This window comes from Acomys russatus, chromosome 30 (assembly GCF_903995435.1).
Source record: "Acomys russatus chromosome 30, mAcoRus1.1, whole genome shotgun sequence".
In the NCBI taxonomy this organism is placed as follows: domain Eukaryota; kingdom Metazoa; phylum Chordata; class Mammalia; order Rodentia; family Muridae; genus Acomys; species Acomys russatus.
This window is the reverse complement of record NC_067166.1, coordinates 12,799,452-12,871,540: the sequence shown is the minus strand read 5'-3', so window position 1 is coordinate 12,871,540 and position 72,089 is coordinate 12,799,452. Positions and strand designations below refer to the sequence as shown.

At 38.5% G+C, this 72,089-nt stretch overlaps 1 pseudogene; it reads left to right on the top strand.

Moving 5' to 3' along the window:
* Positions 1-60,585: 60,585 nt before the first annotated feature.
* LOC127212215 (calpastatin-like) lies at positions 60,586-65,832 on the top strand (annotated as a pseudogene).
* Positions 65,833-72,089: the final 6,257 nt, after the last annotated feature.

Sequence of the window (72,089 nt, the reverse complement as noted above, 5' to 3'; positions counted from 1 at the left end):
TAAGCAATGTTTTGGAAATTTCCTTACAAGCATCTTGGCCTTGGAAAAGGACATCTTGGGTTTGCACCTTGAGATTTTGTTTAATAATTCTGTAGCCTTGAGCAAAGTTCATTGCTCCCTTAGCCACATTTTCCTACCCTACAAATTAAATGTAAAACAGTGATGTCCTTAGTTTGTTATGAGTTTTCATTGGTATTGTGCATATAAAACACCTACTGCCAAAGAGAAGTTAAAGAAAAAACTACAGTCCGGGTAGAACATAAGTTAATAATATGCAAGATGACCTGTGGTGACCATTACAAGAATTGTGGCTGTATGAGACACAAAGCCTCTGTATGACGGTTCTAAATGACCCCAAACTATAATCTACTTCTGTTTTGCTTTGTAGAAGATAAATTGCCCTTGAGCTCATATGACCCCTCTGAATATTGTAAGTGAATTGAAAAAAAAAAGGTTTAATGAGAAGGCAAAACTATGTAGCAATTAAGTGGATAATTTATTAGGTCCTAGTGTAGAATAATAAGCAGATACAAAATAATACAGACTTACGGAGACAATTCTAGTATACATGCACTGTCTCAAAACACTCTTGAGCAACCACCAACACTGGAAAATTAATGTTAGTATATTACTGTCACCTTACCTTCAGATGTGACCCAATTGTTTCCTGAGCGTCCTAACAACTATTAGTATTTATTTCAATATGATAGACATGTAACACACTCTTATGTATGAACTGTATGATCTGGTATAGTTTGAAGTATTTATACAAGTCTATGAAGGAACCATCAAACTCAAGATTGGGAGCAACCATGCTTGAAAGTTTTTCCCCCTTCATCATAAGCCCAGCCATGGTCTAGCTCCCCCCTGTAAATAAGCATGCTCCCCTCCCAAAGCAACTGCTGAACTATACAAGTGATTGTTCATTTTGGCATTATATCTTAGGCATGCACTTAGACAATTATGTTTCTTTTTGGTTTTCTAACATTAGGATGAGCAGTGTTCAAATAGTAAACTAGATTTACATTCCTGCAGTTGACCCTTAAATGGCAAAGATGTGTTATATGTTATGGGATCTAACATGTAAAAATCTAATTATGATGTTTGCTTATATATTCATAGGAGACGTGGGTTTTGGAGATTTTATATCTTGTAATTGCTATGTATTTTTATATCAGTATATTTTTGGTCTCCTGGTATGCCTGAGAAGTAAGCAATTCTCCTCAATTTTATGAAATATTTGGTGTAGTATTTCCATATTTATCTAATTAAAAGGCTGTTATAATCCACCACTGAAACTTTCTGCATCTGCAGTTTACTTTGTGGGGATGTATTACCTACAATTTCAATTTCACTCATAGTTGAAATTTCTTTTACAGGGCATGGCTATTCCTTTTAACTATTTCTCTTTTTATAACATTGTAATTTTTCAAAATAACAGGTTTCAGCATCTCTGACTATTTCTACTTTAGTGAAATGTGTTACTGTTTGTCAAGGAATGTATTTAATCTAATATTGAATCTATCATAATTTTAGCTTTACCGTTTTATTATCCTTTAGTAAAGTCTCTTTTCCTTGTTAATCTTGCTAGAAATACATCTATTTGATTGATACTTTCAAATACCATATTTAGTTTTGCTGATTTCCATCTTCAGATTTCATGTTTGTTTTGTGGACTTTTTTCAACCAGAAAACTATAATTGGTTTTCCCTGCACCTTCTACACTTGGCTCATCAGAAATTGACACCCATTCTGAGGTAGAATGTCTCCTCACAGTTGATCTTTCCAGGATGTACCATCACAAGTCTGCCCATTGGTGTGAGGATGTCTCTTACTTAATTTCACATCTGCTCAAAGTAACATCCAAAATAAACCATCACAGAGCGCTTTTTAGGCACTCTGCCTAAAAACAGGCAATCTTGGATGCAGGCAGAGTTGACGGCCAAACTGCCAAGACAGGGTAAGCAGGTTCTCAATAGTTTCTGCCTCACAAATATGTCTGTCAGATATATTGGGCCAGAAGGCTGAAGATGATGCTACAACATTATAGAGAGTTTTGAGCGACTGTTCAGGTAGAAAACTGTCTCTGTCATCTTCTCATTTGCGAAACTGCTAACCTGCACTTCCTGTTTACTCAGGTAATTACCTTTGTTCCTTCTCAAGTCTCTGATGAGGTTGAAGACTAGATAGTTTAGTCTTACGATTAAGCTTAGTTGTTTAGGGGTTGATGTTTTTAGGTCTAGAGCGATGTTCTAAGTTGATAATGATGAGATATGATAGATATTGATTTACATTCAGAAATATAGATGCACCAAATAGGAAAGATGCTTTCTTCAAGGCTGCCAAATACAAAATAGCCAAAAACCCTATGAATGTTATGCTTATGTAATTCCTGATTGTTTTGTGGTTCCTCTTGTTGTAGGTAGTTTATCGTATATATGTGTAATCATATAAATGCATATGTAATAATCAAAATAAATAAAAAAAATTTTTTTTGATTTTGGCTATGGTGTTTTATTATAGAAATAGAAAAGTAATATACAATTTTTGTATCCTTATCAAAGCAATAGTACCATCACAAATTATTTAATAGTATCCAACTCATATTCTTAATTTTGCAAGAAAACCTAGATTCCAGCACACAATTAAATCCAGGGAATCTTCAAGTACAGGTAGATGGCTGCTTTTTAAAAAATTATAATATAGACATTTAGTACTATAAATCTTCAGCTAGCCACAAGGAATCATTTAGTATTGTTGCATTATCTTTTTCAACTAAAAATATTTTTTATTTTATTTCTATCTTCCCTATGTATATCTGGATATCATTGAAATGCTCCTCTTTATCCACAGTACACAGTCACTGTGCTCAGAGTACTGTGCTTGGATCATGTGAGACACATATCTCCTGTGAGACATTCCTCTGAATGGACATTGTCTAGGGAAAGAGCCCACCTCTCATCACTTTCCGAATTTCACACTGTGCCTAAGCAGCTTCCACCATACCCTCACTTTTCCGCTAACATCTTTCTATTAACACTTCTGAATCTTTCAAAGTTCCCGTGCTGAGCCCACTTTTCTTTCTTTTATTTTTTATTTTTTATTAATTTATTCTTGTTACATCCCAATGGTTATCCCATCCCTTGTATCCTCCCATTCTTCTCTCCCTCCCACTTTCCCCTTATTCCCCTCCCCTATGACTGTTCCTGAGGGGGATTTCCCTGGAGGGGGAGACCTGGTGGCACTCAGAGGAAGGATAGCAGGTTACCAAGAAGAGACTTGATACCCTATGAGCCCACTTTTCTTATACCTCACTATTTTTTACACTTGTTGCTATATAGAACACTTATGCCACCTTACCCTGACCCACTCTGGATAGGCAGTTGCTTCACCACACTTGAGCTCCAGGTCCCTTCACCAGGCTGACTCACCTTCATGTCACTTAGGCTGTCATCCTATGTAACAACATTTCACTAGCTACTCCTCTAGAGAGAGAAACAGACACAGACCCTACTACCTCAGCGCAGCTATACTAACTGCTTTTCCTTGACAATTACAGTGCCTCCATCTCCAACTGAATTGTTGATTGATTGCTTTACTGAGTCTTAATAAATGACTTTGTGTTCAGCCACTTACAAAGAGAGGAGCAAAGGAAGAGGAAGCCAAGGCACATGTCTTTGTGCTTGACAAATTTTGTTACAAGATTTTATTCTAGACAAGAGATAATAGTCCTTTTAAGCTATTTTTTTTTCAAGGCAAACTGTTTGTGTAAAGGTATATCATATGCTATAAGATTTTAAATGCATGGTAAACATATAGAGTACAGTAAACAAACTTCCCTATGTGCTGCTATTCTGAAATTATGAACAATAGTGGAACAATGAGGAACTCCAGGGGAAAGCAAAACTAAGTGATGAACTTAAGCATTAGGTGAGGAAAGTAAAGACTAAATATGAAAATGCTCACTGTTATCAGATGTCTCCTGTAAAATAATTTGCCCCGGGGTCAAATTATTTGGTATCTTTGTTGAATTTTTAAACTAACTTTACATCCTAATTGTAACCCCTTCCCTCTTCTCCTTCCAGTCCCATCCTCCATCCCTCTTCCCACTATCCCCACTCCTCTACTCCTCAGAAAAGGGGACCTCAACACCACCTTCCCAACCCAGCACATAAAATCACATCAGGACTATGTACATCCTCTTCCACTTTGGCCTGGTGAGGCAGCCCTGCCAAGGGGAAGTTAATGAAAAGCAATCAACAACGTCCATGCCAGAGACAGCCTTACTAAGTGACCCACATGAAGATGGAGCTGCCCATTGGCTGCATCTGTGTAGGGTGCCTAGGTTCAGTTTATGCATGGTCCTTGGTTGGTACTTCAGTCTAGCCAAGGCCCCTTGGGCCCTAGTTAGTTGACTCTGTTGGTCTTCTTATGGAGCTCCTGTCTCCTCCTGGTCCTTGTATCCCCTGCCCCTCATTCTTCCACAAGACTCCTGGAGTTTGCCTAATGTTTGGCTCTGAGTCTCGGCATCTGTTTCTAACTACTGCTGAGTAAAGTCTCTCAAAGACAGCTATGCTAAGCTGCAGTCTGCAAGCATAGCAGAGTATTCTTAAGAGTGTCAGAGGCTGCCTCTGTCCTATGGGGTGTATCTTATGCTGTGCCAGGTATTCTTTGGACGTTCCCTCTATCTCTGTTCTATCTTTAACACTGCATATCTTGTAGGCAAGGTAAATTTTGGATCTAAGTATTTGTGTGTAGGTTGGTGCTCCCCTCCCTCAACTAGAAGTACTGTGTAGTTGGAGGATTGCCTCTTCAGTTTCAATGACCCCTGCTATTAGGAGTCTCAGAGTCACCCCATAACCTCCCAAGAGCCTACCCTGTCTTAGGTCTCCAGCTAGTCACAGAGATGTCCCACCAAGGATTTCTCTTCTCTCTGCAAGCCCTCTGTGCTTCTGCTCCTGCTCTCCCCAGGTCTGATCTCCACCCTCATTTCTCTAACCACTTCCTCTTCTACCCTGTTCCCTCTCTCTTCAACCACTTCCACTTTCTAATCTATTTTCCCTTCTGAGTGGGATTGAAGCATCCTTCTGTGGATTCTCCTTGTTACTTATCTTCTTTGTGTCTGTAAATTGTAGTATGGTTATCCTGTACTATATTGCTAAAAATCTACTTATAAGTAATTATGTATCATGTGTGTCTTTCTATGTCTGCATTACCTCACTCAGGATGCTATTTTTAATTCCATCCATTTGTGTGCGGAATAAAGCAAGGTTGAAATCAGTGTTCAAACTTTCCTTTAGATCACTCTAATAGGATATATAAACTCTCTCATGTATCAAACATGCCATTAATTGTGGGAATGATGAAACTTATTTGCAGGGCTCATAAGAGTTGGATAATAGCATGTAAAGTGCCTAGAAAATTCTAGGCGTGTAAAGAACACCTTCTTTTTATATTTTACACTTTAATAAAGATTAAATGAGCAAAATTTTTCAAAACACTTCATGTTAGTAAATAATGGTTTTATTTATTTCATTTTTATTGAAAACAGATTCAGTTTGCTGTCTCTTTCTCTGTTGCACTAGTGATCCAAATGAGCAGTGAAGCAATAGAAGCACCAAGAGACCATCCAGATTGGTCTTCAGTCATGAGCAGAGAAGCAATAATTAGGAAGAAAGTTTTTCATTAAAAATTTGGTGACTAGCTGGTACATGTTCATGGCAAAGATTTTGTTAAGGAATAAAAGGTAGCCGAGAGCAACTTTTCCACTTACCATGTTGCTTCAAACATACTAATAACTTTCCCAGAAGAAAAAGTATTCCTTACATAGCTAATTTTATATTTCTTAATATTTTACTTTAAAACATGTCTTCTATTATATAACTCGATTTTTCCACTTATCATTTTTTAAATAATTGTGTTTTTTTCTAGCACTGTAACTATTCCATTGTACGAATATAGCAAAAATCTGTTCATGATTCACATTATAATGGAAATTTTAGAAATTTCCATACTTACTCCATTATAAAATATTCTGGTAGAAAATTTTGGCAGTCACAGATGTTCATACCAAAAAAATGTAAGTGGCCAGGAATATAGACAAACATTAATGTTATTTTATAAAAAGATCTATCTATCTATCTATCTATCTATCTATCTATCTATCTACCTATCTATCTATCTATCTATTTGTGTTGTGTGTCTTGAAGTGTGTACATGCACTACATACATGAAAGTTCCTGCAGAGACCATAAGAAAGTGTTGGGTCCCCTGGAACTGGAGTTACAGGTTCCTACGAGCTACATTACGTGGGTGCTGGGAACTAAAATAGACTCCTTGGCAAAAGATGATTTCTCCAGGGCCAAAGTGTTAACTGCTAGCCCATAGAAGATTCAAACCCATAACTCTAAGCACCACGCTATAAACAACTGATCCAATCGTCCAAATGTAACATTTTAATAAAATTATTAGTTATACAAGTACCAGTCTATTTTATACTAGATATTTTGACACAACCTCCATAGCCTTGCTAAAGCCCATGAAAGCTTCTCTAGCTTTGTAACCATTTAAAAATGTGTTCCACAGACAAGGTAGCTTCTGTTTTTCTCATAAGTTTCAGGCATCAGTGTTTCTATTTGTGTGTGTGTGCATGCATGTGTGTGTGTGTTCTCTTTTTGTGTAGATGTAGACGTACAGGTGGTGAGCAATTTTTCATTGCTACATTGAGGTTGTTGAATATAAGAATAATTTGTGTTCTGATCCAAAAATTATTTTCTATGATTTTTGTCCCTTTGATATTTTTCCTTTATAACAATGTTTCCTCCTGTGAATTTTATGTCACATATGTTATACCTGCATTTATACTTGCATATACTTGCACCTATAAATACAAAATTCCAACGTGACTTCTTACAGCCACACAAGTATAACTAGGCAAGAACTTGAAAAGTCCAGTTTTTATTTGAATGTGTTTTGTGTCAATTCTGATTTAGCAATTAGTTAAAAATATGGCAATGGCCATCCAAAACCAACATATGTGTATAGAGTTTCTGTAAACATGCAGCTTAGAAATACATTATTACATACACATGTACATACATACAGATTTCTATATGAGTTTTAACTTCAAAACTAATATATGACATTATTAGTAATTTCTCTATATTAACAAAAAAGCTTTAGGTAAAATTACTAAGGGTACCAGAAACTTATTTATGAATTAGTGGTCAGACAAGTTTCTGTTGTTTTACTTGAATATGAAAGATACAAGAGGTAATGTACATGTATTAAGAGATTTGGAATTTACCTCTACAGCAAGTTAATGGATTCCTTGGAAACATCAGTGCACATGGAAAAGGCCAATGAATGGGCTCATATGTTTCCCCACCTTTAACTCACAGGGAGTGGTTTTGATAGAAGCAGCTGTGCATGATGCAGAGCACAATATAAAAGTTAATGAGCCGAGGAGTGTGTACTTGGCACCTGTGTCCTAGGCAAAGACTAAGGGTGGAAACCAAAGCAATAATTCAAGTCTTGTAATCTGAGAAACAGCACGTTGACTTTTGCTGCTTCTGATGGAATGCTTAAATCAGAGCTCCCAAACTAGCTTCTCTTTTATACTCTGTTTCTGTCACATGGAAATGAACACTCTCCTCTTTCTACATTTACAATAGTCATCTGTGCAAGGAGTGTATTTCTTATATGAGTGCTGATGAAATACAAAGAGGCTTTAAGACTTACTTGATTTTAATGAGCTTATGGGGATGGGGGCAGGGAGTGGAGCAAACAAGAAAGAAAACAGAAAATAAGATACCATGAGAGTAGCGCCCTTTAGGTTCCATCAAAATTGTCTCTCTGACATGCTCCTGATGCTAATAGACTCAGACTATCCCCGAAAATGGAGGAGAAACATATCAACATAATAAACTGAGGGTCTCTGAGATCATTGTTTTACAATTACGTCAACAACAGATGGGCCTGAAAAAAAAAAACATGTTTTATAAGACAGATTCAGACATACTTAGAGATATCCTCTGTGCATGTGAGTTTCATGTGAAAAAACATTCCATGAGGCAGGCAGTGACATGCTCTGACCATGCTGCTGCAGGACACAGACTGAGCCTGTATCCATTCTTTGTGCTGCTGAGTGATTCCCAGTCTGCCAGTTCTTCTCCCTCACGGTTTTGTCCATTTGGATTTTAGTTCATCTCCACACTGATTATCAGGGACATGTTCTCTTCACTCTTGTTTCCACCCCCTCTCTGCACTGATTTCTAATGCTTATATAATGAAACACTACATTTGGGAAAGTGGTTGCATAAAATGATCAGGGTAGAATGCTTGGCTCCTGGTAACGGCTGAGCTCTTTTAGGTTGTATTTAATGGAGTGGTATGGGGGTGGGAAGAAGATAAACACAGACTCCTTTTTAAATGATAGCAGTCTGCACACTTCTAAGGCCGGGATGCACATTTGCAAATCCTAGTGGTAGCAGGTTATGTACTGAATAGAAAAACAAGAGGTCAAGTGGAACCAGTTAATCCAGGATCTTCTCCAGAACCTGCTGGCAAGGTCTATTGTGTTCAACAGTATGTGAAATAAGTACTCCTTCAGCCTCCCCAGGAACACAGCCATCCACATTAATTTCCTTACGATCTATTCCCACTCACACCCTGCAATTGAGCATTCACTCCTACTGGTCTACTGAAAATTCTTTGAAATCTGCAATACAACCAATGATGTCTTTCTGTCGTATTCCTCTTCTCTCTGGATATCTATGCAGCCATTGACCCCAGAGCTTATTGTGTTGTCTCTTTTTTTTCATTTTAAAAGAACATCTTGCTACTACAGCATTATGTATAATATTAAATGGGAAATTGCAACTGACTATTGTGAACTTGCATGGACACAATAAGATACTTATCATCATCATCATCATCATCAAGAGAATACAAATGATAGATTAACCTTAAAATCCATTAGTCACATTTGTTGTTTGTTTAACTCAAGTGGCTGAACACTTGAACAGCATTTAAGAAGTACGGTATCAGACAAAGATGTTATATAATTTTTACTGCAATTGTCCAGACTATGTGAACAGAGCTCACTAAAAATAATTAAAGAATTGCCTGATTGCCAGAGGCTAAGAACAAGTATGAGCAATGAAAATTCTCCAAAGGGCACAAACATTCATAAAATAGACTCAGCTTAGCATCTTCCAAGAAAAGAGAGACCCAACGTTGTTCACTGAGAGTTACCATTCAAGTATGACCATTCTCTCTTTTCTTTTTTCCCTCATCTCCATGCCAGAGGTAGTACATAGAGTTCCTCTAGTTTATACTAATGTTTAGCCAAGAGACGATAAACTTAACATTTTCTATAATCTCCAATTTTTAAAATTCAAACCTCTAAATTTAAACGTTAATTATGTCTGAGTAAACAGAAAGAATATAGGTGCCGTTTGATAAGAAGAATATTTACTGTTGATCAGATTTAAATAAACAATGAGAGAAAAAAGAGAGATCTTAAGAGGTGAGAATAATAGAGCACAGAAATTATGAAGGGGAAATGGGAAAATCGGGGAAGACTCAAATGAGGAGGATTAGAGGGTAGAACAGAAGAGAGGGGAAGGGAAGATAACTAAAATACTAAAAGTGCTGGAAAAAGTTTATAGTTTAACTGAACAATGCTCCTTCCAGAAGTCATAAGTTGTCATAAAACAAACAAACAAACAAAAACCCAACAACAACACCAAGCCCACTGCCACATATGGAATCGCTCACTTTGAGTAGTTGGCCAAGGGAGTCAAGTAGTTTATAGGGGCATATCCAACTCCTATAAAAAAAAAAATAGAGGCTATTGCCATTTTCTCTTGTTTGCCCACCAGAAATTGACAGTAAGACCCTATATGGAAGATGCTATATACTTTTGCCATAGGCATATACTATGCCACAGGCATATAAGATGCCACAGGACATAGAGAAATGTGTCTCCTAGAAATTTACCTCACTTTCTAATATTGGAAAATGCCCATGCACGCTGTTGACAAAGAATATTCATTAATAGTTTCATCCAAGTATGAGTTCTGGAATCTACACTAATGATCAGCCTAATGAGAAATGCCCATCAGTGCAATGGTGGTATAAATATTATGGTGCTAATCAGCTGCTTTGTAATTGAATGTAACGCCTGTCCATAAGAGGAAACTCATGCCTGCTATTGTAGATTCAGGGAAGAACTCATGTCTACTGAACTCATAAGACCTAGGGAATAAGTTATTATTATTATTATCATTTTTCCAATCTGACATAATAGTTCAAACTCCTTTGTAATATACTTGTCTCTGTACCCATAGAGTAAAGTAGCTCTCAATTCCCATGAGAGAAGCTATTTATTTCCTTCAGTAAACAGCAGGCAACAGAGTTCAAACTTGCCAAAGTGGCAAGAATAAATGTCTGGGCCAAATGGTACATCTGATCCACAACCTCTGACTCCAAGAAGGAGCAACGTAGAAGAGAGGCATGGTAGGGGCCAGAGATCATAAAGGACTCCAAGAAAACAGTGTTTTCCTGGACAGAAAATGACTTTTGCCTTCAAGAAAGGTCTAGTGGTTGCCTGTTCAAGACCTGTACTACATTAAGCTAGTCAGCATTCCATCCATCGTGGGTGAGGGAGGTAATCATAAGCCACCTACACAAGAACTTAGGAGCTCTTGTAAATTGGTGACTTCAGGGAAAAGGAACGTCAGATTTCCACAGGAATGTGGCACCAGGGAGCTTGACCATATACTCCAGTGGATGGCTTGAAACCCTCAAGCTTTGGGTAGCACTCATTCTTTATTCTATGGGCTATTGAAAAAAAATAAAGGAAGGACAAAAAAGGAGGAACGAAGGACTGAATGAATGAATGAAGGATGGAAGGAAGGAAGAAAATAAATGAAATGAACTTTTCTTATCTTACTGTTCTATCTAGAACTTCAAGTACTATACTGAAGATACATGGCGAGAGTGGGCAGCCTTGTGTTGTCCCTGATCTTAGTGTCATCTCTTTGAGTTTCTCTCTGTTTAATTTGATGTTGCCTGCCAGCTTGATTATATATAAAATTTCCATAAGTGATCTGGGTTTTCAGAATTCAGATGCACATTGTGAGTTTGGGGAGAATTTATGAAAAACTTCACCAAAATTTTTGAATTTCTAGAGGAAATTTCTGTGACCGGTTTTCTATTGTGGACAGGAGACACGAAGAAATTAGGGCAAGTCTGAACACTGATCAAGCCCCGTTTATTGAAAATTCTTACAGGGTATATATAGGCAATATCTAGGGCAAGGGCAGGGTTGCTGTGGGAACCTAACGGCAGATATCCAGCCATCTGTCTTTGGCAAGAAGAGCTCCAGGATTAGGGATTGAGCTCTGAGGGAATGCAGCTACAGAAGCAAGATAAGCAAGCAGCCTCCCAGGATCCAGAGGAGCCCGCTGTGTCAGGCAGCAGTTCCCAGTGTCCAGGTGGAGTGGCCTGGGCTGACCTCAGCCTGCTACGTGCCAGGCAGAGGTATAGAAAACAAAATCTACAGACAAGGTGGAACTGCCCAATGTTTTAAGCCAAGAGCCTCTAAGGGCAGCTCCCCGCAGAATTCAATTAACGTAATTGAAATTAGAAATACTTCAAAAATCCATGTGGCGTGATGCTCTTATCACCTATGATCATAAGATAGATAGATAGATAGATAGATAGATAGATAGATAGATAGATAGATATTCTTGACAGATATCCATTGGCATGCTCAGAACTTTAGAAGTCCCTTCTACATCATATATTCTCAAGTTATTCTTAAGCTCTTCATTGCAAAGCTTCCATTACATTTTTTGAGTTTAATGATCTTGATTGTAGATTCAACCAATAAGAATAGGATGGATTCCAATTAAGAAAAAGTAAAATACAAAGGAGGCTTTTACATTTGGCTATATTTGTAATAGATTCCTCAGAGACTAGATGTATCAGTTGTTGTGGTAAAGTACCGTGACCTAAAGCAACTTATAGAAGAAGGCTTCATTTGGGCTTACAGTTCCAGAAGCAATGTCCACAGTGGCAAGGAAGGCATGACCTCTCAGGTTGCCAGATTAGAAACTTGGTTTATCACACAGGAAGCCAAGAGAGCAAGCTGGAGGTAGAGCAAAGCTATAAACTCTCAAACGCAGAACCAGTAATGGATTCACCATGGCTCCATATTCTAAAAGTTTCATAACCATACAAGCAGTGCTACCAACTGAGGACCAAGCATTCAGATTCAAATACATGAGGCTTATCTATGTCTTTCCTATGGGAGACATTTCTCATTCCTTCCACCACATTAGTACAATTAAATTATTGTATAATTATGTCAAAGATAAATAAGGACATTCTGAAACAGGTTTGCATTGGGAACATTCTGTTCCGAGTACTCAGATTTACTCAAAATGAAAGAAAGGATGGAATGACTTTGGAAAGTATGCTTGTGTCTTTTAATCACTTTAAAAGATAGGTTCAAGTCTTTGTTCTGCAGTGATTGCCTCCAAATTAAAACCCTGCCTCCTGGGGACAGAGGATAGAGGCTCTTAAGACTAAATTAAACTAAACTAGACAAACAAGTTTACAAAGACCCATCTTAAGTTTACACAGGCTGTAACAATTGCTAAGCTGAGGAGATGCTGTGAATGGCAAGCTGCCAAGTTGTCATGCATAAGTCATCACCTATGTAGGCTGAGGTGACCAACTGTCCTTAAGTTGTCTGTATTAATACACCTACCCTAATAAACTCATTTGTTCACTGAGCTAGACATAGGTGGAACTATTTCGTTTGTTGTTATCAATGAATTATCTGGGCTGAAAAGGTGTTTGCTCATGTCTCCTTAGGAAAAACTACTCAATTAGAGCAGTGGTAATACAAGGAGAAGTGTCAAAAGAAAGCCAGGTATGTATAGGCTCAATTACCTTAACAATTATGTTTCAATATGAACTTGGTAAATGAGCGTACCTCCCTTGCAATCTGATTAGCCTAAATAAGAGGGAAAAGATATTAAGGAAAACAAGAATGAAACCTGGATATCAGTTCCTAGGAATGATTCTCCTGGCACAGTCAGCAGGATTTAAGCAGACCATCAAGTCCATCAAGTTGCTGCTGGAACCTGGAGCAACTTGGAACCTGAATCCTCAGTCGGTGTCCAAAGCCTTGAAACTGTCCCTGAATCAGTTCTCTTTAGGAGTGTCTCGAAGTGGAGTGATGAGTAGCCAAAAACCAAGTCCCAACAAAAAGCCCCCAAAGCCTCCTGTTTTGGGTATATGTGTGTGTGTGTGTCTTACACACACACACACACACACACACACACACACACACACACACACACACACACACATCCTCTCAGTCTGTTCAATGATGTTTTTTAACAAGCTCCCTGATGAAGTAGTTGGACTTCTAAGTGGAAAAACATCCTGCTCTCTCACATTTAAGTGGTAAATATCCTGCTCTCTTCCCCATCCCACACTTGAGATCAAAAAACAAAAACCCGTATCTCCCCTACATGTATGGTGGCACTTGCTTATATATCCCAACATTTTGGAGCCTGAGATAGAAAGACAATTAGCTTGAAAGCAACCTGTGTGTGGTTGTGGGGTGGTAGGTCTATATTGAGATCTCATCAAAGGACAGGAAACCAGATAGAAATGAGTTTAAAAAACAAAAACAAACAAACAAAAAAAGGAAAGTGAAGAGAGGGAGGAACAGCAACAGGTTGAGGAGGAGAAAGCTGTAGAGAGAAACTATCAGAGATAAAACAACCTATGATTAGGTGTCTCTGGATCCCACAGTCAGGAATAAATGAGGAGAGTCATTATACAAGAAAAGAGGGCACTATCTGATCCCTGCCTTGCTCAAGAATTGTGACTAGAGAAGAGCAGAAGCCAGGCGTGGTGACCTGAAGCTATAGGCTCAGCATTTGGGAGAATGAAATATGAGGCTTGGGAGTCTCATGCCAGTCTAGGCTACGTGGTATACTGTCCCCGAGTGAAAAGAAAAAAAAAAAAAAAAAGGAAGTAAAAGAAGAGGAAAGAGGGGAAGAACAGGGAGGAGGAGGAGGAAAAAAATCTCAAAGAGACAAATCACAAACATTACTTAGCAAAGCAACTGCTAAGTAATGTTTTTTATTTGACTTTTGAGATACAGACTATAGCAGAATCTTTTTACTGGTTTTAAAACTATAAATGCCTGGGTCCAAAAGACAAATAAACTCAATAAAAAACAGTAGCATTCAGTAACAGTAGTACAATATATTATATAGAAAGGCCCAGGCCTACCTTGGATCCTGTTAGGTTTGTGCACGTCACTTCAGCTTTCTGAATTACAAGGAAGTCATGGCAGACAATAACTACATGTCCTGTAGTGTTACTATCATGTGAATAAAATTGTCATATTTGCCACCAGTGCAGCTAAAGTCACAGGTCTCAAAAGTTCAAATTTGTAAGAAAATACATTTTAGGAGAACTATTTGATAGAAAACATAGTAAAACTTTCCTCAGGGCATCTGAATTTTGAGGTGCAGAAAATTCAATAGCACCTTTTGTTTTTTTCCATCTCAGAGGGAAACGTTTTAAGATTTGGATGTAAATGAGAAAGTGAAACAACAGAATACTTGAAGGGAACTTGAAATATCCCATCTTTCAGGGAAACTCACTATGATTAGGAGATAAACAACTCAAGAACTTTAGGACAGCAATAAAAACAAACAAACAAACAAAACCACAAGGTCATGACTTTGAGGAAAACAAGAAGGGCATATGGGAGGAGTTGAAGGGAGAAAAAAAAAAGGAGGGGGGATTATATTAAATTATATTATAATTTCAAAAAAATATCTTAAGAAAGCTTTAGGAAGTCTCTGAAACTGAGCAGATTCCTCAGGCTTCTAAACACATATAAGCTTTAAGGGCTGCCTAGGGACATGCTCACACAAGCCGACCTGCCTGGAAGAAGCAGAGATAGGATAGCTGACTGACTGAAGGAAATCAGGATCCACCATGCTGCCCAGAAGAGGCTAGATGCACCGAGCTAGCAGGAAAGGACCCTCCCTCTCCAGCCTTCTGAGCGCTCAGCATTGATAAACGATTACACATGTTGGGGGTGGGCATTGATAATGCCGATGTCTTTGAGTCATTTCTGCTCCTGGGAGAACCCCCCACCCATATTCTAGTAAGTCACAGCAACAAACTCATTGGTTTGCCATTTGGGCTTTGGTGATATTCTCGGTTCCCTCTCTGGGGTGAGTCGACCTTTGTTTGCATTTTCCTGGGAGCTGTGCCACAACACTTTCAGGTAAAGATCTGTGCAGAGTGATGCTTTAGAAAGAAAGTTGCTCTACACATTAATTAGGAGCTTAAATGTATTTTTAAAGGTTTGTTTATTATTTTTATTATGGGAATATGTGTGACACTAAGAGAGTTCATTTATACCATGCACATGCAGGTGCCTGCAGAGGCTCCTGGAACGACAGGTGGTTGTGAGTTGCCTAATGTAGATGCTGGGGCTGAACATGGATCCTCTGCAAAAGCAGTAAGGACTCTTAATTATTAAGCCACCTCACCCACAAATAGTTTTTGAAGTGCTTCAATGAAAATAGTAAGTCTGTGATCATGCCTGGAGGATTTAAATTTTAGATTTATATGGGTAATGGGTAATAAAAGAGGCAGTTTTTAACTTTTTTTCTAACCTTTTATATTTTACATAATCCGTACTAAGGCATAAAATAGTTTTTTAATATATTTTATTAATTTATTCATATTACATCTCACTTGTTATCCCATCCCTTGTATTCTCCCATTCCTCCCTCCTTCCCATTTTCCCCTTACTTCCCTCCCCTATGACTGTTCCTGAGGGGGACTTCCTCCCCCTGTATATGCTCATAGGATATCAAGTCTCTTCTTGGTAGCCAGCTATCCTTCCTCTGAATGCCGCCAGGCCTCCCCATCCAGGGGACGTGGTCAAATATGGGGCACCAGAGTTCGTGTGAAAGTCAGTCCCTACTCTCCACTCAACTGTGGAGAATGTCCTGTTCATTGGCTAGATCTGGGTAGGGGTTCAAAGTTTACTGCACGTACATTTACACTATGAAATACTATTCAGCTATTAAAACAAGGTATTCCCGAAATTTGTGGACAAATGGATTGAACTAGAAATGATCATGATGAGTGAGTTAACCCAGAAGCAGAAAGAGTCAAATGGTATATACTCACTTATATCTGGACACTAGCTCAATGGGCATGTCCCATGAAAGTCTTTACTTACCAGGAAAGTGGGACAGAGGGGAAAACTTCCTATTGGGACTCTAAGTGAGAGAAGCAAGGGAGAACGGGAAATAGAAGGATCCAGAGTGTCCTACAAACCTACAAGGAGAACATTATGATGGGCAGATCTGGGCCCAGAGGTCCTGCTCAAGCTATGGCACCAGCCAAAGACAATAAAATAGTTTACAGTTAATGGTGACATGTACACACTTAAAAAAGCACAGGAACAACATACTGTCATGCACATGAACTTTCTCTTCCTTTTTCTGAGGCAGCCTTATCCTGTAGTGGATCCCTACATCACAAAAATCCATTCTGGCCCAATCCCCGGCACAGGTACCCTCTTAGCGGCAGTTAACTTTATAGCATGTGTTTGTCTCAAATGGTAGAGAAGGTTGACTATATCTGCCTGCAAAGGTTACCTCCACCCTTTAAGACAAAGTGCTGATCAGTCTTATGAACACAGCTTAGAGCCTGAGGTGGTCTCTGACGTCCCACCAAGAAGCCACAGTACACTAGAATGCATTAGTGGACTGTAAAACACTTCACTGTACCTCTGGCTCCAGAAATAATTTTGTTTCACATAGTAACTCAAATTCATGTCGTGAATATGCCCTTGGCTTTCTAAACTTTAACACATCTGTGTGATTAAGGAACACTTTAGCAAATAAATTATTTTTATTTTATTTAGTATAACTTTTACTAAGCAAAAATTATCCATATGTTCTGACACCAGCCTTACAACCCTAAGCATCCAACCATTCTCACTAAAATTTTTGATACTTTCAATCAAATTGATTCCTCATTTATTTCAGTAAATTTTCAGTGCCTAAACATTTTCTATATTTCTTTATTCTTTCTTTCTTTCTTTTTACTTGTTCACTTTACATCCCAATTGTAGCCCCATCCCTCCTCACCTCCTGGTCTCCACCCTTCCTCCCTTATACCCCCTCCTCCCTCCCCTAGTCCTCAGAAACAGGGAGCCCTCCTCCCCTAACATCTGACTTCAGCCTATCCAGTTTCATCTACACTGCCTGTATCTTCTTCCTCTGTGGCAAGGCATGGCTATCCCAACAGGGGAAAGTGATCTATGTGTGGGACCAGAATCCATGTCAGAAGCAATTCATTCTCCTCATATTTTGGGACCCACAAGGAGACTGTGCTTCCTATCTACTACATCTGAGCAGTGGGTCTAGGAACTCATTATGGTCCTTGGTTGGTGCATCTCTCTCTGCTCAGATTTGTTGACTCCCTTGGTCTCCTTGTGGAGCTCCTGACCCCTTTAGGTCCTTCTATTCCCCAGCTCTTCCATAAGACTCCCTGGGCTCTACCTGGGTGTTTGGGTGTGAGTTGCAGAATCTGCTGAGATCCCCTGCTGGGTGGAGTCTTTCAGAGGACCTCTATGATAGGCTCCCTTAATGTTCCCTCTCTTCAACTGATTAAGGTGTCTATTCTATTTGTCCTTCTGGTGGAGAATTAAGTATTCTCCCCTAGGATCCTCCTTGGGGTTTAATTTCTTAGGCCTGTGTAAAGTAGTGTGGCTATTCTGTACTATGTCCCTAATATCTACCTCTAAGCACGTATGTGCATGTCATTCTGGGCAGGGTTACCACACTCAGGATGACTGTTTCTAATTCCATCCATTGGCCTACAAATGTCGTTATTTTCTTGATTTTAATAGCTGAGAAGTATTCCATTGTGTAAAATGGACAACAGTTTCTTTATCTATTCTTAGGTGGAGGGACATCTAGGTTGTTTCCAGATTCTGGCTGTTATGAATAAAGCTACAATGAACACAGTGGAGCAAATGTTCTTGTATAGGAGAGCATCTTTCAGGTATATGTCTAGGAGTGGTATGGCTGCGTCTTGAGGTAGCACTATTCTCAATTTTCTGAAAAAGTGTCAGATTCATTTCCAAAGTGGTTCTACAAGTTTACACTCCCACCAGCAATGGAGGAGTGTTTCCCTTTCCAAATCCTCGCCTGCATTTGTTGTCACATGATTTTTTAATTTTAGCCATTCTGGTAGATTTAAGATTGAATCTCAGAGATATTTTGATTTGCATTTTCCTGATAACTTAAGGTCACTGAGCATTTCTTTAGGTGTTTCTTGGCCATTTGATATTCTTCTGTTGAGAACTCTCTGTTTAGTTCTGGACCCCATTTTTTATTTATTTTTTGAGACAGGGTTTCTCTGTGTAGCTTTGGCTGTCCTGGACTCGCTAAATTGGTTTGGTGCTGTTTAATTTCTTGAGTCCTTTATATAGTTTGGATATTAGCTCTCAGTCAGATGTAGGGTTGGTGAAGATCTTTTCCCAGTCTGTAGGCTGTTGTTTTGTTCTATTGACAATGCCCTTTGCCTTACAGAAGCCTTTCAGTTTCATGAGGTTCCTTTTATTAATTGCTGTTCTTAGAGTCTGAGCTGTTGATGCTCTGTTCAGGAAGTTGTCTCCTGTGCCAATGAGCTCAAGGCTCTTCCCTACTTTTTTTTCTAACAGATTTGGTGTGTCTGGTTTTATGTTGCGATCTTTAATCTACTTGGACTTAAGTTTTGTGCAGTGTGATGAATAGACCAGCACCATTTGCTTACCATGCTATCTTTTTCCATAGTATGGATTTGGCTTCTTTGTCAAAAATCAAGTGTCAAAAAAAAAAAAAAAAAAAAAAATCAAGTGTCCAGAGGTGTGTGGGTTTATTTCAATGTCTTTGATTTGATTCCATTGATCAACCTGTTTCTATGCCAGTACCATGCCATTTTTATTTCCGTTGCTCTACAGTACAGCTTAATATCAAGGATGGAGATACCACCAGAAGATCTTTAATTGTATTAGCTACTCAAGGATTTTTTTCCATATGAAGTTGAGAATTGTTCTTTCAAGGTCAGTAATGAATTGTGTTGGCATTTTGATGGGAATTTCATTGAATCTGTAGATTGCTTTTGGTAACCGGTCCATTTTTACTATGTTAATCCTACCAACCCATGTACATGAGATAGCGTTCCATATTCTGATATATTTTTCAATTTCTTTCTTGAGAGACTTGAAGTTTTTTTCATACAGGTCTTTCATTTTGCTTGGTTAGAATTACACAAAGATACTTTATTTTTTCATTGCTATTGCGAAAAGTGTTGCTTCTCTAAGTTTGCTGTTGTTGTTTTTATAAGGTAGGGCTACTGACTTTTTAAAATTGATTTTGTATCCAGCCACTTTTGATGAAAGTGTTTACCAGCGGTAGAAGTTCCTAGGTAGAAGTCTTGGGTTCCCTTATGTATACTATCAGATCATCTGCAAATGGTGATACTATAACTTCTTCCTTTCCAATCTGCATCCCCTTGATCTTCTTTAGTTGCCTTATTGGCCTAGCTAGGACTTCAAATACTATATTGAAGAGATACCAAGAGTGGACAGTCTTTTGGTGTCCCTGATTTCAGTGGAATTGATTTAAGTTTCTCTCCATTTAGTTTCATGTTGCCAATAGGCTTCCTGTTTATAGCCTTTACTATGTTTAGGTATGTGCCTTGTATCTACAGTCTCTCCAAGACTTTTAACATGAATGGGTGTCAGATTTTGTCAAATGTTTTTTCAGCATCTAAGGAGATGATCATGTGTTTTTTCTTTCAGTTTGTTTATATGATGGATTACACTGATGGTTTTCATCATAACACTGGAAATTATTTAGTACTAAAGAGACAGAATTGTACACTGAGGAAATGCACTACATTCATAAATAGCCATATTTTTATATCCTACTCTAAATTAAAATATATTTTACCATTAAGTGAACTAAGCAAGAATTTTCATTTAATACCCACTGTTTTTCTTATTTCACAATAAATACAATATCTTAACTGTTACACTTGGACGACCTTCATGAGACCCAGGGATCCAGAGCAGGTGCTAGTCCTGGAGGCTAGCAATTTCCCTTATCAATATCAACTAAGAAGTGTAATTACATAGTGTGTGGAGTGAGTGTTCAAGAAAAAGGCCAGTTACTGCAAACAAAGGGTTATTCTCTGTGGAGTTAACACTATCCACCTATGTAGTCAGTTACTTTCACAAAACATAATATAAGAACTTTTCATGAACTCCATCTGTGAGTGAAAGACAGCAATCAGAGAAATGCAGAAGCAATTGAAAGCTCCTTTTCATGTTAATGCAACATGCCTCAGTGCCAGGCTTTATTAACAATGAAGCTTAGTCCAAACTCACTGAGCATAATTACTTCCTTTGCTCAGCTCTATAGCTGCAGGTACCATATGGCCACACAGCAAGCAGTAAGACAGCAACTGCAAAACAGGAGGTTTCATTGCATTTACAATGGATAAGTAGTTTTAAAGTAGTGAGGTATGAGCAAACCTTCAAATAGCTCTCACTGGATTAATCATGGGTATTCTTATATGGAACATTCCCACCAGATATGAGTAGGAAATATATAAGATAATAGAATTTAAAATCAAATTCTATATTATATTAATTCTATATTAGATTATCACAAATATAGTGGTTTAACACAAGATAAATTCATCTTAGAATATTGGTTTATAATCTAGGTGTCAGCAAGAATACATTCTTTTTAGATGCTATGGGAGAACTTTCTTGTGTTATTAATAGGTTAAAGAGGACATGAACAATCCTTGCTTTGTGAACACATATTGCTAGGATCTCATATCTCTTTACTTTCCAACTTTCTTTGGTTTTCTCATATAAGGCATCATTTGGTTTGAGTTGTCTAACTCAGATAAAGTTGTAATATTCTCCTTATCTCTAACTTAGTGTTCTAATTTCATCATAGCTTGAGCATATCCTTATCCACATAAGGTGACATGCTCAATATTTTCATGGGTGACAATATGAATGTCTTCAGAAAGCCATTATTCTTTCTACTCTCATCCACACTATGAACACCAAGTGTTCAAGCCTGTCACACACACAAAAATGTTCACTCCATTCCAAACTCCCCAAATCTCAACCTCTTTCAATGCTGAATGTTCCCAGCTTCACTAACTCAAAACTTTAAATCTAATGATCTAGGTATCTAAAGTCATAGATGAATTTGTCTCTGGGTATAATCAGTCCTGGGGCAAAATTCTCTCCATTTGTGGGCCCATAAAACAGGAAAAAAATTATCTATTCCTAAAATGCAAGGATAATATAGGTTTAAGATAACAGATGTAGAATATTCTATTCAAAGGGCATGGAAATTTAAAAGAAGATGCCATAGCTGGAAGGCAAATTGGTCCAGTAACTTCTGGAGAAAACCAGGCAGTTTCTTACCAAACTGAACCTGCTCTTCCCCGTATGATCTAGCAATCATTCTCCTTGACATTTACCCAGGAGCTGAAAACATCCACAACTATTCTCATCTCTGCCTGTCTGTAGAAGCTTTAGTTAATAGTCATCAAGACGTGGAAGTAAACAAAATACCCTGCAATAGGTTAGTGGATAAGTGAACTGTGTGACATCCAGGCGAGGGGATAAGGCTTAGACGGAGAGGTGATGAACTATCATGAGATTAATATTGGTAAATGTCGCATGTTTTTAATAAAAGCAGTAACCAGTGTGAAATGGCCACATACTGTGTGACTGTAACTATGTGACACTGTGGCAAAGCTAATACCATGGAAACAGTAAAAATGGTGGGCTTTATCTGGGTTTGTGGGAGAGTAGAAGGAATGTATGGGTCACAGAGGACCTTCAGAGTAGTGAAGCTACTGTGTAAAACTATGGCAATACGTCCTACTACACATTTGTTTGAGTTTGCAAAATGTTAGTGTGAGAGTAAAGACTAATGTAAACTATTGATTCTGAGTGTAATACAGATGTTGATAATGGGAGAGGCCATGCATGACTCAGGACAAAAGATACACAGGAAAACTTTGTCTTCGACTCAATATTGTTGCCAGACTAAATCTTCTATAGAAAATAGCTTATTTAAAATTAACTCACCAGTCTCAAGCAATTTTAGTACTTACTTGGAAACTGCTACAAAGTCTTGCAGCAATCCACATAGCACAAGTTATGCCTTGTGGGTCTAGTCTCCACCTTCTGAGCTCAGAGCACTAGTCCTTGGACTTGGGCCTCACCTTTGTAATTGTCCTTTGTGTTATAAATCTTGGCATGGTTTTGATGTTGAGTAGTTTAATCCACCTGCTTCTTCTGTGTAGAATACTGGAAGTATTGCAGATATGTTTTGCTGTCCCCTGTCCCCTGTTCCCTTTAGTCCAAATTAGCAGTGTATTTGTTTACTTAAATTTTTTATCAACAGACCCAGGGAAGCTAAATAACAAGGAGGGCTCAAGAAGGGAATGCATGAATCTCAATGTGAAGGGGAAATAGAATAGGCATGCAGGTGGACATGGGAGGGGTCTGGATGGGGTTGGGGATGGAAATAGGAGGGATCAGGTGGAAGGAGTATGGAAGGAGAAAGTCCTGGGAAAGACAACTGGAATCAGGGTTAGAGGGTATCTCTGGAATGAGCTAGAAACCTATTGCAATGGAAACTCCCTAGAGTCTGTGAGGGTGACCCTAGCTAAAACTCCTAGCAATGGTGGATATGGACCCTGAACCAGACATCTCCTGTAACCAGGCAAGACCTCTAGTGGAAGGATTGGGACAGCAACCCAACCACAAAATCTTTGACTTACAATTTGTCTTGCCTACAAGATGTTCTGGTACAAAGGTGGAGCAGCAATTGTGGGAGTAGCCAAGCAATCATTGGTCCAGCTTGAGACCCATACCACAAGATGGATCTCACTCATGACACTGACTGGAGGTCCAGAAGCCAGAGGCTGGACATCCTATGGACCTGGGATAGAGCCAAAGATGATTGAGGGGCAAATAGTGAAATGAATCCTAATGATATTCTGCTATACTTATTGACTGGTGCCTAGTCCAGTTGTCATTAGAAAGGTTTTACCCAACAATATATAGAAACAGATGCAGAGATCCATAGCCAAAATAATCACAAAGACTAAACCCAACTGGGAAGCCTGCATGAGACTGATCAAGGACCTCTGCATATATGTTACAGTTGTGTAGCTTGATCTTCTTGTGGGACTCCTAACAATGGGAGCATGAACTGTCTCTGACCCTGTTGCCTGTCTTTGGGACTCTTTCCCCCTACTGGATTGCCTCATCTAGCTTTAAAAGGAGAGGAGGTGCCTAGCCGTACTGCAACTTGATATGCCATGACTGGCTGATATCCAGGTGGAGGCCTGCCTTTTTCTGAAAATAAAGAATGGATTGAGGGGGAAGGAGGAGGAGTGATTAGTAGGAGAGGAGAGAGGGGATAGGATGGAATAAATAAATAAATAATAGAAAATTTAAAACTGTGTAGCTTCCCTTGTGTTTAGTGTGGTTCATGATATTAAGAAAGGGAGCAAAATATTCCCACGAAAGGTTTTCTGGGAAGTTTTGTCTATTCCTAGCTCTGTTTAGATTGCTGGTAAGAGGAACCATCATGACATACTTAATCCCATCAAAGAGGCCTGTCTTGGGGTTTTATTGCTGTGAATAGACACCAAGGCCAAGGCACCTCTTATAAAGGAAAACATTTAACTGGTACTGGCTTACAGTTTCAGAGGTTTAGTCTATTATTATCATGGTGGGAAGCATGGCAGCATCCAGGCAAATGTGCTGGAGAAGGAGTGGGTGGTGCTTGATTGTAGTAGACCCTAAAGCCCTCCTTCACAACGATGCACTTCTTCCAACAAAGGCCATACCTCCTAGTAGTACAATTTTCTATAGGCCAAGCATTCAAATACAAGATTCTATTGGGGCCATTCCAATTCAAACCACCACAAGACATTTTTATAAACAATTGCCTCACTTGTTGTGCCATCAGAGGCACTACCAAAGGTGCTTTATCACATCCACATTTCCAAGATGTGCTTAGGATGGTTGAAGCATTCCATATGATAATGTGGCCTTCCTTTCCATGCCTTTCCTGCCACTGACTCCTCAGCCAAGCTGCTAGCATCTGGATGCTTCCTGTCAGCTCAAGGCAATATAGGCTTTGCTATCATTCTTTTTAAAATTCCTCCAGCCTATTTCTATTAACTACATTGAGTCATATTCCACAGTGAGTATTGATTGCATCATCTCTAGTTCCATGACTGTACTAATACAGTACACAGAGCTTTGTCTCAAAATGTTTAAACAAATATCGAATGGCTGAGAAACACTTAAAGAAATGCTCAATGTCTTCAGTCACCAGAGAAATGCAAATCAAAACGACTCTGAAATTCCTTCTTACACCCATCAGAATGGCTAAGACCAAAAAGTCAAGTGACACCACATGCTGGCGAGGATGTGAAGAGAGAGGAACACTCCTTCATTGCTGGTGGGAGTGCAAACTTGAAAAATCACTTTGGAAGTCTATCTGGTGCTTTCTCAGAAAACTGGGAATAGGGCTTCCTCAAGACCCAACTATTCCACTCCTTGGAATATACCCAGAAAATGCTTCACCACTCAACAAGGACATATGCTCAACCATGTCCATAGCAGTCTTATTCATAATAGCCAGAACCTGGACATAGCCTACATGTCCTTCAGTTGAAGAATGGATAAAGAAACTGTGGTACATTTACACTATGGAATACTACTCAGCTATTAAAAACAAGGAATTCCCAAAATTTGTGGACAAATGGCTGGAACTAGAAATAATCATACTGAGTGAGTTAATCCAGAAGCAGAAAGACTTATAATTGGACACTAGCCCAACAGGGATGTCCCATGAAAATCTTCACTTACCAGGTGATTGGATTAGATGTGAGAACATTCTACTGGGACTCTAGGTAAGAGAAATATGGGAGATGGGGAAATAGGAGGATCAAGAGGATCCTAGAAACCTACAAGAAGAACATCATAGTGGATGGATCGGGGCCCAGGTGTGTCTGTTCAAATTATTGCACCAAGAACAATACAAGTAGTAAACATCTAAGACCTACTCTGATCCAGCCAATGGACAGGACATTCTCCACAGTTATGTGGAGAGCTGGGACTGACTCTGATATGAACTCTAGTGCACCATATTTGAACACTTCCCCTTGGTGGGGAGGCCTGGTGGCACTCAAAGAAAGAATAATCAAGCTACCTAGATGAGACTTGATATCCTATGACCATATAGTGGGGGAGGAGGTCCCCCGTGGTCATAGACCTAAGGGAGGGGAATAGGGTGAAAGTGGGAGGGAGGGAGGAACGGGAGGATACAAGTTATGGGATAACAAATGAGTTGTAATCCAAATAAATTAATTAAATAAAAAGATGTAAAATTTTTAAACAATGTATTAATGAACTATAAGTAAGGTATAGCCAGGTCAGTGCTCCCACTGGAGTTCATGTAAGTCTCCCTGCTTTTCCTCACTCCTAGGTAATGCCCACAATCCCTGTATCTCTTCCTATCTGGGCTTGGAATTATACTTCATACTCTGATTATCATCTTTCTTCCCTACCCCTCGTATAAGGACCTTCTTGGTTGACTACATAGGACCTTCCCATCTAGAAAACTCTCCATATCAGGATTTTGAACCTAATCACATCTGTAAAATCTCTTAGCAGGTAAATTTGCAAATGCACAAGTCCCGGGGACTAAGCCAGTGATTTCTTTAATGGGAGATTAATATCTCTAGCAGAGTATAAAACAAACAAACAAACAAAAACCAAATTGTCTGCTCGATTTATTTGTATTCTTCAAATATGTCAATGTTCTGCCCAATCATCAAAGATTTCTCAAATATATCAAGCAAAGTTTACTTCTAACCATTCTTTGAGTATTTACTTGTTAAAACCAGTCTAGCTGAAAATTTCAAAACTTCAACTACGTCAAGGCATCTGCATTTCTTGGATAAAGTTCTGCCTTTATGCTTGAAAGCCATGGTAGGAATGAAGAAATATTCTCTGCTATTCACTGAGCTTGCTTCTCCTCATTCATGTGACCTTTGGTCCTTACAGAATCAGAGTAGGAACAGGATAGTTTATAGGGAGGAAAGTGAACATGTCTATTTGGTCATTGTTATGTCTTATGCTTGGCTCAAAATGAGCAATCCAGCCGACTTTCCAAACTGTCAGCGCATAATTATGAAGAGTTTTTGCACGTTCCTTCAGGATCCTAAGGGCTCCTGCTCACATTGTTTACTTCCTAAGATGATGCCACTGTTTGCTTGACATCTAGTCCCATCTCTCAGCGTTTCTGATAGGAAGAGCCTTTCAAAAATAGGTTGTACTCAACTCAACAGACTGCTCCCTTGAATCAAACCCAGCTTAAAATCTTTACCAAGTTACCTTCATGTTATTTACTTGGTCCAGGGGGGCCCTGCACCCTGCCTTTCAAAGTGTTATGTGTGCTTCTTGTCCAATTTCCTTTAGCTCTCTTCTCAACCTACAATTTATGCCTGTTCCAACAAATCTCCTTGCCCTTTTCTGAACAAAAAACAAGCATAAGATTTTTAAGAGGTTGAACACACTCCAACTCAAATAACAACCTTTAGACATGTTATTTCTTCCAAATATTCTCTGGTAACAACATAATGTTGGCCTGCAAGGTTCTGCCACTCACAGCTGGGTCTGAATGCATTCATCTCTGTCTCTACTGGCATTTAGCTCCTTAGAACTGGTGATCTCCAAGACAATTCAAAACAACAGTGACTTGACAGATTTCTCTAAAGCAATGCTGTGTGCCCTGATATTCAGAATTTTTACCTGTCCTTTTTGTGTGTCATGTTTTCCTCTCTTCTGAAGTAATGTTAATTTTCCTTGCTCTATAAACCTCATTATTTTTTTTTAAAAGAAAATGCATTAGTTGTTATTTTTAACAACGTTTTTTGGTAGAATTATTGTTGAACATTTATAACTCTACAAATAGTTTAGATATCTTGCATTTTCAAAATGTAAAGTTTTAGAATGGAGTAATTTATACTTCGCCTTCTTGGGAACACCTGCAGATATACTGCTGGTCATCTTGTAAATTACTGAAGACACCGATGTTCAGATAGATGCTCAGTATCAGTTCTCCTCACTTTATAAAATTCTCTAGCTTATTCTTTGCCGGAAGCTTGGAGTAGTAAAACATTTCTATGTTCTGTGTGTTCTCTCTTGTTGCTCGTATGTCAATAACATTGTGACTAGTCATCATGACATAGTTATATAAATAAAAATAAGATTAGTAATTTTGTTTCTTCTTAAAAACAGAGTTTGATACAATGATTGGTTTTAAGTTAGAAACACATCATTTATATTTATCAGATTCTATTTTAAGTTTTATTTATGTTCAACTCTCCCCTGGTTTTAAAATATGTGGCTTCCAATGTCACTGTCCTAAGTGATAAGGAGATAGATCTGCATCCGCAAAGACTGACATGGCACATGAGAATAGTATCAGATTGAAATTCTGTCTCCAATTTTATCCTGGCCTTAGATTTTGGGGAACCATTTTAACTGTCCATTTACAAATAGCTTAATGTGACTTGGATAGCTTATAACTAACTTCCTAAACACCTCCTGTGTTTGTGTCAAACAGTCAAGCGTCACAGCAGCCCTCACTATGTTAAGAAGGATTGCTGCTGTTTCCACCTTTGAAATCTCCTGCCACACACTGATAATAATAAGTAGGTCAAATTCAACCCTTGAACATTATGGGTTTAGCCAACACAATGTTTTCTTTTTAACTGTGAAATTTAATATCTGTAGGTGGTATTTCCATCCTATACTTCACCAATACCTTCACATCAGAGATCCACTTTCAGGCGGGGGTCCGTAACTTCATGTTATTTATGGGTTTAACTTTCTTGCTATCCATGCTTTTTCTCCTCTATAATTCATGATGTTCTCTGTGTTAACTTTTCTAGTGACATGAAATTGACAGACTTCAAGAATGAGGAATAAGGCTAAGGAATAAGATGAAAGGTAAAAAGTCAAGAAGAAAAAAACAATGCCAATGAAGCTGACTGAGCATAATCATCTTACACACACACACACACACACACACACACACACACACACGTATCAATCATTCACTTAACTAACAACATTAAGCATCTCACATGCCAAAGTACTTGCTCTACATACAGTGATACAACGACCATAAGAAAGGCAAAGATTCTGTTCTCACGTCACTTGCAGATTAGTGGGACAGTGGGGAAGGCAATGAAAAAAGAAATAAAAAGTTTCCATTCTTGATGATACGATGAAAAAATAGTTTATTAGACAGTGATGATTTCAGTAGGGATTTTTCTTTTATTTAGTAACCATAGACGTTCTTTATGAGGAGGGGACCTTTGATTGGAAGCCTGTGTGAAGTAGCAAGATAAAGGGGTGAAAGTTATGATAGATTTTGACATGAACTAATCATTTATTACACCTGTAGCTGTTAGAAGGGACTGAAAAGGCAGAGGGCAAATTGCTGCTGTTGACAGGTACATGAGAAATGAAGTGAGAGAAAAATCTATTTTCAAGAAAATAAATATAGCTAAGATAAAATTTAATATATAACTGAGTACAGAAAGGGGTTAATAATCATAACTTAATAACTAATAAAACAGTATAATTCATAAAAAAAAGAAGTATATACAGTAAAGAATTTTATTTCAAACTCTGGTCTTTCCAGGAAATGAGGAAAATCAGATTTACATCAAGAAAAATTATAGCAATAGAAATGAGGCAAATGTTAACACAGGAAGAAAATATAGCAATATTAATTTCAGACAAAGTAGAATGGTGATGCCTATTCTATACTGAGTGAGTTAATTTTTATTTTCTTCTAGGATAAGTACAGCCATAATTTTTTGTGTGGCATTGCATATAGGTAGGTGCTATGGCTTGAATAAAGCTTGCCCTGTCTGCAGCATGTGCTGGAAACTGATTACCATAATGGCAGTATAATCAAGTGACCTTTTAGAGGTGGTTAGGTTCAGAGTGAGTGATGCCTCTGTCATAGAACCAGGGTAGTTTTCCTAGGAGCAAAGGGTTCTCACAAGACTGGATGAGACACCACAAGAGCGTTGTTATAAGTAAGACTCTCCCTGGGTTTTGGAATCTCTTCGGCATGCATTTGTGGCAATTGTCCTACTGCTTGGCTACCCTGATATGATGTTCCACAGACTCCTCACTAGGTGCCAAGAAGATGCCAGCATTATGCTCTTGAGCTTCCCAGCCTCCCAAAGTGTAAGCCATATAAGCTGTGTTTTTTACTAACCACCAGCCCCAGGAAGTCTGTAATAAAAAGGAGACTAAGACAAGGAGCGATCAGAGCACTAACCGCTGTCCTCTGAAGGTCTCAGAAGTAATAGGAATGTCACAGAGGTGCCAGGACTTCCACTTGTTCCGACTCTCCCCTTACTCTGGTCTTGGGTTTACCTCCATTCTGCTAGTCTGATCTAAAACCCAAGACCACAGCCCTACAAAAACACTTTGACTTTTGAGTCACAGAGTGAATCAAACACCAACACTTTCCATATATATCCACGCCATCTCTCTGGTTATTTTCTCCAAATGGACAGTTCGTTGCTTTTGGAAAGGTCTATATTTATTCAAAAATTCCAAGGATGGACGCTGAACCCTTATCCCTACAAAGACACAATATTGTCAGGCTCCCTTTCTTAACTTTGATGACAAATAAATGTAATGTACACAAATATTAAAAAATAGAAAGTTAGAACAAATAATATTTAACCTTTTATATTTACAAGAAATAAAAAAGTAGTAAAATCACTGCCAAATGCACAGCTAAAAAATTAAACACCAAAACAGTTCATCATTGGTTTTAATGATAATTTATCCTTTATAATATGAATTTCAATTATAGGAACAGATTATATCCAATAATTAAAGTATAAGGAAACATAAAGTAATGATTCTGTTGGAAGACTTCAAAATAATTGAAGAATAAAAAGTCACTGGCATTAAAGACTTATTGGAATGTTTAAATGAAAATATTTCTATACTAATTTAATTTTAGTAACAAATTTTGGAGAGTTCATATACTAGGTTAAAAATCAAAGTTTATAGCCATATTCATTTAAACCTAATATTTTATTTTTATGTTTTTTTGAGATAGGGTCTCATTAAGCAGTCTAGTGGAGCCTAGAACACACTATGTAACAAGGCCAGCTTTAAAAATCACAGAGATTTCACCTCTATCTATCCAGTGCTGGAATTAACCAACAAGTCACCATAACCATAAGGGTGCAGTAGTGACATACATAGCTCAGTAATAACCATCACTTCTCTATATGGACTTAAGATCTGTTGAACATGAGATAATCTATGTCTGCTACTGGAACCTAAGCCGATTACCCAGGGCTAGTGTCATAGATATTGGGGGAGAACCTACCACTGGCACTTTACTAAACCAGCATAACTCCTTACTACCTTATAAATATTTGTCTTTATGCCCACAAATAGGGGTAGTCTTCACCCCTAGTCAAGAAAGCTTCTCTGCACAGCAGAAGACCATAAGAAAAACCACAACAAATCGAGCTGCAGAGTTGTGTAGCTCGTTCCCAAAGGATATATCTACAAAACAACTCCTGCACTGTAGGCGTAGGGAACACTGCCGAAGAGGGGCAGAAATAAAGAATGCTTAGAGCAATAGAATCAGGGAGTTTGCTCCTAGATTACGTCTCTCCTAGACATGTCAGAAGCTACACTCACCAACATGGCTACCTAAACACATCCAAACAAGGACAACAGCAATAGATGTGCTAATATGGAAGGAGAAAGGCTCTCAAGTCCTCAACCCTAGACATGGGCTACAGCAATAGAGTACAGGCAACTAAGAAATAAGAGGAGTGTGACCAATAGTCTTCCCCAGGGAAGGGCACAGGAATTGGATAGCGAGTACCAAATGCTTGTTCCTGAAAACATGCACATGCAAGTAACATTATGCGGGCTGAGTAGACTGAATTTTATGTGTTTAATAATATATTTATGATATCTTTTTATATATTTATAATATATATGGAAGTCATATATGATTTTGAAAGGGACCAAGGGGGATTACTTGTGAGAATCTGGAAGGGAGTAAAATAAAGGGGGAAATGAAATAATTATAACATCAAACATTTAAAGTAGCAGTTCTAATAATACAATAACATGAAATACAGTTTAAATATATAAGCATGTGTCACTTTACCCACTCTCCAAAAATATTTTTAAGCAAATTCTTACAGGAAAACAGAAGTTCATATTAATTTTAGTTTGCCTTACATTTTACTACAGATCTGAATTTTCTCTCATATAAAATTATCATAGCCTAGTTATTGCCTCTTTGAATGGATAATATTTTTTATTTTATTTTATTTCATCAAGGTCTGTAGTTTATTAGTAATTTTATACTAATGTTTTTTCTTTTTATTATTTTTCTTTTTTACATATACATTTATATTATTACACATATAGACAGTAAACTACCTACAGCAAGAAGAACCACGAAACAATCAGGAATTATATAAATGTTACATTCATAGTGTTTTGGCTATTTGTATTTGGTAACCTTGAAGAAAACATCTTTCCTATCTTGGTGCATCTAAAATTCTGGATGTATATTTATATCTATCATATCTCATCTTTATCAACTTAAAACATCTATCTAGAGCTAAAGAAATCATATTTTTGTTTGTATATTTTTATTATATTTCTTTTTTACATATACTTGTATATTATTAAACACAAATAAAATAAACTACATACAGCAAGAAGAATCATGAAACAATCAGGAATTATATAAATGTTACTTCATAGTGACTTGGCCATTTGTATTTGGCAACCTTGAGGAAAACATCTTACCTACAGAATATGACATTTGAAGATGTTTTTATTATTTTAAAGATCCTTTGACAACAAGACAGGTTAACTACTGGCAACACCCAGCCTACGTCAAAGAAGATGATGAACATAAAAGAACCTCCTTATGGAGATGGCTTCAAATGCAACAAACAAGCCACTGGGCAAAATGTCCTTGTTTCTGCCACAGACAGAATTCTGGCTAAAAATGATCAAGCTTGGATGCAGGCAGAGTTGGTGGCCAGCTCTCCCAAGACAGGGTAGGCAGCTCCTCAATAGTTCCTGCCTCACAGATATGTCTGTCAGATGTGTTGGGCCAGAAGGCTGAAGTTGATGCTTCAACGTTAGAGAGAGTTTTGGGTGACTGTTCAGGTAGCAAACTGTCTCTCTCATTTTTTCTTTTTGGAAGCTGCTAACCTACACTTCTGGTTCACTCAGGTAATTAAGTTTTATTCCTTCTCAAGTCCCTTATGGGTTTGAAGACCAGATAGTTTAGTCTTACAATTAAGCTTAGTTGTTTAGGGGTTAAGATGTTTTTGGTCTACATAGATGTTTTAAGTTGATAGAGATGAGATATGATAGATATTGATTTACATTCAGAATTTCAGACTCACCAAGATAGGATAATATTTTTAATGTATTATTTATTGGGGGGCTGTGTGTGTTGGTGTGCAAGTGTGGGTGCATATATTCTACAGCATGTGTGAGGCGATCAGAGGATAACTTTGTGAATTCACATCTACATACATTCTTGGGATTGATATCAGGAAGTGTGTGGCAAGCAATAAACCATCAGAGCCACCTGCCTCATCCAAGAACACATTCTTGCTTAGTATATTTTATTATTTCTTTTACTTAGAAATGGCTGGAAATCCACAAATGAACATATATATTTGTTTTCTTGAAAACCTTAAAGTATCTGTGATGTGGTCTTCGATGGGGGACTAAGTTTAACCTGAACCTCATATGGAAACCAATGTCCTTGTACAGATTCATCTTCCTATTTCAGGAGAACTTATCTCATTGTTTCCATTTACTTTGAAAATTAAATTTTCTTTCAAATTGCTCTCATTTTCTGTTATTCAATCTCCTGCAGCCCATACTAAGATATCTGCAACAATCCAAGTTTATACTTTTCATGTCAGAATTGAACTCTACTTGGAGTAACCATTATGACAAAATATAATTTGTTCTCTCTATGATACAACTGTACAAAATTTAAGTATTTATGGTTTTGAAGTAAATACTTTTGTGTCCTCCTATTACAATATCTGCTTAATCACAGGCAAAAATAAAACTGAACATGTCACAAAATTCAAGCTAGATGCTCACAAAGTCCATCCCTAAGTCAACAGCCCCATTTTAGCTTGAAAATGGTTTGCTCTCAGCTGATGCCTATGGAGTCTTAACTTTCCATTAGGGTTCAATTTTGGATAATAGCTAATGACACATGCATATCTTTTCTTAGCTCTTGAATAACAGTTTGTTTGTGTGGTGTGCATGCACACGCATGCTCACATGTGTGCACATCCCTGGATATGGAGCTAAAGGCTTAGAGCTGCCCAATATTGGTCACTGCTGGCATCTGAACTCCAGTCTTCTACCTGGGGGTCTTTCTGTTAAAGAATTCTTTCCAGTCCTTTCTTCCTAATATGAGATACTCCCTATCATTTGAATAACACATATTCATATTTTTGCCTATTTATTCCCAGCGTCTATTTATAAAACAATTACCAAACTAGAGTTTTAAAACACATTTACCATCAACATTTGTATCACTTTGTTAACTTTTTCTCTGTGGCAGGCACACTGACCATTTCAGCAGAAGTCACAGCATTACCAGAATCTGGTCCCACTCAGTGGTATGAGTTATAAAGTGAAAGTAGAAAAATGATTTTTAAGTTTAGTGCCTTGATATTTCTCCCCTTATTTATAGTGAGAGCTAAGGGAGAAATTTGAAGGAAAAAGAGTCAAGGTCATAAGCACTGGGGTAAATGGCAAACTTTTTCCATTGTTCCACATGTATTTAGCTATATTACCAAAGGAAGTGTGTTTTCTGAAATGCATCAGTGTAATTAATATGTCAGTTTCCTAAGCACAAACCAACATTACTAACAAATTATTAGTTTACAAATCTATTACTGAGCAAAGTGGGGAATAACACAGCTCAGCAAAATTCTGAATTTGTTGGGTTTTGGGGGGCTGCAAGTTGATAAAAAAATCATCTAACACAACTCAGGATATTGAATTTCAAGGCCTGGTGAGTCAAAGTGCCTGAGGGATCAACATGACTCCTGACATGAAGCTTAGAAACCACCCTGAAATCACCAATCTTTTGCAGCATCTTTGAAAGCACTATCATTCCCCAAAGACATGAAGGATGCTTCTCGACTCAGACTCGCTCTTTCTGTCCTGCCCAGTTAGAATCTGTCCATTTGGGAAAGTAACTATGAAAATCCATTGACCTCAACAATCATTTCAATACTTCAGGAGTGGCAGCACTGGGGTAGGTGCTATAGATGTAGTGATGAGGAAGATGGGGACAGATCCAAATTTTCATGGAATTTAGTAGAAGAAAGAAAGAGTATTCTAGGGAGAAAACAAACAAAATGCATTGCCAAATTGTGATAAATTCCAAGAATAATCAAGGAAACAATAAGATTTCATGCCTCCATCAGGGAACGCTCTCAAAGCAGGCATTACTGCCTAACGCACTAGAAATGAAAACATAAAAGCGCCTTCAAAAGTCAGCATTGTAGAGTTAATAGGGGAATTACAACTTTGGCATTTTGGAAAGAGCAAGGGATTTGAAGTTAAGTTTAAGAGTTTTGTTTTAAAAGAACAGCAAATAATAATGTGTTGAGTCTGCCAATTAACACATATACTCATAGGCAAATCACTTGTCTTCTTGAAATTTTAATATCCTCAACTGCAAAGCAAGATAATTAGATAATAAGTGAAGTAACGCTTTAAAAATACTTTACACATTATAGATTATTCCTGTTGTCTTATTTATTTTTATATTTTAAACAATTAATTTATTCACTTAAGTCCTATTTGTAAGCCGTCCCTTCTCTCCTCCTGTTTCCAAGTTCCCATCCTTCCTCTCTCATATCCCTCTCCCTGCTCCCCCCCTCCTCAGATAAGGAAACCCTCCCCCACCAACTCACACCTGTGCATCAAGCTACACTAGGACTTAGCTCATCTTCTTTCCCTGTGGCCTGGCAAGGAGGTCCTGCCAGAGGGAACTAATTGAAAGGCAGGCAACAGAGTCCATGTCAGAGGCAGCCCCTTCTCCTCTTTCTAGGAGACCAACATGATGACCAAGCTACCTATCAGGTATGTATGTGTAAGGGGCCTATGTTGAGTTCGTGCATGGTCCATGGTTGGGGAATCAGTCTCTGTAAGCCCCCTGGACCCAGGTTAGTTGACTCCTTTGGTCTTCTGGTCTATCCAGTCAATAATAATGTTAACTCTACCAAATGCCAATGACAGCATCTGGTGTGGTTACATACTGTGTGAACCTGGAGCATGTCAGAGAGACAGCAGGCACTTGATTGACAGGCTCTTGTCAATAGCTTCTCTGTAAAGAAGTAGTCACTAGCTCCTTTCTTTTCTTTAAAAAAAACTATTTACCTTCATTGAGGTTTTTGCCTTAGTCACTGTGGCAGTTATCTTTAATTGTATAGCTTCGTATAGCTTGATGAAACCTAGATTAATCAGGGAAAAGAGTCTTAATGTGAGAGTCTTGGGTTGGATGGTGAGAATGTCAGCAAGGAGTTGTCTTAATTAAGTTAATTGATGTGGGAACATCCACCTCACTATGAGCAGTGTCATTCCCTAGGCAGGGAGTCTTGAATGTATAAGAATAGAGAAATCAACTCAAGCTGAACCCAAGCAAACAAATAAGTGTCTATCCATTCATTTCTCTATTTTCAACTGTGGGAATGCTGTGGCTAGGTGTTGAAAAAGTCTAGCCTGGTTTCCCTACATTCAATTTCCTGCAATCCCAACAGTTCCAGGCTGTAACCTGGAACTGCAAATGAAAACTTTTCTCTTAAGTTGTCCTCTTTCGGGATATTTTTATAATAGTATCCAAAAGAAAACAGGACAGTCATAAAAACAGAAAACAAAATCTATGCCGGTAAATTGTGATGCAAAGGAGAAATTACTACCAAGCCCCTTTCTGATGTACAGTGATAGCCTCTGAAGTGTGAAAGACATCTCTTATTTTTAAGAACAGATGACTACTTTTTATTGCTGTTGATCATATCACACAGAGGCTGGGAAATCTGGAGTCTGTATGGAACAGCAACCAAGACCAGTCCTTGTGCAAACGGTCAAATTTTGTGTAGAGATTTGTTTAGAGACATACCTTTTGTACCTCCGGCTTTCAGAATCCTGTGTCTTCTCTCTGAAAACAAAACAAAACAAAATGTTATGTGGGAAAGGCTCCAAAGCTCTTTTACATACAAGCCCAGATTTCTGACAAGTTATAATTGATTGAAAATGTAGATTTTGGTACTCTTCACCTAATAACCCACCAAACCAACCTTTTCGCTCTTCTGGGTGGCTCTTTCTTTAAAAAAAAAAAAAATACAAGCATGGTGATTCCAAAACTGAGCTACACACAAGAAGCACATGCAGGATTTTTGAACATACGAATGCTAAAACTTCAACTATGGAAATTATTACTCACTACAACCAAAGTAGAGTGGGGGCCATTCAAATTTAGTGAACTGCTAGATAAGTGGTGCTTCAGAGCTCTTTCCAACAGGAGAATGACAGGAAACAGTGATTTAACTTGGGAGACTTATTCCATTAGACCAAAGTCACAGATGAATTAATTATCTTCTCAAGTGCATATCTGTAAGAACAGTACTTATCATTTTGTCAAGAACTTATTCTATAATTAATAGTCTATCAAGGACTTCAATGTGTATCTATACACTCTCCATTATAATCCTCTGAAAAAGTACACGCTATAAACACCTTACAAATACTTAGTGTCTGGTCATCAAAGTTCTGACACTATAAGCAGAGAAAATGGTTCAGGGATCAATTTGTCAACCTTTTTGCACTGGCACCCAAATTTGAGAAAAGTCTATAACTGGAAGGTCCATTAGGTTTCTCAATTCCAGGGGTTTCAGATAGCTCCATTGCAGTAGTAGATCTGAGGCAGAACATCATGGTTGAAGAAAATAGCAGAGGAAAACTGCTCAAGTCTTAGTGTCTATGAAGGAGAGAGAGAGAGAGAGAGAGAGAGAGAGAGAGAGAGAGAGAGAGAGAGAGAGAAAAGAAGAAGAAGAAGAAGAAGAAGAAGAAGAAGAAGAAGAAGAAGAAGAAGAAGAAAAAGAAGAAGAAGAAGAAGAAGAAAAAGAAGAAGAAGAAGAAGAGAAGAGAGAGACACAGAGAGTGAGAACAGTAGTAGCCAGAGACAAGGTACTCCTTTCAAAGGTACAGTTATGGTAATTGTTTACAAGAGCTTCCACAAAGAAATGATACAAACATCCATCAACTTATAAATAAGAATATATGTCATATATAACAAATAGTGTTATTTGTTCACATAAATAAGTACAAACTACAAGTACTATTCCACTAGAATGTGAATGAAGATCTCATTATTCTAAATCAAAGACTCCATTGGCTCTCTTCCTCCTTGTTTCTGTAATCTCTCAACACCGTCAAATAACAAATTAATCAATATTCAATCCTTTGATTAGGTCAAAGATACCTTGAGACAATCATTTCCAAGAGGCCCCACTTCTGATTATCACATCAGCAACCAAGCTTTCAACACATGACCCTTCATATACAAATCCCTAAATATACACACAACTACATACATGTATGAAAATCTTCACAATGGCACTGAGTGGATATGAGTAAAATAATAAAAGCATTGTGCTCATTTTTACAGGTGAGGAATTGAAGAACATGGATGTTAAGAAAAAATATTGCTTGATACATGGGATTTTCAACAATGCAGCCCGGCTCTGGAGTCCAGACTCTCTACCACTACCACAATACAGATTTAGAAACCATCTCTTAGAAACACAGTGCAACGGATGTTCATATAGCTAGCACACGGGCGTCACTGACACTCAGCAATCATGTGAGTTATTTCCACAGATCAAACTTAAGGACACTGAACTGGGAATATCATTTTAGTAAGAATGCCATTGTAGCCCCACCAGTATATCGGCAACACTAGATGGGAAAGCAGTGTGCGCTCCTTTAAGTTCACACGTGGTTTTCTGAACTACTTTGCCTCTTCTGCGCAGTTCTACTAACTGCACGGCTTCCAGGAAGAGAGCACATCTAAAAGGCTTAACGAGGAACGTTGTTTCAATGCCATGTGGAGGCACTGTGTAAAAGAGAAATGTGGCATCTCCGTGTGAGCACTTTATACCCACCCTCACATAGATCCCTGTTCTTAAAGTCTTTGACATACTTCTAAATTAATGAAGACCAAAGAGAACCATTGTTTATGTGGATTATATAACAGGCTTACTCTCTTACAAAATATAGCAGAAAAAAAATATATATATTCATTTGACAGTAACAAATCCATTACATGTTTTTTTTTAAAGCAATAGCACTTTCTAACATAATCATTTTTATGAGAGAGAAAATGTACTTTCTTCTTATACATTTTGGAAAATCTAATGCTGAGCTTAAGCTGAACTCAAAGAATACTTGTTTCTGCCTCTGCATTTAATCTGTTCTAATATTGCGCATAGGTATTATAGTAATGGAAAAGCTCACTATACAGCTGGAATAGTAAAGATAATTCCATCCAGCTGATTTCCTGAAGGAGACTCAGAGACCTCCAAGCGACCATTCAATCAGTTTGCGAGTCACTGTGAAAGAAGCTAAAATCAATTACTGAACATGAAGGTGTATTAAAATCATGACATTAAAAAGGAAAGAGACTGAGCAAAAGTTTTGGAACATTATCCCAAATAATACATATGGACAATTACTGAAATGAGTAAGATATTCGAACACATTAGTCCTTTAGGAAAAAGCAATTAAAACCCAGCAGCAACTGCAACTACACACTCATAGAGATGTCTGTCATCAACGAGACAAATAAATTCCTATCATCATAGTGAGGATGGAAAAAGATTATCAGCTTTGAACACTGGAGGAGCTTGTGCATGATAAGGCTATCCTTAGACACTAGCAGTTTCTCAAGCCACTAAACTCTGAGCTGAGCTATACTATGACACAGCATTTAACCCTTTGGTACACAACCAGTAACAATGAAAACGTGTATTTGCTAAATTTTGTGCTTCATGGTTATGGCAGCACCATTTATAAGACACTCCAAATAGAAATAAAAACACCTATTAATTCAAGAATGAGTAAGAATATGTGCAACATCCACCAGTACACTATGATTTGTTCATATAAATGAGTATATTATATGCACTGATACTTGCTAGACCACCAATGAAACTAAAAAAAATGTGATTATGACAGATTTGAACATAAAAATGTCATATGTTGTTAGAGTCTGTTTTTATGAAGTGTTCATAATTGACAAAATGATAGAAGTAGAAAGTGGATTATTGGTTGTGATAGATTAAGAGAAATCACTCAGGAGTGACTGTGAAAGGGTGTCATTTGGCTTTGAATGATTAAGGTGTTCTGAAATTGATGGTAATGTTTGCACAGCTCAGAGGTATACTAAGGAGTCTATAGTTTGTGGGGTGAAAGCTCAATAACACCTTTTACAAACAAATATATCAGTTCACTCTTCGCCCTCTTTCCTAAGATTTGAATATGTTCTTCAAGTTCACCAAGGACAGTGAATCCTGCTTCTAGAACCTCTAAATTTTGTGAGGGTCCTGGGAAGAAGTCATGCCTGAATGGAACAATCTACCAAAGCTGAATGGTCAGGACTTTAGTGATTGTGGAGGATTGGAATGTTGCAGGTCCACCGCAAAACTATTTTGAGCTATCCCTAGCCATTCGTCTCCAACTTCTATGTCTAACCTAACTGCCTGTGATAGTTACCTGGATCTTTTGGGGACATATCAGCTTAACTGCTTACAGGCTTCTACTAGCCCAAATGCTAAGAATGTCAGACCTGTAGCAGAGGTCTCCTTTCTCTGCCTACATGATGCTGCCACTGATGTATGCACTGTCAACTTCATTACCATCAGATGCCACTGCTTCAGATGACAAAAGATTGCAGGTTATTTGTCATCCTCTAAGAATACGGAAGTGAAGAAAACCACTGGAAGATTTTATACTGTACGATCTCATACAAGCAGATGGAGGGCTGAGGCTGTAGCTGTCTGTTGATGTTCCTGGGCCAGCAGCTCAATCTCAAGGACAACTGCTCCTCTGTCTTAAGAGCTTGGCTGTCCTGGAGAGCTATGCCTGCATCCCAGAGCTGACGTTACAAAATGGCCTCCGCAAAGCCTCGCTGAGTTTGAGCTTGACTTGGCATATTGTTCCTCCACCTTCATTGACCTGGAAGTCTGGGGGCCAGATGATCAACCCCATCCAAGAACATAAAAACCGTCCATTCGGATGTGCATTCCTCACTGTCAAGGAACAATCGAAAAACTAAGCCTCAGAGAAATGTTGAAAATGGACAAGGAAAGATCCATGAGTAAAACTGCACAGAAAGCCAACAGCAAGCATGAAGAAGTTGAAGAAACTGTGAAGAAATTCCACTGCTTCAACGGGCAATGGGCTGCCTGGGAGTGAGTCTTTGCTGCAGTGCCCTGGATCTGTGCAACATGTCAAGTCCAAGCCATGTTTCCCAAATGCATGAAAATTGACATGTACTAAAATCATAGACTTGGAACTGAACAGAAAACATGAGTTCAATTAAAGTAAGGGTAGATCTATTCCTAACTACGACCTTCCTCAGTGCCTCCTCTAGTAAGAAGTATACTGTAGCATGGGAGCCAATGTCTTGTTTGCCAGGCCATGTCTTCAAATGTCACACTTTGCCTGTTTCATTTTGTTTCCTGCTCTGAACCATACTGACATAATGATTGGCAGGAAAGGCCTACGTCAACAACTGTGACTCTATTAGCAATTTCTTCTAAAGAGTCACCTTTGCTTGTTCATCATTTCTTACTGGCAGGATACAGAATCTGGCCAGCACCTCTCTGTGACTCCACAGCTGTCATCACCCTAAAGAAATAATTTTTTTTTCTTTCAAAAGAATCATTGCCTCTTGCTTTTTTAAAGGCTTCTGATATGACAGGAGCTTTGTGGCATGCTGTCTACTCCAATACATCTTTGGGAGCCTGGTATTTCTTTGCCCATCCAAAGAAGTAACATCTTGCTACTGAGGAGTGTGCCTATATTTCAGTGCCAGTATTAAATGCCAAGTCTCTCCAATCATATCCATGGTTCTGAACAGATTCTTGAAAATGCTGAGTTTGGTTATCAAGTTTAGTAATAACTTGTAAAATGTCAATAATAAAATGTGCCTTAACAGCTTTGTGAAGACCTGTTCTATCAAAAGTATTTAAAACATTTTCCCACATTTACTAAGAGCTCACAGGATACTAATTAGACATAATGTTTCCTTTGTTTGGTTGTCTGATGATAAAATATTTAAAGAAGATGAAATTTAAGAGAAAGACTATTTGTTTCAAACATCCATCCATGGTTTACAACATCTTTATTTGACAAAGGACAAACAGAATTATGAAAATTTAAAATGCAAAGTCCAGACTGTAACACACAAATTGAAAGTTTGAAGGCTAATATCCACCTGTGAGAATACAGTCAACCACAGGTTATACATGATTCTAAGAAAACAGTATCTTCCAGATAGAGCAGGCTAATGCTTATATAAATTCACAGGGACTGTTAGCACATGCATACCTGCATGCGTGTGCACACATGCATGCACACACACACACACACACACACACACACACACACACACACACACTCACACACACACACACACACACAAGACCCAGAAAGATTGAAGCCAGCTGGGGTACCAGTACTGAGAAGCAGAAGTAGCTATGGGCCCCAGCCCTTACCAAGATGCTACATGCAATTTGTCTTAGTTGTTTTTCTATTGCTTGGAAGCAACACCATGACAAGGAAACTTATAGAAATTGTTTGCTGGAGCCTTACAGTTACAGGGAGTTAATCCTTTCCCATCATGGAGAGGAGCATGGCAGCAGGCAGGCATGGATGGTGCTGGAGCAATACTTGAGAGCTTATGCCCTTATACACAAAGAAGAGACACAGAGAGAGAACTGGGAATAAGAGTAGAACTTCAATGCCAACCTGCAACAACACATGTCCTCCAAAAAGGCCACACCTTTTAATCCTTCCAAAACATTTCCAACAACTAGAGACCACGGACTAAAATACCTAAGCCTGTGGAGAAAAATACCACTGAAACTAATTCACAAATAAAACCTGCAGGCAAAGTGGAAGTTAGGGTTTGTTTTGTTTTATTTTGTTTTGTTTTGTTTCCCCAATGGAGTAGCATCAGGGGTATCAACCCCAAGCCAGGACTGTCCTCATGCTCAGGAGTAACTGACCAACATACAATGAACTTTTTCCTTCCTTCTTTCTTTCCTTCCTCTTTCGTTCTTCCTTCCTTCCTTCCTTCCTTCCTTTCTTTCATTGTTCTGTCTGTGTGGTTTTTTTTTTTTTTTTTTGGTTTAGTTTGAATTTTTTTTTCAGACAGTGTTTCTCACTGTAGCCTTGGCTGTCCTGGACTCACTTTGTAGACTAGGCTGGCCTTGAAGAGATCTGCCTGCCTCTGTCTCCTACAGTGCTGGGATTACAGGCATGCATAACTGCACCAGGCCTTTTTTTGTTTTTCTTTTTAACATAGAGAAGAAATACATAAAATTGGATGAGTAGGCAGTTGGGGAGACTCCGGGAGCAATTGGGAAAGGGGGAGCACAATCAAAATATATTATATAAAACTTTAAGTAAGCAATTAATAAAGTTAAAACCTAAATCCAATTAAAAGCCATGAATTTAGCAATATACATTCATCACTAACTACTCCCTTCTTTTAAAGAAGCAAGCATATCTATTACTCAAAGAATCCTTGCTCTTCTCCTTTATGATATAATTCTTGGACAAGGCACAGACTGTACCAACCACACTCAGTCTCTCAATTATTAGTTTGTGTTTCCTAGAATTTTATGTAATACAATACTTTTTGCTTGTTTTCCTTTTTCTTATATCTCTATATGAAAATACTCATTCACTATCGTTGGCTAAATAAATACAGAAGAGTTAAGCAAACGTGTTGTACAGTATGTGAATACTTAACTTTTTAAACAGTAACAAAATTCCAAAATATTATTGTGTTCAACCCCATCAGAAATATGTAAGGATTAAAGTTTAACTCACAGTGTTTTGTGCATCTAGACGTTATAGCCATATGTCTTAGTATCTTTATTCAAATTAGGTTTTTTTGTTTTTTTTATTAATTTATTCTTGTTACATCTCAATGTTTATCCCATCCCTTGTATCCTCCCATTCCTCTGCCCCCCCCCATTTTCCCATTATTCCCCTCCCCTATGACTGTTCCTGAGGGGGATTACGTCCCCCTGTATATTCTCATAGGGTATCAAGTCTCTTCTTGGCTACTTGCTGTCCTTCCTCTGAGTGCCACCAGGTCTCCCCCTCCAGGGGACATGGTGAAACGTGAGGCACCAGAGTACGTGAGAAAGTCATATCCCACTCTCCACTCAACTGTGGAGAATGTTCTGACCATTGGCTAGATCTGGGAAGGGGTTTAAAGTTTACCTCCTGTATTGTCCTTGGCTGGTGCCTTAGTTTGAGCGGGACCCCTGGGCCCAAATCTGCCTATCACATTGTTCTACTTGTAGATTTCTAGGACCATCTGTATCCTTTTATTTTGCTATTCTCCCATGCGTAAGCATACGCAAAAAAACCCAAAACAACATGGCATCTCCAGTTTCTAGCTATCCCAAAGAAAACAACCCAGAGAACTCAAATACAACGGAAATACAAGAAAATGACCTCAAATCCTTAGTAATGAGGATGATAATGGAGGAAACAAATAAAATTCGTAATCAAATGCAGGAAGACGCAGACAAACAGGTGAGAGACATAAAAGAAGCACATAGAGTGGAACTGGAAAAATTGCAGGAAAATGCAAACAACCAGATGAAAGAAATAAAGAAAACGGTTCAAGCTCTGAAGACCTATAAAGAGGCAATGGAAGAAACTCAGGAATATACAAAAAATCAGATGAAAGAAATCAAAAAATCAGTTCAAGATCTGAAAATGAAAATTAGTTTATTATTGGGTTTGAAGAGTTTTGAGATCATGAACATACTACAGTGCCTAGACTCAAATAAAATCAATAACAAGGAGCACCCAAGAGATGATGCTTAAATCTCACTCAGATGGGGAAAGAGAACAGGTAGAGGTAGTGGTTGAAGAGGAGGACAAGGTAGGAGGTGGAGCTCAGAGAGAAATGAAGGAGAGCAATAACACTGTTACTGTGTTTTATAAATATTTGTTCTGGTCCATGCCTTGCATTTTCATGAGAGAGAGAGAGAGAGAGAGAGAGAGAGAGAGAGAGAGAGAGAGAGAGATACATTGTGGAAACAAATATTTCTAATTTTAATCTGTTAAAAGTATGGTTTTTGTTTAAGATTGTGGCTCCAAACCCATGGCTACCAAGATTCTTTACTGTTTATTTTATTATTAATTTATTTTTTATTCACCTTACATCTCGGCCGTGGCCCTATTCCTCCTTTCCCATCAGCCCACCATCCCTTCCCCTTCCCTCTCACATTTTCCTCAGAAAAGAGGAGCTACCTACCCACTCCAGCTCATAAAGTTGCACCAAGATTGAGTGCGTCCTCTTCCTGTGTGGCCTGGCAACACAGTCCCATCAGGGGGGAATAAAGTAGGCAACAGAGTCTATGTCAGAGACAGCCCCCACCACCCTTACTAGTTGACCCACATGAAGCTTAAGCTGCCCCTCAGCTACATCTATATAGAAGACCTAGGCCCAGTCTACATGGTCTTTGGTTATTGATTCAGACTCCACAGGCCCCTCTGGGCCCTGGTTAGTTGGCTCTGTTGGTCTTCTTTTGGAGCTCTTGTCACTTCTAGGTCCTTTTATTCCCCCGCCCACACACACATTTTTCCACTAGAGTCTCTATGCCCTATCCAGTGTTTGGCTGTGAGTCTCAGCATCTGTTTCAAACTGACTATGGGTGGAGCCTCTCAGGATAACTCTACTAGGCTTCTGTTTACAAGCATAGCAGAGTATCTTCAATAGTGTCAGAAGTTGGCTCTCTTGTATGGAGTGGGTCTTGGGTTGGGCCAGGCGTTGGTTGGCCATTGCCTCAATCTTGGCTCTATCTGTCCTATCTTTATCCCTGCATGTCTTGTAGGCAGGGTAAGTTTTGGATCAAAGTTTTTGTCTGTTGTTTGGTGTTCTCCTCCCTCCATTAGGAGACTTGGCTAATTAGAGGGTGTCCTATTCAGTCTCCATGGCCCCTGCTACTAGGAGTCTCAGTAACTAGCAAGTCTTCAAGCCTGGTAGGATGCCTTCCCTGGGGTTTTGTGGTTTGCTTAGCTTCTGGGATTTGGGGTACTAACTTTGCCTCTGGGGTCCGTAGTACCTTTGTGGCCCAGGGTCCTTAGTAACAGAGTGCGTCCAGGAAATCGGGCAGAGTTGTGGACTGAAAATGGAGTTCAGGGGGTGGAGTGTAGTATAAGACTGTTGGGTATTTTTTAAGGCGATATGGTGGGCAAGGGCTTGGTTTAGTGTTTTACCCGGTGCCAGAAGGCTTCCAAGAAAGCAGGCAGAGTGGTGTAGTGGAGGTGGGAAACGAGGCACAGGGTAGGGGTGCAGTTTACCACTGTTGGGTGTGCTTTCAGAGGAGTTGGTGTGCAGAGGCCTGAGTTGAGGGAGAGGCTTACTTTGGGTCCCTGGTTCCAGCAGAAGTTCAGGAAAGCAGGCAGAGCTGTGGGCCAGAAATGGAGCACAAGGTTTAGGGTACAACTTACAACTGTTGGGTGTGCATTTAGGGGCATTCATTAGTGAGAATTTTTTGCATTATGTGGGTAAGGGGAAATTATTTCATCTTTCATGTTGCCTTATCCAGTTTCTGTATTAGATTAATGTCGGTCTCATGTCATAAGTTTGGCAGTGTTCCTTACTTTTCTGCTTGTTTATAATATTTCAAGAGCCATCTCAGAGATCACTACGGTAGATATTCTTCTGATGACTGTCACAATTTTAGTCTGATTATTCTCTAATATTTAACATATAATCATCTTCATATAGATCTTTGATTACTTATTGCTTCAAGTTAGGATAGCAAAACCATCTTGTTATCCTATCACAGCTGGAAGTAGAAATTCTGATGTTATTATTTTAAATGAATATGTAATCACAGTGCCGATTTGTATTAAAAAATTTAAAGTAACTGAATATTGGAGATATTATATAAGACTGTCATAATATTTTCCAAACTCAAGCATCATTTAAAAATTCCTTCTTTAATCTATGAGAAATATTTTATAAAAATACATCTTCAACAATGTATTACATTTAGACAATATAAGAGTAAACAAATATCAAGTCTCTGACCTCTTGAAATCTATATTCTACCAGTGAGATATAGGTATCACATAAATTTGACAAAATTACATAGTGATATATGTAAGAAAGTAACAGAAGAATGCATGATTCAAAATGGCATGGGTGAGGAAAGGGACCACTTTATCTAATATGATGAGAAAAAGCTTCTATAATGAAGACTTGAGAACTAAAAGTTCATATGCACTCTTATTTAACAATTAAGGGAAGAATAATCAAGAAAACAATTTCAAGACAAAAAAAATATGTGTGCTCTTGTAAACTGGGAAAAAACGATCCAGATTAGAATTAAGTGTAAACAAGTTTTAAAAATAGTACTGAGGAGACAAGCATGTGTTAAATTGCATAAAGCTTTTTAGACTGCGTGTTGTGCTTTTAGAATTACTGCCTGGCTAATATTATATAGAATGAATCCTAATGGACAAAGATGGAAACAAATGTACTAGCCACTTAGGAAGCTGATGCCGTATTCAAGCTGTGACATCCAGGTGGTTTGGCTTTGATGTTAAGCAGCTTAAAGTTACACTTTGAGGGCCTAGCCAACAGGGTAGATGACTTTGATGGGGTAGGAGAATGGTGGTTTGAGATGCAGAGATGAATTGAAGACTATTTCCAGGTTGTTCACTTAACAACTGGCTTCTTTATGGGACATGCTACTGCAATTGAGACTTTAAGAGAACCGGGTTCACAGAGAAGTCCCGAATAAGTTCAGTCTCCAGGGGGAAGTGCCAAGTGGCTAATAGATTATGTGTTGGTTCACATAGAAAAACTTATTACTGAAAATAAAGCCTTAATTCATTTGGCTTTTCATAATTTCATTTGCTTTCACCTAATGACATCATAGGATACCATTTGCCCTCCATTTAGAAGTCGGCTGGGGCCATAAGGCATCCAGGCTTAAGTTGAACAGAGGCAGGGATGGAGTGCCCTCTGGTGGGTTAAGTGACAGGACTTAGTAGACTGGGGTACAAACATGCTGAAAGAAGTATTTGAGATTTTCAAAAAAGGATACAGGAAGAATATAAGCAAGAAATGTATAAAAATAGGTTAGCTGTTCAGAAGACAAAGAGTAGCTAGAAAGAGAACAACAGAGAGAATGCTTGGAACATTTATATTCAGTTCCAGTCTAACATGTGCAAGAACACAGGTGCAGGGTTTGTCACTGTGGTTTGCTTGTTTATTTATTGCTCTTTAAAAATTTTTGGTTAGAATTCTACACTGTATTGAAAAATATATTTATCCTTAGCTACCACTACTAAGAATTAATTTACTAAGTAATTTAAAACTATACTGTAAAAACAGGCCTGTGGATATGATGGCAGACTGCCACAATGTGCACTATGTGTGTTCTGTTAGAAATGGCTGTTGGAGGAAGCTGGGTAGTGAGTAGATGGTTTCTTTCTGTCTAATCTCATGAAATTCCAGGTAGATTTAAAATTAGAACAAATAAGCAGCTCGTTCCAGAGAATTATTTTACTGTGGCTCCATTGCAGAGACTGTTATTTTACATTTTCTTTGAGGAAGGAAGGCATAAAGGACATTGCGGGTGTAAACAGTGACTCCCAACAATTCTGTTATAAGAAGTTATAAGGTGGTGTTTTTCCTGTTCTACGAACCTGAATCTTGAGTGCATATTTAGTGAGAAAAGAGTCCCTCCTGCTCTCTCCCTACACTAAAGTTAGCTCCACCACCTTGGAAGAAAACTCAAGTTCTAAACTAATATATATTGCTGTATAGCTGTAAACTGGCCATTAAGTGGTAAGATAAAACAACTTAGTAACCTATAAGGAGTCGATGCACTCCATGGTGATGTATCTATTTGACTAGTTAGTAAGTGGAACGATGTGCCTTTAATTAGTATTATTTATAGTAGATGAATCAAGGACAAGTAGACCTCCCAGAATCTGTGTTCGCTTAGTTGTAATTTGCTCATAAAAAGAATTTCCTCCATAAGTAGAGATTTTTATTAATGCTTTAAATGAGGTAATTATTGTTACCTGTAACAAATGTTTTACAATCCATTTTGAAGTATCAAATATTCCCGAGCAATGCAATCCTATAATAATCCTGCAACAATATACCCATTAAACTTGTTGTTGTTATAATGGCTTTCATTCTCTTGTTCTCTAACTCAATAATTAGGCCCATCTCTATGACTGGTGAAAGGTGGGAAGGCAGCTGGAAAGAGAAAACAATTACTGGAGGAGTCAGACAACAGGTCTTGGCACTGGAAGCTGAAGCACCAGGAAACATTCTTTGGGATTGGCATCCTCAGCAGTATTCCTCTGAGGCCAGGACTGCTACATACTAACATTGAGATCTGAGGACCACGGTTCCATTTTTCTGCCCTGTAGTTTGATATGGAACCAGTGGACAACTAGATATTTCAAAATGAACATCAAAATGTCATCTTTAGTATTTATAAAGCTTAATTAGGAATTGTGTGAGAAACTGTATTTTCTCTGAATTCTGACAATAGAATTTTTATGTGGAGGGCAAAATGACAGAGGTGACAAAAGAAAAGAAAGAAACAAACAAAACACAATAAGGACCCTGGTAGGGAGGTGGGGAGGGGCAGGACAGGGGTGGGAGTAGGAAGACAGGAGATACAGGGGTGAAGATTGATGCCTCTAATCCATGGCACAAAGTACAAGACAACTGAAGAAAATCATAAAATACACATGCCTGCCTTAGAACGCACGGCTTAAGTAGTGGTGCTTATTGCATGTGTGTTACTCCACAATTGTACTTTGCTTTGATAAATAATAAATAGTTCTTCTGTATAAAGGTTCTGTTGTCCAGAAGAGATAGAAATGATCAAGACAAGCTTAAGATCCAAAAGGATTATGTGAATACCATATGATGTAATAATTATTATATGCACAATCATAATATGACATGAAATATTTCACACTCCATACTCAAATCATCAACTTTTTAATTTTATAAATGCACACAGTTGTATACTAATATATATGCTAGAAAATATACCTTTAAATTGTTGAATTTGAAATGTATCAGTTTGGATTTTTTTATTATATAGTTTTTATGTTTTTCTGCTTTGGTATTGAGGTCTCTTTTGCGAATGAAAAATCCTAAAGGGAGGCTGTGCTACCAGAGACTGAATGACTGATTAGAACTTCAGTATTTTGGAGAGATTAGAATGTTGCCAATTAAAAGGCCAGTTAGTACCTTATCTTGGGCTAGGTATAACTCTCAGGAACAACCATTCCTTTCCCACATCTGTAGCAGGTCTAACATCCTGTGGCCAGTAGATATCTATTAACTTAGCAAACCACTTGCTTCCACCTTCCCAAAAACTCAGATAGCATCTCAGACCTAGAGAAAAACCTTCTATATCATGCATATAGTTTAACAATAAATCTCACACACACACACACACACACACACACACACACACACACACACACACACGCACCTGTCTCTCTCTCTGCTGTAGCCACCAGTGTATTGTAAACCTGCCTTGATATATTACTTTGTTCTTTAAAACTATGAAATTGCTTCCATGCTGAGATGTGAAACTTGGGGTACCTAAATCTGCAGTCCCAGGCCATAGTCACACAAAATGGCTCCAGAATAAACTATCCCTTGTTGCCTTTAAGATGAGAGCAATGGTCTTTGTGTCAATACTTTCTGATGAACTCAAACTTTGCCCTAGCAGGACCTTAGCAGATTTAGACATGGATGCTTACCCGTTACTATGTGCCTCTTCCTTAACCTTGATAGATGCTCAACCAGGTATAGCTCTCATAGGAAATGTAATTGTACCTGACAGTATTATAATACTTCTGCTTGCCCTATGTTCTATTTACTCATGCTGAATAACCACTATCTAGGACCAAGCTCACACAAGGAATTATTAGATCCTGTCTGTTGACATATGAAGGAGTGAAAATAACAAAAGCTCACAAAATGATAGGAGTATCGTGTAACTCACAAGTAGGAAATATAGCAGAGGTTTGGAAGGTCACAGGAGCAATGCATTTAATCAGGAGGGCTCTGGTTTTATCAGGATCTGGGATTTTCATGGGTCCCACTTTGAGTGAGTTGGTGACTGAAGCATCATTGCTTAGGGCAAATTGCATACATTCAGGTAGATCATGTGTCTAAGGCCTGATGGGATAGGAACCCAGGGGTGTCACCCAACACAAGCATGCAGAGAAAAGAAGGGAGAGCTGTAAATGCCATCAAAAGGAACAGTCCAACTTATGATCTAGGAACTTAAACTTAGATTCAGAAAGGATGTGAGGCAGCGTAAAACTAACAGCTTACTACGTGCCTGTAGCCTAGAGGGGAGGAAAGATAGTAGCTTCCTTTTGGGTAGAGGCATCATTTATTCTGAGGGGGGAAACAGTGTTGGTCTCTTTTGACCAGGAAAGAGAGGTAGAAACATGGGCAGTGCATACATCAGCTGAATCAAAACACCAGACATGTTCGTGAGTGTTAGAACCATTCTCTTGTAATGTATTATCCAGATATGCCTGGCCACTAATGCTCTAGAGTCTCATATTTGCTGCATCAATTATTTCATTTATTTGAACTTGGTAGGTACTAGAGATGTGTCTACATTACTGTTAATACCATCATTTAATCTTAAGAAAGCCATGAGCAGGTGACAGAATGTAACCCTTTTGTTTACACAATTTGTGCTCAATTTAACAATAAACTACCTACACACATAGGCTATTTTCTCCCTCTTAAATCGAGATTCCTACCATGGGTACATTAATCACCTTTGTCATTTTTATTGCACAAAACATGAGTTTGAACTCACTAAACTAAAGCCAATAAGCCAAAATTCAAATTACGGCTCTGAAGGTTATTGATAGCCACCTAATTTTTAGGTATTTTCCCCCTGGGAAACATCCATCCAGAGCAGAACAAGCATCACTTCTTGCCACTTAAAGATCAGGCCATTTACCAATGGTCTGGAGCTCTAAAATGTGACAATTAATTCTATAACAAGAAAACTGCCGTCTCTGAGTTCCTTTGCTAGCCTGATGAATGTCCTCAGGCTGTGTGCTAAAAAAGCAAGGACTTCAGTGATGGCTAACAATGAATCGATGAACATCCCAGCCAAGCAAATGACATTCTGAACCCACAGCAGCCAATATGCAAGAATTTGTCCTATGATTAATTTACCATGACTTCTATCAAAATCTGGTTCAAAGAAATATGCATTCCACCCATCAAACTGCAAACTACAAAGTCTACTCTACCGATTTCTTTGGTGTGGAGATTGAGTGGGCCCTTAACAAAGCTACTCAAAATAAGAAAGCCAAGCAAATTAGTAAAAGATAAGTAAAATATGTGTATCCTAAATGTAGATTGTGCTCTTTTTCCATTTACAGTTTGAATTAGAAAATTGTTTTATGGTTGATTAGTAAGTGGTAGCAATGGTTTGATATGGTGAGCATTTTTTAATTTTTTTATTATTAATTGATTCTAGTTACATCTCAATGATTATCCCATCCCATTCTTCCCTCCCTCCCATTTTCCCCTTATTCCCCTCCCCTATGACTGTTCCTGAGGGGGATTTCCTCCCCCTGTATATGCTCATAGGGTATCAAGTCTCTTCTCTGTAACCTGCTGTCCTTCCTCTGAGTGCCACTATTCCTTCTTTAAATGGATTATTGGTTTGGTTCAGTATTATTTACACATTAGCAGTTAATATGAGGCAAGCATAACAGGGCACAAAATAGGCAACAGTTCTATCGTTGTAGAGTTGATATTCCAGATGAGGAAATAATACATAGCTGACATAATAAGAGAGCTTCATGACTTATTAAATGAAGTAAAGTAGTCTGAAAGAAAGTTTCCAGGTTAAAAGCAAATAGCTAGTTGAGTGAATGTGTGGCCTTTACTCACTAAGGTAGCATCTGCTACAAATACAGCAGCAGCTATGGTGAGAAAGTACAGAATATGGCTGGGTTATGTATAGAGCTACCTGGTCTTAGCATCTGCATATTGAGTCTGTCATTGAATGTTAACAAGAATCCACAGAGTGGAAACAGGACACAGTAGAGATTTCATATCCAGTTCCTACCTTTCTGAGATCTGTGGTTGGGCAGCATTCTGATGCCTCTCTTTGCCTCATCTGTATATATTTCTGAATAAAATCAAGACAAAGCAAGCAAAACTCTCTCAAATGAATCCAGTTACCTGCTTAGAAATCAAAGCATTCACAGAAACTGTGCTTTAGATATTTGGTGAAGTTGAGCAGGCTGAGATAATGTTCCAAGTTTAACTGGAGATCACACCTCCAATGGTGTGGAATGAACCCAGAGCTTTGCATATACACGTAAGTGATATGTTCCTGAACTGCATACCTTGCCCTCTTCTACGCAGTTCTAATATCAGCTAATAAGTAAGGTATTTGCTGAATCCCATATGATAGCAATTAAAAGCCAGTTTTTCATTAAAAAAATAGTTTATCAGTATCTCAGTAAAAAAAGTTTCCTAGAGACTCACAAAAATAATTTAATATCAAGTGAATATTTATTTCTTCACTGTCATGTTAGTTATGCTATATTCAAGGGGGGAAATCACACCACAGCATTAATTAAAATACTGTGACTTGGAGGCAGGTGCAAACTTGAGGACTAGAGATCCGCAGCACCTTTGGCCCAATTCCATTACTGCCATGAGGAAACAATGGAGAAAGGGCTTTTCTGAATGAGTCGATACATGTTACAAACCCAGTCCTCTGCTGACTAACATATCCAGCACCTTTTCGTGTGAAGTAAGGGCACGGTATCTAAAACCATTTGTTTAACACAGAAGCCTCTTATCAATTGAGAAATGGGGCTTGGAACTAAACAGAGAATTCTCAACAGAGGAGTATCAAATGGCTGAGAAACACTTAAAGAAATGCTCAACCTCCTTAGTCATCAGGGAAATGCAAATCAAAACAACTCTGAGATTCCATCTTACACCCATCAGAATGGCTAAGATCAAAAATTCAAGGGACACCACATGCTGGCGAGGATGTGGGGAGAGAGGAACACTCCTTCATTGCTGGTGGGAATGCAAACTAGTACAGCCACTTTGGAAATCTATCTGGTGCTATCTCAGAAAAATGGGAATAGGGCTTCCTCAAGACCCAGCTATTCCACTCCTTGGAATATACCCAGAAGATGCTCCAGCACACAACAAGAAAATTTGCTCAACCATGTTCACAGCAGCCTTATTCATAATAGCCAGAACATGGAAACAGCCTAAGGTGTCCCTCAGTAGAAGAGTGGATAAAGAAACTGTGGTACATATACACTATGGAATACTACTCAGCTATTAAAAACAAGGAATTCCCGAAATTTGTGGATAAATGGATTGAGCTAGAAATGATCATAATGAGTGAGTTAACCCAGAAGCAGAAAGAATCAAATGGTATATACTCACTTATATCTGCATACTAGCCCAAGGGGCATGTCCCCACGAAAGCCTTCACTTACCAGGAAACTGGGACAGAGGGGAAGGCATCCTATTGGGACTCTAAATGAGAGACGCATGGGAGAACAGCAAAATAAAAGGATCCAGAGGGTCCTAGAAATCTACAAGTAGAACAATATGATGGGCGGATTTGGGCCCAGGGGTCCCGCTCAGGCTGGGGCACCAGCCAAGGACAATACAGGAGCATGTAAACCTTTTATAAAACCCCTTCCCAGATTCGAGCCAATGGTCAGAATATTCTCCACAGTTGAGTGGAGAGTGTGATCGACTTTCTCACGTACTCTGTGCCGCAACATTTGACCATGTCCCCTGGAGGGGAGACCTGGTGGCACTCAGAGGAAGGACAGCAAGTAGCCAAGAAGAGAACTTGATACCCTATGAGAATATATAGGGGGACATAATCCCCTCAGGAACAGTCATAGGGGAGGGGAATAATGGGAAAATGGGGGGGGAGGAATGGGAGGATACAAGGGATGGGATAAACATTGAGATGTAACAAGAATAAATTAATAAAAAAAAATTTTTTTTACGAACAAAATCACTTGATTCCAATGTCAAAATATTTCTAGTGGCCTTGACATGCAAACTTTCTTTCTCTCTCAATATTCAATTTTCCTGTCCCACCCTACCTCAATTCTGCCAGGACACAGCAAGCATCCCTGCTAATCTTAGCTGGCTCCCAGCTAGGCTAGCAAATGGACTTGCTCCCAACTCAGTTCTGAGAATTAGATTTAGCTCTAGAATCAAGCCATGTTTTCCCCTTGTTGGGAGACATACTTACCTGTCATCCCACTTTAAATTTTGGACATCGAAGTCATAGTTAATTATAACCACATTTAGAGCATAGCATAACTTTATTTTCCTTCCATTTTAATTCTGGGAAGAGCAGAGTGAGAAACTTAATTTAAAACCCATAACTTTGCCCTAATTGTCTCCTATATTTATTTCTCTCCTTTAAGTAGATTTCTTTCCTTCTGAGTTGAGGAATTTTACATTTTTAGAAGAAGGAGTAAATTGTGAACTGGCTCCACAGAATTTGCTGGTATAATTAGAATTCATGAGAAAGGAAAAAGAGAGAATATTATTTTTAAAACTTCCTTATCTGACATTTTAAAAAGAGAATTCATACTCTGGTGCCTCATATTTGACCATGTTCCCTGAATGGGGAGACCTGGGGTCACTCAGAGGAAGGATAGCAGGCTACCAAGAAGAGACATGATACCCTATGAGCATATACAGGGGTAGGAAGTCCCCCTCAGTCACAGTCATAGGGGAGGGGAGTAGGGAAAATGGGAGGGAGGGAGGAATGGGAGGATACAAGGATAACCATTGAGATGTAATATGAATAAATTAATAAAATAAAAATTTAAAAAAGAATTCATTTTATTTATGTACTACTATAAAGGCTTAATATTTCAAAAAATAACCCCATATTGTGTGAGGATCAGTGAGAATGTTAGAGTTTTTGTCGTTTCTAGGGTGGAACTCAAGGCCACACTCACAGAAGTCATATATTCTATGCCTGATCTACATCTCCAGCCTAAGAGACGTTTACTTTAAATATTCAATATTTGTCACTTTCCCTCAATGTATCGCATATTACATAAGGAAGCCTTAAACATCCAGCCCACTTAGTATTATTTACATTGTTTCCAAAGCAGTTTTTATGCTTCTTTTTAACAATACAGTCACAATGTTTATAAGCACCTTTTCAAAATGCATTCAAAAACTGAGTTTAGCAACACCCACATATGCCACTGGGAGTTTTATCTTGGCCAAACACCAACATGCAAGTTTGAAGGAACATCCCCAACAACAAGAGTTGCATTATGAAGCTGTAAGTATTATCCTAAAAATATGTTTCATCCCTCTTGTGCGCTCAGATAATCTTGACTACAATAGTTTCAATAAATCCAGAAAACAGGGATTGGATTCTCAGAGTTCTCAGATATTGAGGCTGTGTGTATCATCTACTGCCATACAGGGTATGTCTCAAACAAGATATGAGCGCCCCTGTTGAACCCTTATAGATATTGTACCATCTGGTCATCATTGTGGTTCATGGGCATTGCAGTTGGGTTAGACTATTGGTTGCAAATCTCCCTTGGACGCTTATGTAGCATCTTCCAGCACTATGAATGGCAGCTTTCAGCAGAAAGGCATCCAGGTCAAATCTAGCTTATGTCTCTGGGTGTGTCCAAACTTCACACTGTACTAAGCGATCGGGACTTACCTTCAAACTCTGGGAGACAACCCAATGCAGTAGCAATAGCCTATATTGTGCAGAGAGTCTCTTGGACTTCCCTAACCAACAGGTCAAATGGTTGTTTTTCATGCCTGGTATTGGGATTTTTATTAGACAGTTCTTGGGGGTAGTAGTATTGTCAACCCAAGTGGGATAACTTCATTTGAAATATATGTGTATATGTATGTGTATGCATACATGTATATGTATATTTGTATATTTGTATGCATGCGTATAGACTATATGCATTATATGCAATTTAGCTTAATGAATAATGATTCTGTATGTTTTTACTGACATCATTAGTGTTATGTTACCCTCTCCCCTCCTTATTCTTCTGTACTGACTTCCCTCTAACTACCCCAATTAAAGCCCTTCTTGAGTTTTACCTATTTCTCCATTTGAAATCACTATTTTCTTCCATAAATTTCAGTAATATTTAGAAATATCAAGGCAATATTTTCTCTTACCGAACCAAAAAACATAGCATAACATATGCCAAGATTGCCACCAATTTTTAAAATTTATCAATTTGTTGATTCTGTATAATTAAGCAAATGAATCTACAAGATAACTAAAACTTTAAAATCTGCCTCTTGCTGAGAGAACCTGGTAGTACTTAAAAGATAACTCTATCAAATTATGTTAACCCAGAAGAGTGTGAAATGGTTTTGTTTCTATGACATTTACTTTTAATAGTATTTTGTAATATTGCTCACTAAACACTTTAGTTATTAGGAAATATTAATTTCTGCCACCATTTTCAGATATTTCTAGCATTTATAGCCATCCAATGTTTGTGTAGATATTCGTCTTCCAAAAATAATATACATATGGAGTAAATCCCATGCTTCAGAATTGCTTTCATGAATAGAAACTGGTTATTTTTTAAGCTGCCTGTAGTACTGTGACAAGTTTAGTTATCTTTTGTAAGAATTCAAACAAACCTAAATCAGAAGTATTTTGAAAATGCATCTGTACTGAACACATATAACCTTTCTTCCTTGTCATTGTTTTCTAAACGATGCACTGTGGCAGGCATTCATTTACTTTTATATTTTATTAGTAGTATAAGTAATTTAAAGATGAGTTAAAAATCTACATTTGTACATGCATAGGTTGTGAGTAAATACGATGCATTTTGCATAAGGAACTTAGGTATCCATGGATCATGCTGTGCACATAGGTGGCTTGAAGTACTTTCCCAAAATATACAAAGAGAAAACTGCATTTCCAAAGCCCACAATCTTATTTTCCTGGACCTTGTGTGTCCCCCATGCTTGAAACTGCCATTTGCCATTTCAAGATCATGTATTTTGTAAGTAGATGTCAGAGGGTGCAAGGGGATAAAGTAAGAAACTCCAGCCTATCAAAAATGAAAGCTGAATTCCAAGTTCCTGCCTGAGAATAATTGGCAAGAGACTGCCTAGCATTTTCCCTGGTGCTAGGAATAATGGGTAATAATGCATCATGACACTTTATTATTGCTGCTGCTCTTTTAGCTTTTGAAAATGAACCATCCCCACTGCTGCGATTACCGAGAACATTTCCCACTTCATTGCACAGTACCGAGCTGAGCTTTCCTCACCACTGGAATTGGATAGGAATATGAGATTTTTCTTTTAACAATAGCACAAGAAAATCATCAGACTGGCTCCTATAACAGGCCAGAGGTGATTATCTCATAGACTGTAATTGAAATTCCAGACAGTGAGATCAGAAATTAAGACACAATTCCTATCAAATCACTGTCCATCTGCCCCAGATAGTAGATTCCTAGCACTTTTTTTTAACTGCTGTTTTGAGTCTTTATTGTTTATATTTATCTTTACCCAGTTTCTTTTTTCTTTTTTTAAGATATTAAGAGTTAATTTCTTCTGGAACTATTTGGAGCAGCCATGGCCCAGGAACATAGATTTAAGTTACATCAAATTCCATTTTCCAACATGGAAGCAGTTTCATCAAGGTTTTGTAGTTTTGCAAAGCAAAGAGAGTCTAGTCCCTGCATGCACTTTGGTTGGTGCTTCAGTCTCTGTAAGCCCCCATAGGCCTAGGTTAGTTGACTCTGTGGGTCTTCTTGTAAAGTTCCTGTCCCCTCTGGGTCCTTCTATTCTTCTTCTTTTTCTTTTTTTTAATTTTTTTTCCATTTTTTTTATTAATTTATTCTTGTTACATCTCAATGTTTATCCCATCCCTTGTATCCTCCCATTCTTCCCTCCCTCCCATTTTCCCCTTATTCCTCTCCCCTATGACAGTTCCTGAGGGGGATTTCCTCCCCCTGTAAATGCTCATAGGGTATCAAGTCTCTTCTTGGTAACCTGCTGTCCTTCCTCTGAGTGCCACCAGGTCTCCCCCTCCAGGGGACATGGTCAAATGTGAGGCACCAGAGTACATGAGAAAGACATATCCCAGGACATCCTATTGGGACTCTAGATGAGAGAAGCATGGGAGAATAGCAAAGTAGAAGGATCCAGAGGGTTCTAGAAACCTACAAGTAGAACATTATGATAGGCAGATTTGGGCCCAGGGGTCCCGCTCAAACTAAGGCACCAGCCAAGGACAATACAGGAGGTAAACTTTAAACCCCTACCCAGATCTATTCTTCTTATTATTCGTCCACAAGCCTCCCCAAGTTCTGCCTAATGTTTGGCTTTGAGTCTTGGCATCTGTTTCAATCTGCTGTTTGGTGGAGCCTTTCAGAGGATAGTTACGCTAGGCTCCTGTCTGCGAGCATAGCAGAGAATCAGTAGTGTCAGAGTTTGGCTATCTGCCGTGAGGTGGGTCTCAGGTTGGGCCAGTCATTGGTTGGCCATTCCCTCCGTCTCTGCTCCATCTTTATCTCTGCACGTCTTGGAGGCAGGGTAAAATTTGTGTTGAAGGTTTTGTGTGTGGCTTTGTGTCCCCCTCCCTCTACTGAAATCTTTCCTGTCTATGAGGTGACTTTTGTTTCTATGTCCTCTACCGCTAGGAGTCTCAGATAGAGTCACCCCCATATCCTAGGAGCCTACTCTGTCGCAGGTATCCAGATTTTCCCAGAGATGACTTTCGTCCTAGGTTTCACTCCTCTCATCCATCTCAACCCCCACCTCCATTCTCCTAACATCTCATATCCACCCCAGTAGTCTTTTCTGCGCCTTCTACTACCCAGTTAACTCTCTTCATCCACTTCAGATGTCTATTCTGTTTCCCCTTTTGAGTGGGATTCAAGCACCCTCCCTTGGGCCCTCCTTGTTACTCGGCTTCTTTGAGTCTGTGGATTATAGTATGGTTATCCTGTACTATATGGCTAATATTTACCTGTAAGTGAATATATACTATGTGTGTCTTTGGGGGCTAGGTTACCTCACTTAGGATTATCTTTATTAGTTCTATTCATTTGTCTGCAGATTTCATAAATTTCTTGTTTTTAATAGCTGAGTAGTCCAACTTGGTTGGGTATACACAATTGTATAAATGTATCATTTTAATTATCCATTCTTCAGTTGAGTGGCATGTGGGTTGTTTCCAGTTTCTGGTTGTTATGAATAAGGCTGCTATGAGTATAGTTGATCAAATGCTATTGTTGTGTGGTGGAGCATATTTTAGCTGTATGGCCAGGAGTGGTATAACAAAATTCAAGTTGAAGTTGATCAAAGGCCTCATTGCTCATTTCCATTGATCTCTTACCAGGAAAAAAAAATCACTTAAAGATATTATCACCTCTTTACTCAGTGCTTTTGCTATTTGGGGCCCCTGTAAAATATTAAAAAGTGATAATGGTCCAACATACACTACTAAGCCTTTGCAGTAATTTTGCCAACATTATGTAGTAACTGACATCACATCATTTCTATGTACCACCCAGGGTCAATCTTTTGTGGGAAGAGCTAATGGACAATTTGAACATTATTTAAAAATAAAGGAGGGAGAGGACAGTACAGCTACTCCTAATAATATTTTATCTTTTATTTTACATCTTTAGTCTTAAAAAATGTGGGCAAGGATGGCCTCACTGCTACAGAACATCTTAGCGGCCCCTCTGAAATGTTCAGGGTCCTTTGAGAGATGTTATGTCAGGTCAATGGGTCAGCCTGAATTCAGTAATTCACTGGAGCCTAGGCTATGTCTGTGATTCTTCTACATGTTCTGAAAGACCAGTGTGGATACATGTAAGACTGACTCAACCTGTGGAAGATGGATTCTAAGACATCTATAGAGGATACACCTGATGCAAAGGACAAGAACGGGGTGATGGGGTCATTGACCCAAGGAGAACAGAATCCTGCTACAAAGACTCAGATGAAGAAGTTATACGGAGGGAAAAGAGTTGGTGAACTCTTAAGGGAAGGGTGTTCCTGCAGAACTACTGTTCCTTGCTATGCTGACTTTGTTGGATGCATCGCTCAATGCTGAGGCTTACTGGGCTTACGTTCCTGATCCCCCATGCCTCACTTTGCAAACTGGAAAGAGAATAGCATTCCTGTCTATGTTAATGATTCTCAATTTAATTATAGTCAGGTTCCTAATCACCTTACAGAAATATGATCACATGACAATTTGAGTATTGATGTTCAGGCCTTGCATAATAGTTAATTATGCAATATTTCATTCAACACTCAATGTTGGATGAATTATGCTCTTGCATTGCTGTGCAAAATCTAAGAAAGCATTTTGGTCATTATTTTTCTGTTGTAATTGGACTCCTAAACTGTAGTCCAAGGGAATGTCTCTCTGAATTTTGTCATTTGTTATATTAGGAAGCATAATACCCTTAAGAATATTTTGCTACTCTATGTCTGATTTGAAGAATGACTTGCTTACCCTTAAATTAAAAATAAATACGTAAGAGGGAACTGCAGAAATTTATGAATTTGGCCTGGTCTATCTGCCTTGAGAGTCATATGTTTTGGGTCTTTCAGGTTAGAGTTTATGGCTACTGGGGCACTGTGTGCCTTTCAGTTCTGAGAAACCAGGGCACTCTCTCAAGAGTAGAGCATTCAGGCCACCTGCATATCCCTGTATTCCCTAGTGGTCAGCAAGCTAGGGTGGACAATTAGTCCTATGTATTAGCCTGACCCTGTGTAGCTTGCAAACGCCATTGTATCCTGGCAATGACAACAGCATTCTTCCTGGCAACTACCATTACAGTCTCTTTCTTATAGGGGCATAAAAAACCTGGTTTTAAAAAAACCTGATTGCTTGCAATGAACTCATCTCAGCCTCAGTCTTGCTGAGATTCCTTCAACCCAAGCCTGGTTTTCTCTCCCACAAACAGTATCAGAAGGTCTTGGTTCAATAAGTAACTTCTGGTGCTTACAGAACTCAGTGTCTATATTTGAATGAGGGTTATGTAAATTGTTAATACATAATTTTATATTTGTAATTTAAATAGAGCATTTCAAGGGACTTTTGAGTACACACAACAAATCAAGAAAGCAAGAATGCTGCAGATAGTCCATATTGTACTTTTCCCATGAATACTCATCCCAGTCTGTCTCCCTATCTATCTTTTGTACCTGTTCCATCTATCTATCTATCTATCTATCTATCTATCTATCTATCTATCTATGTATCTATCTATCTATCTATCTATCATCACATATCTTTCTACTATTTGTCTTTCTATATTTAGCTATAATCTGTCTATAAATCTATGATCTATTTTCTATCATCTATCTATCTATATAACTGTATATCATCTACATATTTTCCCATCTCTGCACAAACATTGTTATAATATCCTTTTGGATCCTATAGTTTATAGTACTGTTGATTCTATTTAAAGAATTGGAACTGAATAATCTAACTAGACTGCAGTGTACTAAGCATACTGCAACGTTTCATTTTATAGACTTTACACTCAGCACAGAAACTCAACTATGAGTATGTCTGTGAGATATTTTTTAGAAATGTATAAATTGAGGGAGAAGATCTACTCCAAATACGGGCTATGCCATCCCATGGGTTGAGTACAAGGCCGAACAAAAAGGGGAAAGTGAACTTGACACCAGAAAGGAATCCATGGCCTCTGCTTCTAGTGCTAATGCAGCTTAGCCAACTGCCTCGTGCTCATGTGGTCATGACTTCCTGGTAATGGCAGTGAATATTATCTTCAAACTGTGAATCACAGTAAACCCTTCCCACTTTAAATGGCTTCTGTTATGTTTTCTGCCATGGCATCAAGAAAACCCATGACTTTATTTCTGGTGTCATCAAGGCTGGTCCTCTGCTAATTCTGTCCGGATGAGTACGTGGAAAGTGTATTCAATTTGAAATTTTTCATGGGGGACATATTTTTTCTTTCATCCACCCAACATAACATTTTTATTAATTATTTGGTGATTTTGTGCAGTGCACCTTGACCATACTCACTCTCTGTTCTTTCCAGGTCCCTTGAGCCATCTACTCACCCACCCACCCACCCACCCAAACAAACAAACAAATGTCAAGTTAATTTTGTGTTGCTCATATACTCAACCTCCCAGTGGACAGCTCCTTAAAGAAAATTTAGTCCTACTCCAGTCCCTGCCAGAAGCATCAAGTGTGAAACGCTTCAGCATCTTTGTCACAGTTATTTAAGGAGTCTCTTTAGTAGCTTCCAGTATGGACCTTTTCTTTTTTGTGGGGGAGGGTTGGAGTAACACATAAATCTTCAATGTCTCTCATTTTCAGTTATGAGTCTTTTGTCACCAATACCACGAAGAAAAATAACGCTTTCATGCCCAGAGATGCCTATAGACACTTCCCTATTATTTTCTAGTGTTTTGAAGTCCTAAACAAAAACAAATTTATTCTCAATCAATCAATATGGTACTTATAAGTACTTCAAGCTTTGAGTATTTCAGGTCAGGGCACAAGCTGTTTATAGGGAGTTTTAAGGAACCCTGGAGTGAGCATACTGGTTCTGGTTCATCCTACCACAGAAGCAGATGGTGTAGATGTTAGACAGTGGAATTAGAGGAGATTCAGGGATTATTTTCTACCCATTATAATAATATACCTTAAATACTCCCACCTTCATATATGTTTTTGGTGGCCTACTACATCTAACTGTTTTTGGTTGCATGAGCATGCAGTGGGGTGTTATTTCCTTGAGTAAGAGCAAGTCACAGGTGGCTACCACAGTGAGGAATAAGGCCACATAGTCCTAGCAACCATTGGTTACCAACAGTGTCCCAGGAAGGGTCAGCATCTTGTGAACTTCTCTTCTATCCGTGGTGGAACATTGATGGGCCCTAATTTGTGTGGGTCTTGGTGTAGGTGACTATAAATAGCTTTCGGTATATGGGTGCAGTGACCATGTGATGTGAAAATGACAGTATCTCACTGAAGTCTTTTCTCTCTTCTGGCTCTTACATTCTTTTCACATGCTTTTCCACAGTGTCCCCTGAGCTGTGGAAGGAATGATATAGAGCAGTTGATAAGAAAAAAGAAAAGAAACAGTTAATGCCAGCTTTACCAGTGGAGTCCAAACTGACTAAGCCATCTGACAAGTCATGCATGGATGCTGTGCTGGATGATCTGATAGACATTTTAGGCAAACCTGAAGATCCTTAACAAAGATGATATACCATATGGTGGACCAGGAGTTTGGGACCCAATGGATTGTACTTCCCTTGTTAAGTTGAAAATAAAAGAAGGGACTATTCCTCTAGAGTACAGGAAATGTCTGGATGAAAAGGAAGGGGTTGCCAGATCTCCTCCAGAATCCCCTAAACCCATGGGGACTGGTCATAATACAGACACTTTGTCATCTAACTTCACCTGTAGTTTTCTGACTGGAAATCAAATGAGAAAGAGAAATCTACAGGGGAAGTTTTATTTTTTTAATTAATTATTTATTTTTAGATATATATGTGTGTGTGTGTGTGTGTGTGTGTGTGTGTGTGTGTGTGTGTGTGTATATATATATATATATATATATATATATATATATACAATTACACATCTATACAATAAACTACCTACAGTAAGAAGATCCACAAAATAATCAGGAATTACATAAATGTTACATTCACAGTATTTTGGGAGTGACCAGAAGTGATGTTCCTCCCCAGGAGAAGAAGGTTGAAAATGGAGTCATGAATGATCAAGCCCTGCACTCTCTGTCAAATTCACCAGGCACCAGGCAGCCAGACCTTGAGAGCCACCTTAGCCCAGCTGAACAAGGCAAAGAAGCAAACAAAAAAGAAGAAGAAGAAGAAGAAGAAGAAGAAGAAGAAGAAGAAGAAGAAGAAGAAGAAGAAGAAGAAGAAGAAGAAGAAAGGCAGTGGAAGTGTGGTGAAGATCATGACACAGTTCCCCTCTTAGCACAGGTTAAAGCTAGATATGGATAAAAATGGATAAACCACTGTTGCTGAAGCCAAAAGAAATGTCTAAGTGCCCGAGTGAGTTAGAGATAATTGGGGAGTTTTCTGAAGATTTTGGCCAATCAACATATCAAGACAAACCATCCAGGCCAGGTGAGAAAATAGAAAAATCTCAGGACACATCCCCAACTCCTGTGGCTGAGGAGGCTGTGCCTCAGGCCTCCATGTGTCGTATACAGTCAGCACCACTCAAACCAGCATCCTTGAAGGGCATGGTACCAGATGATGCCATAGAAGCCTTGGCTTGAAGCCTGGGGAAAGAGAAGCAGACCCAGAAGATGAAAAACCTGTGGTAGATAAATTCACGGAGAAAGCTAAAGAAGAAGACCATGAGAAACTTAGTGAAAAAGAAGAAACAGTTCCTCTTAATTATAGACTAAAGGAGGTCAAGGATAAAGAGGGAAAAACCAGCTCTTCCAAAATATTCCAAGGAATAAATTACACCATCGAGAGATGACTTCCTTCTTGATGCATTGTCTCAGGACCCTTGCAATCCAGCAAACATACCATCTCTCGACTATGAAGATGCCAGACTTCCTGCTGCCATTTCTGAAGTCATTTCTCAGATGCCTGTGCCTAGCACCCACACAACGGGTCCACTGCCTGACACTGAGCAGAGAGACAAAGACTTCAGTGAAGCCTCAGATAAGCTTTCTGACAGTCTTAGGCAAAGACAGACTTACTCAGATGAGAACAAGCCACTAGATGATGAAATGAGGAAAAAGAACATCAAAGCAGAACGTAAGAAGACGCTGGGAGAAAGAGACACCATCCCACCTGAATACAGGCATCTCCTGGACAATGATGGGCAGGGCAAACAAGAGAAGCCACTGATGAAAAAAATAACAGAAGCTTTATCAGGACCAGGACACCACTGATGCCCTCTCAGAAGATTTGGATGGCTGCCCCTCAACTATAGAGACCTCACAGAGTACAGCAAAGGAGAAGAGCAAGAAGACTTCAAGTGCCAAAGCATCAAAGAATGGAGTGAAAACAGGATTCCTCCAAGAGGCCAGAGGAAGTGTCCAAGCCAAAGGCTTATGAAACTGCAAGCTATAGTTTACATATTTGAATATCTGAAAAGAAGTTCTTCAATTGGTGGATGGTGACTTTTGGAGAAGAAAGGTTTTGTGACAACTTTTCTGGGTAGCTTCAAGACAGTGGTATTTGTTATGTCTTTTGACATCGTAAATGTTTTTGTTTGTTATTCTTTTCCAGAAAGGAAATAAATTTGTTTGATTTACTCTTGTTCTGAATTGAGTATTGATAAATATCAAAGATTTTTCATTGCCTTTATGTGGGAGAAGGACGTTTTATATTTTTAAGAAATGTATTTTCCTCCACTCCCAGACATTATCGCATCCCCCCTCTGCCTCCTCCCCACCCCCCACGCCCCGTGCATGCCTCCTCCATCTGCCCTCTCCTTCTCCTCAGAGAAGGGGAAGGTCCCCTATGGTACCAACCACATTAAGTCACTGCAGGACTAGGTGCATTCTCTCCCACTGAGGCCAGACAAGGCATCCCAGTTAAGAGAACAGGATCCTTAGTTTGAGCGGGACCCCTGGGCCCAAATCTGCCTATCATATTGTTCTACTTGTAGATTTCTAGGACCCTCTGTATCCTTTTATTTTGCTATTCTCCCATGTGTCTCTCATTTAGAGTCCCAATAGGATGCCCTCCCCTCTGTCCCAGTTTCCTGGTAAGTGAAGGCTTTCGTGGGACATGCCCCTTGGGCTAGTATGCAGATATAAGTGAGTATATACCATTTGATTCTTTCTGCTTCTGGGTTAACTCACTCATTATGATCATTTCTAGCTCAATCCATTTATCCACAAATTTCGGGAATTCCTTGTTTTTAATAGCTGAGTAGTATTCCATAGTGTATATGTACCACAGTTTCTTTATCCACTCTTCTATTGAGGGACACTTAGGCTGTTTCCATGTTCTGGCTATTATGAATAAGGCTGCTGTGAACATGGTTGAGCAAATTTTCTTGTTGTGTGCTGGAGCATCTTCTGGGTATATTCCAAGGAGTGGAATAGCTGGGTCTTGAGGAAGCCCTATTCCCATTTTTCTGAGATAGCACCAGATAGATTTCCAAAGTGGCTGTACTAGTTTGCATTCCCACCAGCAATGAAGGAGTGTTCCTCTCTCCCCACATCCTCGCCAGCATGTGGTGTCGCTTGAGTTTTAGGAGGTAAACTTTAAACCCCTTCCCAGATCTAGCCAATGGTCAGAATATTCTCCACAGTTGAGTGGAGAGTGTGATAATACTTTCTCACGTACTCTGGTGACTCACATTTGACCATGTCCCCTGGAGGGGGAGACCTGGTGGCACTCAGAGGAAGGACAGCAGGTAGCCAAGAAGAGACTTGATACCCTATGAGAATATACAGGGGGAGGTAATCCCCCTCAGGAACAGTCATAGGGGAGGGGAATAATGGGAAAATGGGGGGGGAGGAATGGGAGGATACAAGGGATGGGATAAACATTGAGATGTAACAGGAATAAATTAATTTAATAAAAGATGGAAAAAAATAAAATCTACACTGAGCAGGATCTATCTTTAGGAGAAAAAAAAAAAGAGAGAGAGAACAAGATCCATAGTGAGGTATCAGAGTCAGAGAGGATCCCCAGCTCCAGTTGTTGGTGGATCTACATGAAGACCAAGCACATCTTCTATATATGTGCGGGGGTCCTAGGACCACTCTATGCGTGCTCGCTGATGAATGGTTCAGTCTCTGTGAGCTCCCATGGGCCTAGGTTAGGTTACTCTCTAGGTCTTCTTGTGAAGTCCTTGACCCCTCAAGCTCCCTCAGTCAGTCCCCCAACCCTTCCATAGGACTCCCTGAGCTCTGCCTGTGATGTTCTGATTATGATATTATTTTAATAAATTCTGGATCTGAAAAAAAAGAAATGTATTTGATAGTCTGTTAAAACACCAAAAATCCCCCCCCCCAAAAAAAAACTTTTACAGACTTTTGCGCACTATAAAAACAGTGCCTGTAAATCTCATTAGTATTTTCGGTTTGCATTTGATTTTTTTTTTTGGCATTTGAAAAATAATGCTCTCATCTTTTGTCAGTATTCTAATACCTTATTACTTCTTTTTATCTTGGGTTTTTGGACTGTATTTAATGTACCTTTGGGTTAATATTGATAAGTAAAATAAAAAATATTGTACAATGGGCACATAACTCATTTGGGGCTGCTAATAATTAATTAATGATAGAAAACATTGAAAAATAAAGCAATAAAGAAGACTTTTAATTATCTAAAGCCTTATAGAGAACTTTGCTAAGACAGAGTGGCAGGGAAATCCTCTGGGTGGCAAAGTGATCAATCATGAAAAGGGAATTGGACAGGTCAATATATATACCATTGGCAAGCAGACTTTAATCTACGAGGGAATAACCCAGTCTCACTTCCTGAAGTGCTGTGCCAGCTATCGTGATGGGAAGCAAATGCATCTTTCAATAGACTTCTTAAGTTGGAATGGCTATACAAAACCAGCACAGTTACTTTCCATTACTGTCAACAGGCAGGCAGTGCTGAGATGCGCCTCCAGTCAGTGGAGTGAATGTTCTTATAGAAATGAAAAAATGGCCTTTCTGATTCTGCTTATTACACTTTGTAAAAAATAAATTTGAATGAATCAGCAATCATTAGCAACTGTAGTTGGCTCTTTGCTCCTGCTGGAGGTAGTCATCTTTTAAAATAATAATAATGTAAAAGTGTTTATATAAAACACACACTATATATATGTATATATATATATGTATATATATACATATATATGTGTATATATATATATATATATATATATATATATATATATATATATAAAGTTTACTTTCTCTCACAGTATAGATATATATTCTCAGATACTCAGGCAGCTGAAGCAAGCAGATTACAAGATCAATAGCAGCCTGGGCCACAAAATGAGTTAAAAACCAGACAGGGAAATTTAGTTTGATCCTGTCTCAAAATAGAAAGAAAAAAGAGGCCTGAAGGTGTAACTCAATTCTCTATAGCTCAAGGATCAGCAGTGATGGTCTAGTGTGCACAAGACTGTAGGGTTTACATCCCAATACATCAGAAGTAAATAAATAAATCAAATGGAGAATTAAAGGGAGAATGATGTAGAGACAAACAAAGTAGTGTGGAAACCATTGTATGTTAGCTGGGCACAGGTATTAATTTTAGCCATAAAACAATTCTCATAACAGCAAGTCTTTACTTTTTTTAATAAACTATACCAATGTATATGAAACTTTGTAAGTCTGTCTTCCTATATTATTATTATTATTACATTATGGTCAATTCATTATGTTACTTTTGTGTCTGAACTTGGGCAGAAATTTACACTAGATTACTTTCATTGTTCTGTCATAGTCAAAATACAATACTTAGTCAAAAGTAATCATCATGCGCTCTTATGTAGGTATCACATGGAAATAAAAATGATAAGAAAGTAAAATTAATATTCTCAAAATATTTAGCATTTAAAGAGATTGTCCAAAAAAAGTTGTATTTTGACTCCTTCATAATTATTTGGCTCCTCATTTTTCTCAACTTCAATTTGAGGAAGAAGCTTTTCTCTTATAAGGTATATAAATATCTCTAATCCTAAACTTGAATGCTATAGGGTAGCATCACTTTTTAATTGGCTTTATGTCCAGACCCACTGTAGGCTTTGAACTTTTTCAAAGCTACTTTTTTCAGGGTTCTTTAATGCGTCCAACCCATCTACCCTAGATAAGAGAGAAAAGAGGTGAATGGGAACAGAAGAAGTAGATTTTTTAGACTCAGCTCAATGGAGCAATTCCACTGGCATAGTTGGCAGGATTCCAGCACGTTAAACAGCAAAACAACCAGCAATTCAGCAAAGGTGACTGCAACTTCAGCTGCTGGAAGCCAGAGCAGCAGTCAGAACATCCAAGTGTTGACTGGAATGGTTCGTTTTAGGAGCATATTGAAGGGGAGTGATGAACAGCCAAAAAATAGGAAATGATACTAAGACCAAAAAAGTGCAGCCTCTTGTTCTGGGCTCTGTACTAGAATGTTTATCAGTTGGTAAAGGCCAAGCCCTCGCAAGAGGCGGTTCCTCTTCCAGGGAACAAACATCACCTATTCTCTCACAAGTTTGTTTCCAGTGGAAAAACACTGCCCACCCTCACACAAGTCTCTTTCACACCCTACACGTGGGATCAAAACAAAAACATCCCTACAACCCGTAACTGACCAAAGCGTTGAACATAGGAGATGGAGTGCACAACCCAAGACAGAACACCTATACCACTCTCCAACGCCACCGAGGCTCAGAAAATACTGCGGAAGGGGGGACAAGGTGAATGGGAGAGATGGAGGAAAGGGGGGAGTGCTGTGAAATGCTGTTGTCTGGAGGTGTGTATTACTCTCATGAAGTCACAGCAGCCATAGTTATCTAAACAAGATTTGCACAAGATCAAGCAACTCATTGGCCTCACTTATTATTGAGAAACTATTAGCAATTGATAGCTGTGGACTTGTCATGGGGGTTAATAATCGCTATTTTCTTACCATGTTGCCACTTGTAGGTTTCCTGTGCTTTCATGGATGGACCCATATCTCTGTATAACTGTATTTAATTCTCCTAATCCCTTGGATACTTTTCTAGCCTTGGTCTCTCTTAGATGCATTAGTTCCTTCGATTGTCATTACAAAGCACTGCAAATAGGATGGTTTTCACAAGACATTTATTATCTCTCAGGTAAGAACCTAAAATCACAGTATTGGCTGACTCCTCCTCTACACTGTGAATAGGACATGTTCTAGAACTCCTTCTTCGGTGTGTGTAGTAGTGAAAGACAGTCACATTCTATTTTGTTTCCTCACACTATCCATCCTCTGTGTGTGCCTTTCTCTGTGTCCTTTATTAAGGAAAATTGCTATACTGGAATAAGGCCCACAGTATTTTACTCTTTGTGTTATTCTGAAAATTAGATGTTTATATATGCTTCAACTCTAGGACACACCCCACGACACCTCAAGGATGAGCACTGTTTATATTTCTGCTACTTCATACTCAATATTTAACAGAGGACCTTCCTTACCTAGAGCAGATCCTCAAAAATATTTATAAAATTGATAAATAAGTTTGGATGTTTTGTGCAGTTTTATAAGTGCAAGTTTAAGAAAAGTAGATTCTATAAATGAATATATTTGTATATATACATATATATTTGTTTATATATTTTACCATGAAAATACCAAATTCATTCTTTTCTTTCAACTGGATAAAATTTCACCTAAACATCTCCCCTTACTATCCATTTAAAAATTATTAACTCTTTGTTACTTGAAAAATTTGTTTTGCAGATTAAGCAAGATATGTACATGAAACTATATTACATAACCATTGGAGATGCATATTTACATATACATATGCATATATGCATGGTTTATATAACAAACACACAAATTACAATAGCAGTGAAAGCATCAAAGTATAGATATCAGCAGGGTACTGTAGAAAATACAAAATAGGAGACAAAACAAACAAACAAACTAAAACCAAGAAAGCCTTTTTTCCCTGAAAGTATCTATCAGTCAATCAACAAGTGTCATGTTGTTTGCAATGTCTTCAGATTCTTATTCAAACAGCACTAAAGGCTCTCACAAATGAGCATATGAACGTGAAAAAAAAATCTGTGCAATGGAAGCCTTTGCTTTTTTTCTTTTTCTTTTAGCCAGGGGCTGAGGGGGGCTAGAAATTGCTTTCTGCTCTAGAGACATCCCCAATAAACCCCAGGCATGCGTTGGCCATTCTGTCAATGAGAAGAATAAATAACATCACAAGGAGCTGTTCTCTTTGCTACCACATCCCTTAACTGGTTTTACATTTTAAAATAGCATTATATGTCTATTAAAATAATGCCCTAGTTTTTTTTTTTTTTTTTAGATTTTCACTCTTTAAAATGTATGTGTACATACAGTAATAGAATTACTACACAAAAAAATAACATGTAATAATTTTTATATATTAGTGATTGTCAATAACCAATTACTGACAATCAAATGTTTAAATTAAGATCAGCCTAACACCGTTAAGACCCTACTTAAGGATGATACACTCTTTCGTGTGCTATGTTAAAAGGCATATTGTCAATGTCCTTTAAAAACCTCAATTCTAACTAACACATCTTTATCCTTATATCTTGACACTCACAAGACCTTTTTTCAATGTAATCATTGAAAAAAGTAATCATTGATCTGTTCTTACACATGAGAAACCAAAGGGTATAGATATTCGATTTCCCTTGTCACTCAATTGAATCCCAGTCCTTG